Below are 72,089 nucleotides of genomic sequence, written 5' to 3'. Positions count from 1 at the left end.
TGACTATAGATCTAATCAGAGGCCAGAAAGAAGTTGGGGTAATAACTACCAGCAGCACAGACAAGGACAATCGTATTCCTCCCACTATGGACAATATGGCTACAACTCCTACAATCCAGGGACTCGTTACCATCCCTACTGATGATACTTGTGGTTTGAAAGTCCAGTAATGCTGTGTAAGAAATTGAGTTAGATTTCAGTTTTGTTATTTTTCAACAGCTTTATAGCTAACTGAAGATAGTCCATTGCTGTTTATCTGTAGTGTGAATTGAAAAAGGGAATACCTTTTATGAATAATAAAAGCATATTATACTGAGTTTGTTTAGAGTCTGTAGATCGTAGATTACATAGACCTTAGATTTGATCTCATATTCTTTTGTCTGAATATGTACTAATACCCTTATTTTCTTCCATCACTAAGATGTCTCTCTTACATTTTAGAAAATGCTACAGGTCAGGGGAAAATAGCTGTGGTTTGTGCGTGGCCTGTAGCAGTGACATATTGCCTTAAGGTAGTTCTTTTTGAAAGTGATATACTGTGTCTTTCTGGAGAGAATTTCTTGGTTTGGCTTTTGATAGTGAGAAAAGCTCAGTTTAGTTTGAATTTGAGATGCCTTATTACAGAAATATTTTATGGGCTCAGCCTATCGTCTGTTGACTCAATGGCTCCAATTTATTTGCAGTATTCCTCTTAAAACATGGTCTAAAAGTTGGAATAAAAATTAAGTAGTTTAAATATGTATCATCTTATTGTAGTAGTTCAGCGATATACAAGTTTTACCTGAGAAGGGATATCAGACTTAGATTAATTTGTATCATCTTAAAGTAATTTTGGTATGTACATAACAAATTTTGGAATTCCCATGTCAGTAGAGCTGTAAAATTTTGATAATTGTAATTAGTTTATATGAAATACTTTGTGCATGTTATAGAAGAAAGGAACCATAATCAGCACTGTTCTGTACTTTTTTTGCATGAGAAAATAGCATAAGCAGTGGAGAGTGTTACTCCATTCTTAGCATTCAAGTTCTGTGTTTTTTTTTAAGTATTCACACAATAAAATTATAGTTCACCTGTAAGGATGTTTCTAAATATTTCTGAAGCCTCCTTTTGAAACATTCAGAATTGCAGCACTCCCATCTAGGCTGGCAGCTGCACAAGAAGCAGTACTAACAGATAAGTGTTCACACTGACAGGATGTTGTTGGTGTAAGCTAAGCTGTTGGTATAAGCTAGAATAGCCTACTCAGCTACAACCAAGAGGGTGAGCCACAGTGTGATTAATTAGAAGTCTGGAGTGTTAATCCACTATCTCACGTTCTACTATAATAGGGTCAAAGTTCTCTATTTCACCATTTAAGTGATAAGCTAATCGGTCTTGGGAGAGCACTGCATTTCTTTGTACTTGGCATTTTCTTCAGCTATTGTACAGAAACACAGAACCATCCATGCTGACTCTTAAAAGTCAGGACATGTGATAAGGAGCACAAATTAGTTCATCTTCATTTAAAAACAATATATACAAAAGTCCAAAGCATAGTCTCCCAGCTCCTAAGAGGCGTTTAAGAGCTGAAGAGTATGTCTACTGTTGATCTTCAAAACATGCTGTACGTAGCTTTTACATACTCTGTGATACAAAAGCTGTGACACAAGCGTCTCCACCTACCTGCTAAGTATTTCTGTTTTCTGCTTTTCATAAGATATTCTTAACTCTGAGACAGTTTTTATATATTACTATACTTCACACCCTACTCCCTGAAGCATTTGCCTTGAATTCAGTTGTTTAACCTTAGAAATCTTTTAGTGAGAAGTTTGTTTGTCCTTAAGGAGTTCTACTGGGTGAAATGCACCCTTTTTAACTCTTGTTAATATGGAGGAGCTGTTATGCTGGGGGATAGAAGACCATGCAGTTTCTCTCCGTGCACTGTGGAGAGCCTGCAAGTTGGCATGGTGGAATTCCCCTTCATTGCAGAACCACATGCACAACTCCAGATTTCCCAGACTCCCACCTCCAAGAAGGGAGTGCATCTCTTCCTGCAAAGAGCCCGACACTGCCAGCTATGCGGCGGAAGTCAGGCTGTGCCAGGGTGTTCTTCCTTACCATCTGGAGTAGCATCTCAGGTTGCCATAAAACCTGGCAAAAGGAACGGATTACAGCTCAGCTGTTGCTTTCCCTCAAGCCCAGTAACTATTTTATTTTTAGTGTCTTTCAGTGAATAAAGAATCTACAACATTGTGACCAAGCTGTAGAAGCAGACAGATTACGATGGCCTAAGTGGAAGTTACGACTTAGAATCATGCATTTCACGCTCTCAGCTCTCTTAATTCTGAGTTTCTCGACTGTGAGAGGTGGAGAAACACAGGCCAGTGCTGCTTCCTGGTTTCTGTCTTCACATTTTTTACTCCATCTGCTTCACCATCAGAGCTCTCAATTCAACTTTAAGCACCTGTATGATTTACAAAACTTTTCCATGGAACAATTATGGCAAGAATCTAATTTTTTTGGGGGGAATACATTTTTAAATAAACGCATGCCTTGCACTGGACAGACTGGTAAATAGAATTCAAAATATTACCTCCAGCAGTTTCCACTTAGATGAATTTGTATTAATGATAAATCCCAGTTCACTGTTTCTGTCAAGCTAAATAAAACCAGTAAGTGGTGCCCGCAATTACGATTTGTGCATTACAGTGTGTTATGGATGACAAAACTGAAGCTGGGTAACTTTAACATTTGCAACTTCAAACACTACAGAAATTGTTTGCTTTAACTGTGCTGGAGATTGCAGGGTAAACATTAAAATGCAGCATCTGGAATCTAAGATCTCCTCCATCTGACATTTGCTCAGACATCATTACTATCATGAATAAAACAAAAGATAGATAAGTATTATGTAATGTATTAAAAAATGACTGCCACATTACCAAGAGTTTGAACACCCCAGAAGTTCTGAATATGGCTCTTGCAGCATGAATATGGCTCTTCTAAATCTGTTCCTGAACACATAGTAATTTTGTATGGACTGTTAATTGGTACTGAAGAATTACCATGCTAAATTACAGGTGTTGTGGCAAACAACTAGGAAAACTCAATAGCTTTTATACACTTTCTTACCTACCATTTTAAGAAATGCTGAAGGCTTTCCAATCACAGCTAAGCCACTAGATACTTGAAGGCAAAAGAAAGTGCATAGTAAAATAAAAAACCAAAACTTTGTGTGACCTGTGAGATACAATTTCACAAGCGTTCACTGCTATTCAACCTCTATTTTATCCTAGCGCTGCAGCTGGGAATGGAAACGTGCAGACATGCTCTGAAAGGTTAGGTAGAAGCCGAACTACTTTCAAGAGGCACTCTAGTAGACAGTTCAGGCAGGGAAGCCAAGTCTCATTTCTGACATACATATAATCAACATTCAACTTCTAAAAGAAAAAATATATTTAATCTCCTACTTTAAAAATATATTTGAATATATTGCAGCAGTTATATATTTGAATATATTTAAATTTGTACTATTAATTTGCTAATAAATATTCTGCCTAACCAAGAAACATGTTCACATTTGCTTCTTATACTTCATATACTGAGACGTTGGAGAGAAACTTTTCTCTATCAAATTTAAGCTAAGGTTTTGCCTGCCTCCACCCCTATTCCTTAGGGAAAAAAATAAATGTCTGAATTACACAACTCTCTGTGAATTTTGTTAGCTGATCCAACTCGTGCAGCCACACCTGCTCTAACTCTGACGAGCAAAAGGGATTAGGAACATGGAGCAAGAAGGAAGGCAAAACAGGACTGCTCCTTACAGCAGCTACTGACTGCCTTCGGAGCAATTTAACAGAACTGCACCTCCCTTGCCTTTCATTTGCCATTCAGGAAAAATTACTATAATGTGTCCCCTTGTCCCTGTATGTTAGGCGAGAACTACCTAACCCTGCTTAAATTACGCACAGTGCTGATATTTTAATGACCAGAAGCTAAGCAAGATTATAGGGCGGATCAGGTTTCCCCGAAGGTAGCTCGGAAATACGCAGCCTGATGCGAGACAGACGGAGGTAAATCCTAGAGACCAAAACAGAGTCCAGTGGCTCCAGCACTGCCAGGAGAGTAGATGGCAACTGTACTACGGCGGTGTACACGGATCTTGCCTCTCAAGAGGATTATTTTTTCATTAGGCCCTGCAGGCTGGAATTTATTTTTGTGTTTACCATGGCCTATATTTTTCTTCAATAAAGCATGGACTGCACTTAGTGGTTGTCAGTCCTCATTTGCTTATGCGAAACAGTGATGCCAAAGTGTTATTTCTATACAGCTCACCCCCTGACTTTCCAAGTATTCTGTCCTTTTAAAATGCAAATTTTTTTACAAGAGATTGTAAAAGTTGGTAATAACTATGTTTTCCTCTAAGTCTAATAACCACATAACAGGACAAATCATATCATCATCCCAAAGGTCACCTCTTTTGTTATTTGTGACTGGCAGGAATACGAATGAATGTTGTCTTTTTCCGAACACAGAGATGCTTCTTTTTCAAATAACACTTCAGCAGCTGGATGACTTTTTTCCCCATGAGTATGGGCTACCTTTTTTTTTTTTTTGCGTATTGTGTAATTCAAACCTTGCTTCACTAAAAAATGATGTATCAATGGCAATTATCAAAGCTGCTCCAGCTCATTGTTTGAAGAAAAAAATCATCTATTCACAAGATGAGTTAAAGTTAAGAAAACAACTTAGTCATTTGTTATAGAACTACAAAAATAACCAAGGCCCAACCTTATCCATGGAAAAAAAGAAATCTTAAAGGATTCATGTGCAGCATCTTCAAACTGAAACATGTTATGTGTCAAAAGACTGATTAACACACTAAGCTTTTTCAAAGCTCTTGTTCAGTGTGAGGAAAGACAATTTGGTATTTAGATACCCACATAAATGAAATACTTAAGATTATAATTAGTACTGTTGAGATAAAGATTACAAAAACAAGCATACCATATGTTTCCCATAGCTTTTGGCCACCATGTTCCAAGTTTAGCATGATCCCAGCTAATCAAAAAGCAGATGCTCTTTGTCCAAAGTCACGTCTGAAGTTTGTTTCTGAAAAAATGCTTGAAACAATACATTTCCTATTGAAAATGTGCTCAAGAGAAAGAAACTAACAGCAGTAACTGCCAAGTGCAACCAGCCCCAAATGGTTACACATTCTTTTTACAAAATAAAATTATTTCTTCCATAGCAAAGGCCTGGTTTTTAAGTTTTACCCTTCTGTAGTCATCAAGTCATCTTGATTTATGAATGCCACTGAGACCTAAAGCAAAGTACATTTAAGAATACTGCTTCAGTGCTTTTAATGGTATGAGCATAGCACACGAAACCTCTGGAGTTTAAATCAGTTTAGTGCAAGAGCTCTGTGTGGACCCATGTTCTCCTCAGATCAAGCTCATGTTAGTCATTCATAAGCCACACGCTTGAAACACTTGCTCCGAGTGAACTGAAGGAGCATCAGGCTTGGGGTACATACAGCCTCCTCTAAACTCCAGCTACAGCTGAACTGCTATTAAGAACATAAAGGAGCTTTACCTTAAATTGCCTACATGGGCAAATCCTATTTCCCCAACCTTGCGGCTCAGAGAATACTTCCATCAGCAGAATTACATTTGTTGTTGTTCTAAGATAAGGTGGAGTGCACGCTATGCTGTACAGCCCAGGCAACGATGGGGAGGAGCACAGCTGAGCTAAAGGAACAGTTATTTCACGGCCGTTTCCTCATGTGTCCTGAACCCTGTAGGGGAAAATAAGTTTCGAGATTTGATTATCAGTTATCAAGTGACTTTACTGCCATGCCACAGGCTGGGGGGGGGGGGGGGAGGAAAGAAATTCCTTCCTCCTCCACAGGCTCCAGGGACCTCCCCAGCAGAAGACAAGCCAGCAGAATAGGGACCTAGGAATCTGGGAGCAGTTAAGCAGCTGGCCCATTACACTGGCAGAGTTTAAGTCCTTAAGTAAGGTGGAGAGATCCATGGGACAATAAACAAAAATCCTGCAGTCTGGGTAAATCCAATTAAAGAACCTCTTTAAGACCTCACCGGCAGGACAGACAAAACGGATTTAGTGCTAGATAATAAAAGATCAGCCTAATCTTACTTCCCTCCATACCTGCATTAGACATATTCTTACTGCTGGTCTAAAAATGTTTTTTTAAATCAGATACTGTTTTTACTCTCTCCTTCCTATCACTACGCAGGCACCAGGCTATTTATTTCAGATATATCTGTTTTACTAGTTCATCATATTCCTGAACATTCTTGAAGACAAAACCTTTTAAAGCTACTTTAAAATCCTAAGACAGCTTTGCCATACTGCCAGTCATTCTACCTGAACTAAAAAGAAAGTCAAAAGGATGTTTTCAAAGATAGAACTAGACACATGTGTTAATTCCCAGCTCAGCTACAAACCACTTTTAATGCTTTTGTGTCTCAGCTTTCATCTGTAAAACAGTGGTAAGTCTGTCTTGTTTCCCTCTTCTGTGCTCCGTATTTCAGCTACAAATCCTCCCACGCAGGGGCTACTCCATTTAAAGCACAGGTATGATGTATAAGCACCTGTCTGACCCAACACAATGCATTAGAAACATTTTGGTGAGGGGATTAATTTGTTTGCTGATTTTTAAATATTTTAGATACTATGAGGGCAGTGACTTGACTTGAACACTGCCCTTATGTCACTCCACGGTTACACAGCATAGTATTTAGAGGCGTACAGCTGGGATTCTGTGACCTAGGCTAGACCCGCACTAAACAATAAGTGATTCTAATCCTGTAAGTGTAGTAGAAAAGCCCTTTAAAAATGTAAGTAGCATAAAGACAGCTTCATCAGAGCTAAGAGGTATGGGTAGTCCAATTTCATAGAATCATAGAATAATTTGGGTTGGAAGGGACCTTTAAAGGTCATTTAGTCCAACCACGCCACAATGAGTAATTTGATAGTTAACATTGAATTAAAGAAAGTTGAATTAAAAACGAGGGGGCAATCTATGCAAACTAGATTCCACATCAGTAAAACTCGTAGCAGTTACTGTGTTGAATGTACTCTTCATTTATATTTAATTGATTTTTAAAACACTCATGCACACACCATACAATCATGGCAAGAGTAAAATTCCGGCCTTATCTATTACAGTGGTTGTCTTATTTTAAAATCAAGTAGACGCAAAAATGTTAATGCAAACTACTAGAATTACATAGTTAAGCATCCAAGTTTCAAAAACGTTAAAGTTGTTCTTTGCACCTACAGCAAAAGAGGAAAGAAAATACAGTGGTAAGGGGAGGAGTGGACAAGGGAGCTATGATGAAAGAGAGGATGTACTGGAACAGGGAAAGGGAAGAGATGACTGACAGAGCAGCCATTGCAACAAATGTGTCTTACCAGAAATATAAAGTCTTCTTCTAGAAGAGTCTATTGAAAGGTCAGAGTGTCCTTAGCAGCTGAGAAGATGAAATCATCTGACTGAAGGTAAAATACAAATCTATTTAAAAGCCATTTGTGATTGATAAGAACTGGAAGACAAAGATGGCACCACAGTCCCTTGGCAAGAAAATTCCTCCAGATGGCATCTATTTCTCATTAATGCTCTTGGGGAGGATCCTAGACATCCCATCAGGCCCCATGGTGACTTTGGATTCAAAGCTGTCCACAAACTCAGCCGCTCTTTTGCTCGACTCCACTTTTGCTGCACATGCATATGGCACACAGCAGCGCTACAGGACATGGGCTGATGAATGATTTTCAGTGCTAATTTCTGTCTCTTTAGATCACACCTCCTGTACGATGTTTTAACAGGCAGAAACCTGTCTGTAACCATGCCACCCAAGACATGGCTCAGAAAAACCTCTCAGGCTCTTCACATTTTCTGCTACTAGTACAGCAACTTCAAGAATTGCTAGAAAACACTAAGAATCGTAACACAGAAAAAGAAAGAAAATCTTAACAAGTGAATGTCCGCTCATTTTTGGTAATCCACACCTCCCAAGTGATCATCAAGATGACCAAAACGTCAGCCCTGAGTTAAGACCATATCAAATATCTGCATCCTGGTTTCATTTGGCAAAATCAGAGCAGGGTTTTAAAACAGTCTCTAAATGGAACGATCTTTACTCCCTGTCCTTCTTTCCCTTAACCTGTTGTGATGCCACCGTATCATCATCCCATCCCTCCATACACAGAACACTTGTAGTTGGGTTTGGGTTTTTTTGTCCAGTCTGATTTTAGATGACTCGAGGGCCAGATTTTCTACACTCCCCTCTGGAAGCTATTCCCTGAACCTCCTGGAGCTCACTGCCATTTCTTTCTTTCTTAACAATGCCTGAAGTATGGGACCTCTTCCTCCTCCACACTGTTTGTCATCAGCTATGGATTTGTTACTGTGGGACAGCTTCACTGGGGAATAGCGTGTGGCAGTGACCTTATGGTATTTTTGTCCGCACGGCTTGGATAAAAGCAGCCTATTCAGAGACCCCAGCTAAGCTCAGGAGAGCCCAGGATCCTTACGGTGCTAAGCACCTACCAAAATCTCTACTGAGCTCCTCTACTATTGCTTGCAAGACAGACAAGTAGAGTTTCATATGGCGATCTCATAGTTAACTACACAAGAGTGCCTCAGTTTCAACAGCTGAGAGGAGGTCATTTAACCAAAGAAAATGACTGTAGGTAATAAAAAGTCATTGACACCTCACTAGGATTTGTCTGGGTTAACGCAGACGGACCTGAAAAGAAGCAAAGGGTCCAAACAGTAGAATTTATTTGAGTTCCTATGGATTAAGCTGCTAAATAAACCACATTCTTTTCTGCGAGCATAACAGATATAAACATATAGGAGCAGTCAGTACACTGCGGCATGCTGCGAACCCAAACAAATGTTATAACGCATGAAGGATCTTGTGCGTATAACATCTGCGTCGCTGCCAGGGTGGGGAAGTGCCACACTGGGTCTGCGCTGTTCCCGGGGCGGACGATGCCCTGCTCGTCCCTGTGACATTGCTGGCCCGCAGGCAAAACCGGGGAGCGCACGGTTTGGTAACGGGGCTGATGAGCTGCCGGCAGACGATAAACTGCGGATTCCCGTGCAGTAACAGCAAGGCCTTCTATCTTCACTGGCAAAACACTATAGCAGAATCACTGATCTGTAGTTAGGATTTTATTTAATTCAATAAATTGTTTACTTTGTGTCCACATCTTACTCCGTTTCCAAGTCAAATTAACACATCACTTCAGGTTAAGATAAGGAATACATCCTGAATACTGATACAGCCAGAATGTGCTTATATTAGAATCAGTTTATAAACCTTCGTTGGCTCTTTGTCAGGAAACTTCACTATACACAAGAGGAAGTGAAGGAATAAACCAAAAAATCAAACATAATATGCTCAAGTTACAATTAAAATAGGTATTTTAGTTCACCTTTGTAACCTTTTAAGAGCTTTCAAATTTATTTGGCTTTAAATGATAATGATTTTGACCAAAAAAATTCCACCCTATTTTTTCCTCTGTGAAAGGTATTAGCAGCAAATTGAAAAGCTGAAGGAAAGTGAAATTGCATTTTTCACACCTGTTATGAGCCTACTCTAACTGTGCGGTGGGAGAGGTATTTATCATGCATAGCCTGTCCTCTTTGGATGCTCCCTTCCAATTTGGACTGGAAGCACTGTGCGTTGAAGGATCATTAACCAAAGTCACGTACATCATCTCCCCCTCACAAATGAACACTGTAAACACTGCAACAGCCAGAGAGACACTAAAATCAGGGCCCAGTGCTGACCTTGTGGTTCACACAAGACAAAGCAGACAGACTAAACTACCCAAAAGAAATTTTTTTTTCCCCAAAAGATTCTTTCCCAAAGAAAGGGCAAGGCAATGGCCTTGCAGCTGCAGACAGACCCCTTGGAGCTGGTCTATCTGACCTGCAAAGCACAGAACCTTCACACACGCCTCCGGCCCCGTGGGACCCGGCCACCCGAAGTCTTCGCACAACCGATTTTATTACCTGGCTTCTGGATGGATAGCGTTCTTATCCCTTGTATTTACACAAAGTTTCAAGCGCGCAACAGGAGCTTTACACTGTGAACACATTATGAAAGACGACAGGAGACAACTACCGCCTTACACAGGCTTATACAAATCACGATGTTGGGACTGAGTATTGTTTCATGAAACAAAGGGCTGGGTCATAGAGCCGTATCATGTAATGTTTTCACATCAGCACGCTCCAAAAAAATTTGAAATGGAGTCATAACACTGGCTGCACAGATTTATAAAGCAATCAGATCCCACAGTGAGAGACATACTGAGGTATATGGAAGAATTGCTTTCTTCATAGTTGTATTCCTGTCTCCAGGCACTAAATGCAGTAGCTCTGACTATTAAATGCAGTCAGACACAACGCACTTCCAAAATTACAGAAAACTAATTTTTGAAACCAAATGCGTTCCTGTTTAGTTTCTCCCACATAAACCTGTCTTTTATGCGGCACTTTGGGCCCCTAGCACAGAAGGGCTGATCTATGCCCCAGCATTTTGGAAATCATTTTAGGCTGCTCTTTTTGCCGTAAAGAGAGGAATGTGATGCCTGGGGTAGTGAAGAAAACTGAGCAAGATTTTCATCTCCTTCCAGGAGTCTCATGATCTACTTTTAAATCTTTTTCCATTACTATTTAATGGTATTATAATTACTGTAAGTCTCTAGCGTTTAGAATAACCACAAAACAAATACAACCTTGATTATGCTGTTATTATTATTTATATTACAGTGGCAACAAGAGACTTTGAGCTTTACCAAAGGAACAGAGGAGTGTGCATCTCTAAGAACCCGCATCTAATCTGGAGTGAGAATTTGTAGGTTATTACAAGCAGAAAAGACTGGGGAAAATGGACAAAACACAGATTTTTATACCTAGTTTATATGCTCTTACTTTCCTACTTTAGAAGTCTGACATTCTTCTTTGTAAAAGATTCTGTCCTTCATGAAACTGGCCCCAAAGATAATCAGCAGTCCTAGCCTTAGAATTGGCTCAAAACTTATTTTTTAGGACAAGTTCTTCTCTAAAATCCTTAAATACAGCTATCTCCCCTGCTGCCAATCCAATGTTCACAACAGTCTTGATAGCTTATTCTCTGCTGCCAAACCTGCCTCCAGTCACACTTTTTTGTTGCAACTAAGAAGTCACAGATCTATTTATCCTCTAAAACTACAGGCTGTATTGATCCTCTGAACTAACAGGCACGTAGCAGTAGACCAAAGGCTCCTTTCTTGAGAAAGCACATCATTTTGGAAGACACAAGACAATGGTTGTCTCTTCTGCTCAATGCTATTTGCAGACAATAAAACAAAAGAAAACAAGCATTTGATTTAGCCTCTCACATGCTACACTACTGAATGAGTCAGTTAATCAGAAGACCTGATTTTACCATTCCGAAGTGATTTCACTTAAATTTTGAAGCGTCATCCCCTTTTGGTATTTGTACTTTTTCAACAGTGGAAATTAATACAGCAGAGGGGCTAGGACTAAAATTCAAAGGGACAATGATTGGTACGAATTTCTCCGAGTTCAAATTTCTCTTCTACTTAGAGTCTTAACGCTTTCTTTTCCGACACAGAAACAGAAGACAGCGTCTCATATTTTGAAACACTTTTTAATACAGTCCACAGCGCTCTTCCCCTGCAGAGCAAACTCTCATCATGCCCACTAACCTGAATGAGGATTTCTGGCAGCAGCTCCTCCTGCTGCAAAAGGCTGGAGGCTGGGCTCCCAGGCTGCCAATTTAGCGTACGGGAAACCTGTGGGAGACTTCACGGTACTTTGGACAAAGCTCTGCAGACAAGACCAGACCCTGAGAGTTGCAGTCGGCAGACTCTGGTGTCAGGGGGATGTGCCAGCCTCTCACAGCAATTACAAAGTGTTAGTCCTGACTTGCTGTGAAGGATAATAGTTCAGTCACCAAAATGAAAAAAAAAACTGGCAAACTGTAGCTGCCTTTGTAGAATCAATTTACTTAAATGACATGGGAAGGCAGAACAGATGAACTAGCTATGAGCAGCTAGTTTTCTATTTTCCATCTGAATTTGTATTTTTACCCCCACGGCTCTAAATAACAGCAGCACCAGTAGATGCTCTTTCTATATTACACATCAATGGCTCTTGCATGAATCTATCATTTCAGAAGATGAATAGTTACTTCCTGAAAATTTTCAGATTGGCCTTTAAGGGCTCAGGATTCACACTAAGAGGGCCACCAGTAATAGCCTTTTCTCACCTAGATTCATAGATTGCAAGTAAAAAATAACTGTGAAAGTTATATTGCAAATTATTAGATTTATAGTCTTGGAAAACATGACAGGTTTTTTCCTCCATTCTGACTTGAGTGCTCAATGGTAGAGCAGGTGCTATAAAACATCTAGAGTCTATCACGCCCTTTATTCTGTGCATGTTCCCCTGCAGCAGAGCTTAGAAGGATATGCAGCAAATACTTCCACCAAGCCAAGCAAAATTGCTCCTAGCCCAATAAATTACTTGTGATTAATATAAATTATTCCCTTTTTTTTCCCCCTCTCCCCACCATGTTTTATCTTCTATTTTTGGATTCAAAAGTTCACCTAGGATGCAAACCAGGAACCAAATCAAACAAGTTATGTTTCTTCAGAGAGTCTAATCAAGGTACCTCCCACTGGATAACCACAAGACACAGCCTAAAACCCAGCCTGGAAATAGCCAAGATCTGAAAGCAAACTAACAGAAATTGCTTATTTACATTTATAAGACCAGATGTGTAACACTTGGAGCCCTTCACCAAATTCATCCCTAGGTAAAAAGACCAAGTATCTCCACTGAAGTGAACAGGAATCATATGCAGCTGAGAAACCATAAGTTTTCTATAGAAAAGGTCGTTGAACACCTTTTTCCATAAAACACACTTTAGTGGAACTTTTCTTCACAGCCTGGTGACATGAAGAGTGGTGCACAAAATCTTCTATTTCTTGTGGAGGTCTATCTTACATCAAGATCAGAGGAAAGAAATTTCCAAATTCAGATTTGCAATGGAAACCCCATAAAGCTGGCAGAAAGGCTTACAGCAAGTTTTAGCATTACATGCTCTTTCTTTTTGTCTTTGCTTCTTTAAGTGCCTAACAGGTATATACAAACACCTCCGCTGACAGGCTCACTTCACTTATTTTTGCAGATTTAGGACTTAAGTACTTTTCAGACTACTGAAAGCTGTGTTTAATTAGATCTTACACCTTCTCTACTTTTACACACACAGGCATTTGGCTACTGAAAGACTGGCCTTGCCACACATCCACAATTTAATGACGGCTATTGTCAAATTAGTGTTTTCAGATGCTCTAATTTCACGTTTGTCTTTTTAAATATTGCCTGGCACTGTATTAAATAAAGAAAAAAAATTATTGTAGCTGTTATGTGACAGCAATCACAGCAAAGAGAAGTCATACAGTTTGAGAACATCATTATAAGCTGTTCATCTTTTAAAAAATATTTAACAAAAAGCTCCTGGGTCTGCTGTAGTAGCTGAACCTGAACTCAGTGAAGAAGTGACTGAACAGAATCAGACATTTTCATTAAGTAAAATTAGCCAAGTGCAGTTTGCCTGGCTGGTCCCCTCTACGCATTAGCATTTACATTCAGCCAGTGATGAGCTTAATCAGATTTTGCAAAGAAAAAGAAAAAATCCCCCCAAAACCCATAAACCTGTCTGGTTTATTAGTAACAGATTGCACTCCCGTTGTACAAATGCAGCTAAGAAACTGAAGAAAATTGCCTGTTCAGAAGCGCATCCTAGTAGCTAATAGCAATCTTTCCTCATAGCAGGAACGTGACCTCACATAAGTGCTAGCTGATTGCTGTCAGATTTACTGAAGATAAAAGGAGACATTTTATTAAAGGGCAAATGCCAGGAGGCTACAGAGCAGCTACAGGGCCTCACTGGAAGGGACAGGTTTGCCCTCTGATCGCAAAGACTGTATCACAAGGTCTTTCCCCTCCCTCCTTCCACAGTGAAGGCATCTCAAAGAGCCCTTGGGCCCAAGAAACGAGCAAAGGAATGCAGCAGCATCTCAGGAGGTAAGAGTCAGCAACGACGCTGATGCGACAAAGAGCAGCAACAACCCCAGAGAGCCCGGTCCTGCCGGAAGGCACGTAGCTGAAACAGCAGCGGCAACATGGAAGGCGAGAGGCAAGAGGCCGTACGAACCCAAGGCCCTGGGTGTCAGCAAGGCGGCTGCCAGAGCTGAGCACGTGTGGTGGCACCGCTATCAAATGTAACCTCACGGACCTTCTGAGCTTCAGAGAAGCAGAAAACTTCGTAGGTTTTAAGACTAGCTATGAAAAGTAGCACTGCTAAAAAAAAAAGTTCCATAGAAATAGCTTGTGTTATAAAATGCAACTTGCTAACGCCCCTTTCAGACAGATGGGCACCAAGTATGTCTTAACTGTATTAAGAGCTTTGAAGTTTTTTATAAATCATGCTTCAATGCATCCTGGTTTGCAAAACACTACAGCAATGAAAGCTGGCCAAAGGAACAACACGCTGCAGCCCGTCCCACGTACACTGCACACGTACGAGGTAATAGAAAAAAAGGCAACTTTATTGACAGTCACCCCAGAATTACATTTATAACCCCACTTACTCTCTTTAGGCAGGCAACTGCTTTACCCGAGCAGCACAAAGTGAGGCTTTGACCCTCTTCTTAAAACATTTTTTTCTCCTTAAGTCCACAGTTAACTGTTCTCTTTACAACATGTTTCTATAGCGACCAACTGCTAAATTGATACTCAATGTACTTCCCTTTCCACCTGCTTTACTTCAGACTTGGAAACTCAAAATGTTGTTTAGACAACGTTCCAAAAACTAAGCCTTGAGCTGTAGTAAGATGTTATGGTAGACTACTTCGTGACCCAAACTTCCCCAGCCCTTGAAACAAAACAAAACCAAGTAAATCCAGTATTTCCAGATGAAAGCAAAATTTTTCATGGCTCACTAACAATTACTTGAAAAGCTAATACATAAAGGACCAGGAAGAAATTAATTTCCAGTACCTTAGAGAAGTATCAGACTCCTCCTTTCAGGCAAGCATTTAATTCCTTCAGCAGCTTTTTGACTGTTTATTGTGCCTTGGCTACATTAACCGCACTTTGCCTCGAGTGCAGCAGCCTTCCTAGAGAATAACCACCAAGATACACTTCACATGCGGGTAAAGCACTGCGCTCCCAGAAGGAGACAGGGGAGCACATTTTATACAAGTAGCTAATATAGCAATGAATTATTCTCCTGAGATAAAAACTAAAAATATCAACAGGTGAATACAGTAGGTTGAAATAAAAAAAAAATTAAAAAGGGACTCATCTGGTTCAAGTTTTACCTATGCAAACAAACAGTATGAGAGGGGAAACACGGAGTGAGCCATGTGAAGTAATGAGCAGAAAGATCAGGCGTATCTATCTTCCCAGAGGCTGAAAGAAGGAAGATATTAAACTGTGCTTTCTGGTAACTTGCCACTGCCAGTTATTGACAAAGTTGTCAATTATAGAGGATTATTTAGACTGATGATACCTGAAGAAATGGGGATTTAGAAACATCTGGGACTAAAAGGAAAGATAGGAATGACCTGCAGATGATAAACGGAGTTGACTGAAAGTAAAAGAGCAAAGAGGCCAGCTTCAGAGGGTATAATTAAATATCCTTAATTAGCATATTAGAGTACTGCAATGAAACCACATACCCACTTTCAAAGTTGGATTTTAGAAAATAAATGTAACCGAGTGGATGAAAGACCAAGAATGTTCTATGCCATGAGACTGCTTGGCACAGAATTTCTTCAGGTAACTTCTATTTTGCTAATGTTTAAATAACTTCATTATATTAAAAAAATGCACTGTCTGCCCAGGTCTGTAAGCAGTAAGAGATTAAATCAACGTTAGACAGATTTTACTGAAATTGGTCAGACAATGCAATAGGAAGAGGACCGTGCTTGAGTCAATAGTAGCATTTCAAGTAGTTGAGTAATCATGTAACTTAATGTACATGGATAAAGCCGGGACCAACAAGCAAAAGGAGGGTAGCAACCAGCACCACAATGTTTTTAAACTGGTCTAGGAGTAAGAGTTAAGTTTTATTTTGAGACAGGGGATGTGAAAAGTGTTTTGGAATTCTTGGAAGAAGCCTCCTACAATATCACAAAGCTCTGTTCTATTAAAAACATACTCTGTTGAAGAGTCAGGATATTTGCTACCACAATTTTCTGAATAGAATGAAAGATATGTCACTGTGTTCATGAAGAGATAGTTGACTCTATTAAGAGTCATTATCACTAGCAGGTTTCCAATACAAGATTTGACAGAGCTAGGCCTAAATCACAGTTTTGGCATTGACTCATTTGGTCACAGAAGCTGCTCGACTCTTTTGTACTTCGCTGTTGATATACAACGGATCAGCAATTCCTGTCTCCCAGACATTTTACCAGGATACATGTATCCGCAACCAAGATCTTATGGATACAATTGGAAGACAGCATGAAAAACACTGATATAAGAGGCTCTCAGATATTAGATATGGCAACATGCCAGTGTTATTTATACTACCCTTCTAAAATAATTTTGGCTACTCATAGTAAATAAATTCTCTATTCCCAGCACATAAAGGCTTTATTTGCCACACTGTTAGCTAGTCTACTGTTTTAGCCTGAACTGAGATGGGCACCACTGCCAGGAGAACTTAATTTCATCCCTCTGCTTTGATTGCTACTGTGCCTTACATCTGCTGTGGCTTTTTTTACACAATCACTGAGGCGTCAACTAAGTAATGTCTCGAGCAACAGAAGCTAGGGCTTCAATACATGCCATCGATAATATTTCTGCTTCCTAAGAAACAATGCAAAAAAACCAGCCAACTGCAACAAGTTTTGCAAAAAAATACCGTATGATGACTGAATTGCATAGATTAGTCTTAAATGCCGTATTACAATCCAGATGAAAGAAAAAGTACTTGGCTTGGCCAAACACAAAATCAGTATTATATACCTGGCTCGCCCCTCCCTACACACAAACTTGTAAATGAAAAAAAAACCAGAAAACAACAACAACAAAAAAACAAAACAGAAATGCAATAGGGAGGAGGGCACAGTGGTTGTTTTCCCAAGGACTAACAAACTTCCTAGCTGAACAGTACTTGTCTTCTGATTGACAAGTGATGACTATGACAATATGCCTGGCTCACATTACATGGAAATGACAACACAATACACTGAAGGCACCAGATTTTTTTTCTTCAAGTTACTTTCACTGATTAGGAAGAAAAGGTGCAGAATGCCATCTGAAGGTGTTTAGGAAAGGTGAAACCTCTGAAGCAGAAGCTAGCAAAGACTGGGCTGAATATGCTGACAGAACAGAGAGGGAACTGAATGATTAAACTGGCTACTGTTGTACATAATCATCAATGAAGACCAGTGTACTTCAGAGACTGTACCTGCCTACCCAGCTCCTCCCTCCATCTGGGTCTGAAACCATTGGGAAGTGTAACACATTATTTCAATATAGGATATAATACATATCATGTAACACATGGTATGAGCTTCCAAAGAAATCTTTTTAATGGCTGTTGCAGCACTCAACTCAGAATATAACATAAATGCAGGATTCCTCAGTCTTTGGATTGCTGTTTTCTACTCACAATAAAAAGAAGTTTAGGAAATAAGAAAAACAAAACGCAACAAAACGTGAACACTTCACTTTGGCTTGCCTTGCCTTAATTTTTCTGCAAGACATGATACCCCTCTGCTGGGCAAGAACAGATGCAACAGCAAGGAGCCGTCAACCAGAACTGACCGAACATTAAAACAAAACCAGCCTGTACAGACTGAAAAGGATAATTAAGGAAAGGCAACCGAGGCAATGTGTGGCTGACCAAATGCCTGAGAAAATAAGGAGCCCAGATGCAAACCATTCAGCAAACAGCATTCACAATTTAGACTTAGTTCTCCAAACACTGTCCAAAACAAGAAAGTAACATTTTTTCATAACATCTTTAAAATGAGTCACCTTGAAGGTGCTGTCATCCTGACAAGCTCCAGTTCTCTAACTCTAAAAACAATTGTTGCGGTATTTAGGATAACAGGAAGCAGAAAGAACTTCCTAAAGAAAAATATTTTTGTCCATGAAAGCTACATTATGAGCTATGAAGTCTGCACTGCAAGAAGCTGGTAAAGAAATTTAGCTGTAACTTTTGCATTCATAACATGGTTTTCCCAGAAAAGGTACGACAAACCTTAAGCAAACCTTCAGAAGAGTTTTTCTTTTTTACTTCAGGCATTAAATTTTTTTATATATATATATTTAAATATGACAACCATAGTAAAGATAGGACAATTTCAGCCATCAGCAGTGAAGCAGATGGAAAAACAAGCTCCTACCAGAGACATGTGCAATACCACATACATTTTTGGGAAATACTAGTTAAATCTTATTCTGACCTCCCAAGCATGATAAAGAGACGTTAAGCCTTCCTCTCATTAGCCCTGACACTGGAGTAGAGTTGCACATTTTGTTTCAGACTTCTTGTTGTGTTCTACAAATGACTCTGCTCAGTTCTCTATGGGTTGGAATATTAGTCATTTTTAAACCAAGGGAAGTCCCTGTTTAAAAATAGCATTCTGATTAGTGACTTCTAGGAAACAATTTTCTTTTGTTAAAAATGTAAACACAAAACAAAGTTCGATAATACTTTTTGCCCCTTTTATTAAAAAAAGTCATTACACTTGACACACATTCGGCAAAGACACATGATTGTATATCTCTACTTTTCAGGAAACTAATTACAGACTATTACAAAGTGACACTGTTAAGTTCTGGGTCGGTTTTTCATAGGGCAAACTTCTGGTTTTGTTTCAGTTCTTCAGGTGATTCTGCTTTTAGCTTGCCTGTGTGATCAACAACAGTGTATTGGCTTCAAATACCTTTATTTTGGATTTACATATGTGCCCATAGTGGAAAACTGCACCCAGTACCTGGCGCTAGATATGGAAGAGAATGTTCTTCTAGGGTCTTTACCACCCAGACAGACTCATCCTTTTGTACCACTTTCTACACTGAAGCCTGTCACTCAAGATTTTCACGTTGTTAACCAAAGTCTGTTTCCCTAAGAAACAGGTTTTCTAAACCTGGTTTAGAGATCATGAAAAGAGGACAAATCTTACAAACTCTCCAGAGGGCAAAAAAGTCTGTAGTGACAGAAGCAGATACAGAGCCTCAGTAAAGACAAGTTTTTCTAACCAAAGCTACACAAAAACTTCATCTATAGTAATAAGGCAGAGGGCAGGGGGTGGGGAAGAAGTATCTTTCCCTAGTAATTACCCACATTCTCAGCAGGACTAGATTCACATAAGAAAGAGTGACAGTCCATTTACCAAGATGCATTGTCCCATTTCCCGCTCTTGTTTTAGGTCAACTGGAAGCTTCTTTTTTCAGTTTTTCTAAAATCTCATCTGGTGTCATCGATACCAAAATCTTCACCACTTTTTCACGTGATTTACCACCCTGGTTTAAACACATACACACACACACACAAAAAAAAATCTTTCAGAGAATCACCACTAAATACACATTCCAAAAAAATCTCACTGTAATGCCAACATAATAACTAAAAAAAATTCTTAAAGTGTGGGTATGCAAAATTAACAGCAGTAAGAGACAATTCATCAGTGTTCTTTCTAGTTATTTGAAAGGTGGAAAACAATGTCTTATCTATACACCTTTTAAAATTGGATATAGCTCCTAGAGCATGCTGTAATTGATGCTCTTTTTATAGGCTAGAACAAAAAGCAAGGAGTGAAAAGTTTCCATAATTCACTTGTATCGTCTAGAAGCAAGACTCGACAACTAATTTGCATTTGTTTTTTAAAAGTAGGTGTGTATATATATATGTATATTTGATAACTGTACTTTCAGACTCTTACTCTTAAGCTGAGTTCTCAGGTTGATAATATCAACTACATGAAAAGAACTCACATCATATATAACCTATAAAACACTCAGACTCACACAGCAGTTACTTGAAGTAGTATTGACCTGGGTTTGTATTACTAAAAAAAAAAAAAAAGACTATTTTACATAGAAACTGGCAAACCTACAGCTTCATTTCATGTTGCCTGAAGTCACAACTTTGCTAGTATTTAGTAAACCATGAGAAACAAGTTGCTTTTTAATTTGCAGCCTGGCAAAGTTTGAAAAGCCCATAAATGACATCCTGAAGAAGAAAAAAGAAGTCCTTAACTCTACTATACAGAAATATAGCATGAAATTTAGAATTAAGAATAGATTTTTGAAGTAGTTTGGCCAGCTGATGATGAAAATCAAGGCCCTTGCATACAAATCCAGTTTTATACTGGATCACTTCCCACCAATTTCACAATTTGGATTGGTTTTGTTAATGTTAACACTTATCATAACGCAAGTAGCACATAAGAGAGCAACCAGTAAAAATCACTTACAGCTTACACCTAGCAGATCAGGATGGAAAAATCTAAGCCACAGGTAAAATACAGACTTTACCACAATGCTTCACTGAGAACAAACAGTGGCTTGTGAAAAACAAACACTAGCATGTAATTAATTGGACATTAGCTCAGAACAACTGAGTCAAGAAGGTCAGGACACTGGCCCCTTTTATATTCAACTCTGCTTAGCACTTATAAGAATAATCTAATTAAACCTGAGCATCCCTTTAAGGTAGAAAAACAGTGTTATCTGTAAAATGTTGATAATCAAATGAAGCAGTCTGCTCATGATTCAGGAAAAACAAGACTCAAATCTTCACCTCTCTACCCTTCAGCAACACAGTGCTTAATTCATTGATCATGTTGCTATTTACCACTATCGTTTAACAGACTCTAAAACTACTACATTAAACCAACAGACAAAAATAAAAAGCACAATTTTTCATTGTGCTATTATGTTCATAAACTGTAAATTAACATTTCTGGAAAGACTAAGTACAATGAATTAATAAAATAAATTATTTATTCAGTGCCATGGATAAAACAAAGAGTTTCCACTTGCCAAACTCAAGACATGTAAATTCCAATGCAAAGAAACTCTTGAGGCCCAGCTACAATCCAAGTGCTTATATACACTCTTGCTTATGTGTGACCGTTGTCAGAAAATTTTCCCTCAAACACAGAAGTCACTTTAAAAAAAAAAAATTATTAATGAAATGCACAAATTTTGTGAACTGCAGGTGAGACAAAAACAGGAAAATCTTTGAAGAACACAGAGAACATGAACCACACAAATTTGGAAAATATATAATGATGAGAACTATCCTGATTAAAGATCTCAAGATCAGCTGTGGTTCTTCCTGCACTAGGTTAGTTCTCAATGAGTCATTCCATTAACTCCACTAAACACCTTGGAAATGTTTTTTGGAATGAACTTGGGAGACCAGCTCCCTGTACTCAATAAGTAAGTTTCAAAGTCTTGAATTTAAATTGCAGTAGGGCAAGACTGAAAGAAAAAAAAAAAAAAAAGGAAGTACCTTCTCTAAAATAACTTCACTCTTCTTCACTTCTAGCACCTTAGAAAGGTAGCGACACAGCTCTGCATTTGCCTCCCCTTCTGACGGAGGTGCAGCAATAGCTACACCTACCGCCTCAGCTGTCACATCTATAACAAATATTTTAAGGATTTTATGCTCAAAATATTCAAAACATCTAGTTATTGTCTCCTAAAAATGAATGTTTACGCTTTCAGAAGCATTTTAATTTAAAACAAATAAACTTCTAGATTAGCAGGTAACATTTTTACACTTCACACATTCCCTTAAATTAAAGCTGTTAGCCAGTGCAAACACAGATAATCTTCTGATGCAAAGAACAGTGAAGCCCTCAGACCTGTGTCAGAGTGCAGCCACGAGTCATCCGTTTTCACACAAGCAGGCACTGTTCTAAGCCCCTCTCTCTGCTGCAGGAGCAGTCCAGCTTGGCATCACGTAGCGTAACATAAATCAGGTTACCTCACCAAAAAAACCCCCATGATAAGTAAGTCTGCCCAGAGAGCTACGCTATCATCAGCGCCTTCCTGGTGCTGCCAACTGAGCCTGGATACTCTGCTACAGTCCACCATGTTGGTCTCTCACACACCTGTATAAAAAGCAGTTCTAATTTGTACGTAAGCAAGGCCAGATTGGTAGAAGGAGAACGCATTTTATTAGACCAAACTTTTATAGTTCAAAGAAACCCGCACAACGTCTTGGGATGCAAACACCCCGCACAAAATGACAGACGTCAAACTGAAGCGCTGACCGAGTGCGTTTGCCGCCACTCCTTTCAAACAGAACTTGTTCAGAAGAATTTACACGGCGCTCGCTGCACCACTCAGCGCTACCCCCGGCTCCTCCGAAGAAAAGTGTGAAACTACTACTTTCTTCAGCTTTCTGATTATTTTGGTTTTTCTTTCCAGCTTAGGGGATAGAGAAAAGCTGTAGAATTCGTTAGACGACTAGTTCGGAAAAACAGCTTTCCCGCCCCGCTCCCAGGCGCCGGCGGTTACTCCCAGGGCGGGAGGGACCACCCTCATCAGAAGGGGCGGCCGAAGCGCCTCGCACCCCGCTACCAGCCGGCGCCCCGAGCCGCCCGGCAGCGCGAGGGCTGCCCCGCCGAGCACGGCGCCGTCCCGCCTCCTCCCATCCTGCGGCCTCAGCCCGGCACAGCGGCGGGCAAGCCCCGAGGCCCCGCTGCCGGCCGGCAGCGCCGCGTCCCAGGCGCGGGAAGAAGGCCGGGAAGGCCCGCCCGCCGCGCCTGCAGCCCCACCTGTGACGGCGCTGCGCCGGGAGCCGGGCTTGGCGCGAACCGCCACCCTCACGCAGCCGTCGCCCGCCGCCACCACCGGTCCCGCAGCGGCACCCGGTTCCGCGGGCCCCCTCCCGGCTCCTTTTCCCTGAAACAGAGGAACAGGCGCGGTCACCGCGGGCGCCACCTGCCCGCTCCCCTCCCCCGGGGCCTCCCCACCCGCACCTTTCGGGGCATGGCCTCGCAGCCGCCCCGCACCGGCGCCGCCAGCAGCCGACGGAAGCCGGCGAGGGCCAGCATACCGCGGTTCAGCCCTTCCGGCAACACCAGCTAGCCCCGCCCCGACTGCGCCTGCGCGCTGCACCACAGCCGCCCGGAGCTCCGGGGCCAGCCCGCGGCCCCGGCGGAGCGGCGCGGAGAGGGCGGGGCACCGGCGCTGCAGGGCCGGGCTGCTTCTGCCCCGCTTCCGCTGGCTTCTGCCGGCACGTCCCGGCGGGTCCGGAGCAGCTGCCGCTGCCAGCCGCCTTACAGGCACGCTTTCCGCCTCCTGGCGGAATGAGAGGTCTCTGCACGGGGCAGAGGAGGACAAATCGCATACGAAGCAGGAGGTTTGAAACAGGCGAGACCTCAGACCTGCCCGCCCTCCGCTATAGCAGGCATGTCAGGAGACACGAGGGAAGAGAAAAAGAGGAGGGAGTGGTTTTGGTTTTTCTTCTCCTGTGGTGTTAAATTATTACTTTAGGATTTTGTACATGAAGACATTCTACTACGACACAAGTACATATTGCAAGACACTGAATACTATATATATGTACACCAATGGCACCAAGTTACTGCATGTAAGCCGTAAAACTAGTTACACACAAAAAATCATGAGTTCATACTATTTTTTTTTTTAGTATTAGAATGTCCAGTGATAAATAACATCATTACAAGTCTTGTATTCTCATTTTCACATTATACATTTTTTATAGGCACATATGTATACACAGTGGCTATTTCCATAACCAGGTCTATGTTCCAAAACAGCCCTTCTAAATTAAGAGAGACCTGTTTATTGCTGAAGTTGACTTGGTATTTCTTCAGTGCAGCTGGGGATGCCGTCTGCCGTGCTAAGTCCATTAATTCTCCACAGCTCATCCAAAAAGTCAAGATGAGAGCAATATGAATCCAGCTTTGCTGATGTACTTCAAAAAAATATAGTCGCAATTCAGGTCCATAAGGTCATTCCAAGATCATTTTGGAAAGAAGCTGCTGCAGCAGCTTTACTGTCATTTCAGGAAAGGCTAGGGCAAACGCACACAAGAAGTTCATAATGCGTGAGGATTTTCCAGTTCAAAAAATGAATTTTACTACATGAGAAATGAAGGGGTGAAAATACAAAGCAATTAATCACAAGATAGTATTTAAACCAATCTTTTCAATATACAGAGTACTTATTCCACTTGACATTTTGCTAAGAGGAGAAGCTAAATTACTTTCTGCCAATAACAATGCAGAGAAAAATCGCTTTTCTAGTACCTCTCAAACAAGTAAGTTTTGTTTTTACACATTCATGTAATTTCACAGAATTTTTAACTGCTGCCAATAGTGAGCTGAAGTCCACTGATACACTGACACATTTGAGATGATCGTGTGAAATTATGTATAAAAAATTATTTCTGGTATCTGTCCATCTTCTATTGATGTACCATTGTTGTTACCTGGTGAACTATAAAAGACAAAGCATGTTTTGCTAGCAGTAGGAGATTCGTGGATCACTTTCTTCAAACCTTTTGTTCCATAGTGGGAATCAGGACCCTGAAAAACATCAGAAGAGATTAGCAACTGAATGGAAGTTGGCAGCAAGACCCGTAAAATGTTCAAGTTCAAGCACTACTAACTTAGGTAGTTTTAGTAGTATAAAATTTCTGTACCCACATCATGTAAATTATATACAAAATCACAGACAACGGAAGCAAGTGCCTTATGTCTAAATAACAAAAAGAAGTTTCTCTGACAGCAGACTTAAACCACTTGATTTTATTCAATTAGTAATGAATAAATATTTTCTAGTATTTCTCTTTGTCATGCAGGTTGTCTATATTCTCACTTAGTTCCCTGCCTCAGCTTCTTTTAATGTGCAACGTTTTTCTTCCAACCCACTCAACTTGGATTTCTGTATAGGGAGTTATATTTAAAAGAATATTAAAGACATTTTTAAGAGAACATTGAATCAATGCATTTTTACAGAACATTAAGGGGAGACTTTCCTAGAACAAATAATGCTTTCCTGTACTTCAACACTAGTATATAAAGAGTGATAAAAAAAAAGTTTCCATTTTCTTGACTCTAGCTAGTGGTTAGAATATCCTTGATAAAAAGACATCAAACTTAAATTTTCATGGAGAGCTGCCCTATTTAAATATTCTCAACAGTGCTTTTGCCCACACAGAACCATTGACTTCCATTAGGACTCATTCTAACTCTTATATTGAGCCAGAAAGTGGGAAGGTACAAAGGATCCAGTTATGAATTCTGTGCTATGGCGCAGAAGAGAGGTAGCAGTCTTAAAAGTTACAGTGGAGTTAATTATGGCCTTTTTTAGCACTAAACTTAAAGTAAATTAAGTAAAAATAAAGAGCTTAAGTAAAACAAGACCCAGAAGACACTTTCCCATCAGAAGACAGATAAAAGAACAATTCTTGCATCAAAATAACATTTTCTTCTGTACTGTTAGGCATTCTTACTTTCAACGTTGCACAAGCTGTGTAGCAAACCGTTGGCAAAATCTCTATAGGTTCTTTGAACATAACTCTGAAGGTACTGGCTGTTCCATCACAACTAAATCCAGTATCATTTTGTCCTAGTGTTTGATTCTTTTCATAATCAATTATCTGTATAAAAACATTAAAATAGTATTTTTAGGTTTACAAGAAAGATTCTTATTGTATGTGTATTAGAATATTACAAGCAAACACTTGCCTACTCCACCCAATTTAATCGCAAGTATAATGCAATCTCAGAACTGGAAAGTAGGTGTAATTTCCTGTTCCCATTAGGGTTGACCCAGCAGTGTGCCGAATGATGGCTTGCGAGTTTTACACAAACTGTCCAGTCTGTAGGCTAGATTCAACACTGCTCCAACCAGGTTATAGTCTTTGCTTGGGAGATGAAGAATAGCTCTTACAATTTCAGCTTCTGACCTTCATATACTACATATAATCCTGTACTTAGATTTGCTGATCTTCGTACACCCACACAGCCCACATGAGGGAAGCACATTTGCTGGCGGTGGCTAATTTAGAAAACAAGTTTTCACAGATAATGTAAGCAGTCAGTGATACATTCTTAAAGGAAAACAGGAACTTGCGCTGCTATGTTTTATACATTTTATTTCTATTCTAGATTCAGTATAAAAATTGCACTCAGACTACGTATTTTTTATTTGCCTTCAATTTTAGCAGTGAATAGGAATCACTAAGATGTAGTAGTAGCAGATACATCACTTCTCATTTTGGGTAGTAATCCTGATCCACGCTGCCGAACACTTCTTGCAGAAGTTGGATTATCAGAGCTTTAGAGTAACATGAACACTTCTCATTATTGCACTAACAAAAATTCTGTAAATTTTAATATTTTATTATTAAATTGCCATATAATTTTTAATATTGCACAAATGAGATGAAGCCCTATTCTAGGGAAAATGTGCTCTAATTTTTTTCCCCAGCTACAATCAATAGGAATATTAATTATAATGCTGAAGTCATAAGCCCCTTTCACACAGAAGATATATTTGCAATATACGTTATCGCTATTTTGACAAGTATTAAATGTTTAACTCTATGAAGCTCTGCTAGTACTGATGCAGGTCCAAGAAGAAAGGTAGAGACACAGGACAAACACCTGTCTGAAAAGATTGTGACAAGAAAGTTTCAGATTCATCAGGAACTGGGAATGCTTCTAGAAAAAAGAGAACATGCATACAATGGATGGCCTTCATCTGAACCATAAAGGTACATTAGCCTTTCTTAGTTTGAATCAGGAGCATGTTTTTCAACTGAATCTCTTGATCATTCCCACTTAATATGCTTTGGTTTGCCATGCAAGAACTAAGTTCTTTTCAGATTAAATAAATCCAGGAAACATGCTGAGGGAGCACACCAAATCTGCTAACAGGAATTTATCAGAGATGATCAAAGGAGTTAATGCAAAGTAAAAATCCCTAAATACGTATAGTCTAGCCACTAGGTCCTCAGTACCAACTCTTCTGTTCTAAAGATCCAACCTAGTGCACCGGGCTACTCATGTACAGAGGTACAGTTTGAGAAAACCAAACTGATGATGGCACTTCAAATCGAGGAATTTGCGAGTGACCTTTTAAACTGAGGAAAGTTTAAATGCATTTTCTTTGGAACATCATAAGAGGAAGGGCACAACATTTTTTTCTTAAGAGACAGACATAAAATTCCTATCCTTAAGTACAGGATGGTCAGAGAATGGTAATCAAACAGGAAACAGAAGACAAATAAACTGTCATTTAAATGGCATGCCAAGAAATGAACCAAAACAGTTCCAGCACATGTCTAGAAGTCTATGAAATAAGATAGGGACAATGGCATTTCTGTCCCTAAATGAAGTCACAGATTCTTTCTTTCACAAGATTTCCCACACACCTAGTAAATCAGTGTGATGTGACAGTACCAGGTTATGAAGTACACAGCAGAGTAAAACCGTGCCAGTCACAGAATGCTAGTACCTTTTTAGAAAGCTTAGAATCAAATCAAAACAAATCTCAATAAGAGAATTCAAAGGAACTGAAATTTCATACTTAAAAAGCAAAAAATACAGTGCTGGATCAATTATTACTAGAAGACAATCCTGACCACAACATGCCAAGAGAAATCAAACTGGCTACAAGAGCAGAAAATACAATTTTAGTGGTGTCTTCAATTACCCACTCAGACCTGGCGAGTGTCATATCAGGACATGAAGCAGGGGTGACATTTTTAGATGCTATCACTGACCATTCCATGAGCTTGCTAACCGATTGCTCAGTAGGAAGAAACGCAACCCTTGATTTGGTACTGAGTGATGAGCAGGATCAGATTCAAAATTTCATAATGGAAACAATATCCAACAGTGTCCATAATATACTTAGAGTCAACACTCCCACATGAACAACAAAAGCAAATCCACCACAGCTGTGCTAAATTTCAAAAACAGAAAAATGTGGAAGCTTGTTCAAAAGAAGCACTTAAGAAAATCAAATCCTTATAAGAAGCATGCGGACTACTGAAGGACATCACATACCCAAGTACAGTATCAGTACATATCACCTATTAGGAAAGGTTTTAGAAAAGGTGGAAAAAGCTGGCATGGCTGATCAGTAAAAGGCTATTACTAGAAACAAAGAAACAGAAAAGGGCATCTTATAGATATATGTAGTTATATTCACATCAAAATAGAAAGGTTCAAATAAAATGTAACAAATACAATTAAGCAGGCCAAAAGAAGGTTTAGGAACAGCTTTCTGAAAGCATCAAAACCAGTGTTAAATCATTCTTTCAACACAGCAATAGCAAAAAGCCCTATAGACTCCCTGGTGGGCTGAACAGCATGAAGATATAAAACGAGTAGCAGCAGGATAAGGTTTTCACGTAGAAGCCTGGAGAACAGCAATAGAAATAAATAATTTACCAGTAGAAGAAAACAGAGAGAGTCCCATAGTGGGACAATGTTTTCAGCAAACCTAAAATTGAAATAACTTTACAGAAGTTATGATAAAAGTAACATACAACCTTCTGCCAAAGATTGAATCAGTAGCAAATAAGATGTCCATCTTTCAAAAAAGCTCTTGGGAAGGACTAGCCTCTAAGCCTCAATGTGCGTACCAGGCGAGCTAAGAATGTAATAAATACCCAATCAGGTCAGACAAATGGTGCAATATGCTCCAACAGCGGCAAGAGAGGATGTTGCTGAGCACACAAGTCTGGGCTCTGCTGTCTGCTCCCCCAGCATCCACAACTGTTCTAGTTGGGGTTCTACAGTGCACATGCCCCTTCTGTTCCTTCTGGAATGTTCTAATGGATCTGCTACTGATGAATGAACATATTTCAAATACCACCAAATTCAAAACACAGTATCTGCTTCTTGTGGCAGTATGTTCAGTATCCTCCGCATTGAAAAATACTCTTACCTGTTTTGATCTTCTGCTAGTATCAGTAAGAGCCTCCTAGTTCTAATATTCTGAGATTTGGTGACTAACAAGCAGTTCTGCATGTACCTTCTCCATTGCCCTCATGCTTTTAGGAGCATTGCTCACACCTCCCCATAGCCTTCTCCGCTACAAACTGAAGAGTCCTAGCCTTTTTGGTTTCCCTTCATAAAGCAGCAGCTCTATCCCCTTGATCATTTTAATTACCCTTTTCTCTACCTTTTAATTCTACTGTGTAATATTGGGAACTGCACACAATACTCAAGACGTGGCCATACCTGGCTTTCACACAGCAGCACAATGTCATCTTTTACCTTGTTTTAAGTACCTTCCTGATGACACACTGGGCTTTTTTAGCAGTCACTACATGTTGTGTCACTGATTTCAGAGAGCTGTTGATGACAAATCCAAGATCTCTTTCCTGAATTACTAGAAACTTTATTGAAGGACAGGCTTTCTGTACAACTGAACAAGTCACAAAACTATGAAATTCCTCTGTAGAAAGCTTACGGGAATTCAAGGTTAGACCAGACAGGTGTCCTGAAGAAAAATTCACCAGGAGCTACTAAATAGAGAAACTAAATTGGTGTCAGGAAACACCTATAGTGAAAATGACTGAAGGACAGGAGAATACAGCAGAAAGGGAGAAGAGTTCCATATTGTTCTTACTTCTCCCTATTCATCTGCTTATGACCACTGCTGGGGACAAAACACAGGTTAGATTCCTGGCCTACCAGACTGCTCCTACTCAATTCAAATATACACTAAACTTTTTGCAAGCACTACAAGTGTAGTTTCTGCATAAGCCTATTTAAACAGAATATACTGTACCTGTATATTAACTTGATAGTCCGTGGGTCCATGAATAGATCCATACAATCCAAATCCCACTATGGAAATTCTTCTATTAACTGTGAACCTGGTAAGACACAAGCCAAGAAAGGAATTTAAACAACTGTGATGGGTATGTTACCTTATTCCCAGTCAAGCAGGAAAAAGACTCACACTGAAGAATAGGGAAGTAAACTGAAAATGACATTACATGATTTTTTTTTTTTCAGTAACACTTTGAATTTATATTTCAATAGTAAGAAAAATGCTTTATGAGGTATCAGCTTTATAGGTTAAAGCTTTGCTAATCCCCCAAGGTATTCAGTATCACTAAACAAAAAAATAACCAGATTCCTTTGAATATTTCCAAAATAAAAAAAATAGACCAAGACTTGGTATTTTAAAAAGGAATATGCAGCTAACAACCAATCACTCTAGAATGCACCCAATCCTCCTGAACTTTGCTCTTTGCTACTTTATGTGAGCAACAGCCCAAGTTATTTTTAAAAAAGGAAAAGATCAAAAGTGCCCAAACAGAACCAGCATGTTTGTTACTGCATCTCATGCCACAAAGTCAAAGTTGAGTAATACGTTCCCTTTCTTCCCACACTTCTCTCTCCTTCAAACAGTTTCAAAAGCCATACCTAATCCGATCACTTGTTCCACTGTAGCCCCAGCGACTCTCCACTTGCTGGAACCTGTTAATGCTGCATTCTTTTCCTCTAAGGCAACATCTTGGTCGGTCAATATAGTCTACTTTAGGTTTAGGATTGACAGTAAAATGCAGAAAGAGATTTACTACTTCCCGATCTGACAAGATTCCAGACTGAGCAGGGCCTGTGAAAAGAAACAACTTCTAGGATGATTCTAAGAGTTACTCCAACTGTTGTATTTAAACCACACATATTCGCAAAGTGAAGAGGACAATAATACTTTCCAACAGCCAGAGTGTATTCTGCAGAATGTTCTGCTTTCATTTGTGCATCACAACTTTTATCAATACGATATTAAAACCAGAATAGACTGTTAAGCATCTAAACACTCAGTGAACAGTGCAGAGATATGGTCTAACAGGACGACAAAGAACCCCAAAACTCACCTGCTGCAAACTCTTCAATAGTCATTAATGGAAAACGGATTAAGGAAAGAGCTCTTCCAAGGACTTTTTGTTTGTTTCCAAATGTAACAGGTAGTTGCTGTCTTTGACATTCTGCTTCTGCCCAGCGAACAACAGCTCCAAAGAGTCTACTTTCTCGAATACTAAGGGTATCTCTTTCTAGAACTGCACATAATGTGTCTAAAGAATAAAAGTTAAAAGATTTAGATCAGTTTTCATCCAAAAGAGTAGCAGTGCTTTCACCTTAAGTAAGCTTAAAATGCTAAGCAAGTAAACACTAAGAACATTCATAATAAAACATCGACGATAAGACGGCTTATCTTATGTATAAAGAAATCTCGCAATGGCGTATAGACTCAAAAAAAAAAAAATCCCATTATGAAGACAGCATAGGAACTTTCTTCTTGATTCCTGAGAGTGTGACTATATATAATCTACGCAGTGACAACCAGTATCTTAAAGAACTTCCATGGCTAGGGCAAGATCAAAACTGGAAACAACCGAGCAGTGAATGCACACTACTAAAAAACCAAGTTATTCATAATGACATTGTCATATTCTCATCCAAGTAGCCACCTGCCAATCTGGATCAACTATAGATACAAGCAGCACTGCTGCACACAAAACCAGTTTAAAGATACATGAAAGTGATTGTAAACATTGACGTATTTGCCACCCACAAAGCTTGAAGGTGGAACACAGGATGTGAGGCAAGATACTCTTCACATGTTTTAAAAAAGCAAGTTTTCCTGCATTTCTTACTCGTTCTGGCATTTTATGAGTAACAGGTCTGCAAAAATTCTCAGTTTATCCTACAACACAAGCTTGGAAAAATTGTGTTTTCATATTCTGAATCTTCTGTCTTCTTTTGGAATTTTTATATGCCCTGAATTTAAGCAAGGCACATTTGCCGTCATGGAAAATATCATATTGTCAAGTCAAAACAGATTGGGACTTATTAAGAGTAGAGATGAACACTCACAGTCTAGGTACAAATCTCACTGAACATGAGTTAACAATGACATTACAATTTCTTTAAGCAGCTGGAATACCTTCCTTCAGCCTCACACAGTCTAGCTGAATTGGAATAAAATCTTAGGTGCATATAGTAACAATGAAAGTAACTAACCAAATTTGTAACTGCTAGCTTTTCATAAAAGATGAAACATAGAAACCAGCAGTTTAGATATTTTATTTTTTTAAACAGGTTTCATAAAGTGTACCTGATCTGTGCAACTCTGAATAGCGAGGTACCATGTGGCAACAAAACAGTATGATTCCTGTTATGCACAAAAAGCAGTTGTGGATCCCTCAGGGAGGAGGCACAACACTCAGCAAGTGAAAGCTTTGGCTTTAATGAAAGCGTAGTGTTACCAGGGTGGGAGCCCCAGGACACCGACACTCATCAAATGAGGACCCAACATAGTGGAACCCTGCTCAGGAGTGAAGCTCAAAGGAAGCACTGCAGGGGTGGATAGTAAAACTTCTGCTGATTAACATACATATGCAATGTCCTGTTTTGCTCATTGGCAAACTTGCTGTTGTTGTTGTCCGAATTCTGAGAGCTGCAGCTGGCCATCATGTTGGCACCCGTGCAAAGGTGGGTGCAGATGAGGGGGGAAGCGAGCTACCCCAGTTTACTGTGACAAGGAGGTAAGATGTGCTTGGGACTCCACGTACTCAGAGGCAGGAGGCGAAATATCCTGGATTACCATTAACAAAGCCATCCCAAGCCCTACAATTCCCTTCAGAAGTTTAATGCTTAGGAAACACAAAGTAACTTACCTATATCAATATCAGTAAAGCCTTCTGCACTTATTGCATCCATAGTACTTTTGTCTATTGTGTCAAGACAAAGACTAGCAAGCTGAGGTTCATCAAACAAACGAGCCTAAAAAGGTAAAGAAATAAATCTTAAGCATAAAGTTGACAAACCACTCATCTTAAAAAGCACGTATTTTTACTCTGGTATAGATGTAAATTAAAATAGACTGGTTTCTAAGTACTCCTTGTGTTTATACCTTAAAGAGCACTTACATTCTCAAAAGGAGTACATAATTAAGGAGAATTCACTACATGTAAGTTTTCCTTCATGCTTACGTTTGTCACTTTGGCAATATAACTAAAAAAAGTGCACATCAAATCCACTATAGTGACCTGAAGCAGAGTCTTAGCAAAAACAATTAAGAGATTCATGCAAATACACTGTAGAATAAATTGTCTCAATTTAAAATGTACCAGTCCACTGTATATTAAAGAGAAAAGGCAAAAAAGGCAAAAAAGAGAAAAGGCAAAAAAGGCAAAAAAGAGAAAAGGCAAAAAAGGCAAAAAAGAGAAAAGGCAAAAAAGGCAAAAAAGAGAAAAGGCAAAAAAGGCAAAAAAGAGAAAAGGCAAAAAAGGCAAAAAAGAGAAAAGGCAAAAAAGGCAAAAAAGAGAAAAGGCAAAAAAGGCAAAAAAGAGAAAAGGCAAAAAAGGCAAAAAAGAGAAAAGGCAAAAAAGGCAAAAAAGAGAAAAGGCAAAAAAGGCAAAAAAGAGAAAAGGCAAAAAAGGCAAAAAAGAGAAAAGGCAAAAAAGGCAAAAAAGAGAAAAGGCAAAAAAGGCAAAAAAGAGAAAAGGAAAAAAGTGCCTTTCCTCCACACTAAGAAGCTGAGGCTATAAAAATGCTAACTGAGCAACAAGACATTTTCATACGTAAATTAGACTATGTGATAGCAAACCCCTGTGAAATAATATTTAGCCATTTCCCTCCAAACACTGATTTTCCTAGTAAATGAAATCTAAGCTTAAATTTACCTACTTGAGTAAGCAGCATAAAGGCATTATCTGCTCGGAGGTGCTTCGTTAGAAAATCCACACAATGTGCTTCCAGGGCTGGGACTGCATACTTTTTAGCAGTGTATAATGTAGTCATGACTGTTTCTGGACCGATTTGAACTTCATCTGAATAAAGAAACCTAGAAATCAATACACAAATACAGATCATAAAAACATATCTTGAGGGGGGCAGTCAAGCACAACATCACTGTCTCTCTGCATTTAGAAAGCAAGTCAAGGATTTGCACTGTGAACAGGCAACAGTTGATCATGTAGCATTTTTACAAATTAATAAGCTAGTTAAATGGTTGAAGAAAGAATATTACGTTAACCTAATGGCATACATTTGTTTTAAATATGTATTACTCCCTAAGACTTGATCTGGCTGTACTAGTTATACATAGCTACCAAACTGTAAACAACAGCTGAGCTGCAGAATCACTTAACATATGAATGCATGCTCTTTTGATTCACTAGGAAGAGCCGTATTTCTAAATTACCAATACATAACTCTCTATGGCTACATTACTGAACTTAATTTACTGACAGTGCACAGTAGCTTCCCTGCCCTGAGGAGAACAGTGTCAAGGACTTACACTGTGATAACATCTTATGTCAAAGTTACCATTCTGTAGTGTTCAGAGGAGAGGAAAGGGAGTAATATTCTAGCAGATGACCTTGACTCTTCTATTGCTGCCATAGCAAAACACCCTGGCTTGTCTCCACTGTTTGAGGCTAGATGATTGGTTGAGATTTGAGCATAAGCCATGAACCAAAAGATAGAAGTCTCCAAAACCAGGAAGAAACCCTGCTTCCTGAGCAGCTGTTATGCAAGACCAGACAAGATAAGATTTATTTTAAGGTTCTGCATGGAAAAAGAGACTTTTTAAAAATAACTTTTCTTACAGGTGACATTGAAAATAATCTTAGCAACATTTCATCAGTTTTTCAGATAATCATCAAAAATAGCCTGTGACATACAAAAACAAATTTGTGGTACACAAATAACCACCTCACTCTCCTCTGCCCCAGCAAAGGTGATTAAACATAAGGGCACACGAGCAAATGCAGGAATGAAGACCACCATAATGAAGACCAAGCCTTTGCTTTATATTTCTTAATATTTTTTGTTCAGAACCTCCTGCAAATGAATGGCAAGCAACAAGCAGAGATAGAAGGCATGTTTAGAAGGGGTTTTAATGTAACAAAAACTGGTTTGTATTTAACAGAAGAAACCTGTGAAAGTAATGGACTCAAACTTGTTTGCAACATAGGGAGATCTAAGTAATAGAAACACAGAATTAAAGTTTCAACTAAAGTTCTTCACTGTTTATATTTCTTATATTCCAAGAAAACTCTAATTCTCAGTAATTTCTAACACACAACTAAATACGGCCTTCATTAAATTTGCTGGCACTTACCAACAGGTACATATTTACCATTACAATAATCCAATCTATTCAAATGGCTAGCTTTCATATCAATTAGGAAATGTGAACAATGCTCTAGATTAATTCTTTAAACTTGATTTACATCAAACAGCTTTTAGAAAGAATGAGTTTAATTAAATGCTAATATTTTTGACAGTAAAAGTTTCATACAGTTCATTTAGAACTGATTTATGAAAGCTATGAACTATTACCTGTTGATGAAAATGATGGGCTGACTTGCCAGTCATAATCACTGACAAATTTCCTTTTAAGAAACTAATGTCTCATAGGTACAGTTTTCTTTACCAAATTGACAAGAAGTTCATTAAAGAACTGGAATAGTGCGTTTAGATTTTGGGTTTATATTTTAAAAAATCTGTTTCAAAACGCCCTAACTTTCCTTGTATGACTTCATAGGAGCTTGAAGTCCAAACCACACAAAAGTTGAACACAAACAGCCTGTAAAAAAAGCAGCATTACCATGCAAACTGTATTATAAGTTTTACCTAATCCTAAAAGAAAAAAAAATTTCACAATGCTGATTTCAGAACATGGTTTTGATTTTATTCTTTAACTGTGTCCAACCTGAAGCCATTGAGCTGACCCACCAGAACAGCTTATCTGGTTTGTGGTTCACTTTCTACTACACCTTCTTAAGAATCAGGGTGCAGTTCCAAATCGCACTTTTCTGACCCTTGCTTTCCCAGGAATTTTGCAGGCTTTTTCTTCATATGATCAGAAACCAATTACATGGCCAAATGACAGGAATTCAAATGTGGTAACGGTACATATGCAGACAGGTTTTTCATCCACGTGAGATCTATGAGCTACAGGATGCTTTTTCATCCCATGAAGGACACACTTGAGGCTGTATGCTCCAACCCCTCCCCTGCCGTATAGATAGATATATGTTAAGTGACTCTCAACTGAAAGTGCATCAACGACAAACTAATGGGACTCAAGTGATTAAAGTTCTGACAACTAAAATTCACACAGCATCTCAAGCTCACCCTGTTGACCTCATTATCTTTTTCTACACATCGACCACCACAGAGCATAACAATGCACAGTCCCAGAACATGCGCTATAGTTACATACTTTGAAACTGAGAAAACTCATGACAAGAAGTGTCCAAATGCACTAAGAAAGTCACATTGTCAGGTTTTTTGTGTATATTTCAAGTTTTTGATAATGCCAACAATTTTGTGGGATTTTCAAAGCCAAACAGTAGTCTTTTGCAAATACTAAAAAGTATGAATTTACAAACTTAAAAGGTAGCTGTAGAAACTACAAAAAAATAGTAATACAGTACATTGTTCTAGGATTTTGTATAATCCTATTTCCCGTAAGTATACGGATGGATGGTCGTGATGCATTCATCTACTCATAAAAGAACGCTAAGGTGTGTCTTCTCTCTAAAAATCCCTTTGCTCATGTGCCAAGAGCTCTGCCTCTGTGTTAACTCTTCCATTTGTGGCACACCTCCTTTATGTTTATACCACTGTTCCTCCTCTATTTAACTCAGAGGGGCTCAAGATCACTTACCCTTTCCCCTTTGCCTTCTTCCCTTCTCTCCTCCCCTTCAAAAGACTTATAGCAATAGCCTACTCTTTAGATATTGACTGATTTTATTGTCTTCCAGGATGGTGTGTGTGTGCATAGTGGAAGAACACTTCTAGTGACTAGAACAAACAATTTTTCCAAGTGACTGCTTGATCATTCATTTTACATAAGCCTCTCATACATTTGATGCCACTTTACTCTCAGGTTAGCACTTCTTTCTCCCCTAGTCTTAGCATCTTCTCAATAGCTGAGATATTGCCACCATTTTAAAAGCACACAGGAATCTTCTTCCAGTTAGTCATCATTACCCCTCTATTACTGCTTGCCAAAGTTGTCTGCAAAGACATTTGGAAGATGGACTGCTAAATTTGCGCCATGTTGTCACTTTCCTTTATACTATGATCAAAGGACAAGTTAAATTACTGTGAAATGCGAATAAAATTTTAAAAAAGTCTTACTAAAAACAACAAAATGAATCCCTAAAGCAGAATCCTACTGAGACAACTTTAATTTTCTTGATCACTGCTATTCAATTTGTACATTTAGAAACACACAAAAGAAGAGCTGTTTAATTGGGAAGCAGATTCAAATTTTGTGACTATGACATTATTTCAGCTCTTAAGCATTTATCTGTCAAACTACTGAAGTAGTCATCCACTTTTAAAAAAAACTCCTCTGGCTCATGTTTGAAAACTCTTCAGGCAAGAGGAATACTGGATGATAAGCCAAAACACACACCTAAGCCTTTGAGCTCAGCCAATTGTTTTCTAAGAAAGTTCTCTCCCTTTTCCATAAATTTTAAAAGGCTCCCCTTTTCCCATCTTCACAGTTAAGATTTTAGCCCACAGACAAGGAGGGCTACCCAACTTTCTCTAAGGGAAAAAAGAAACTCTAAAATGTATTACTGGAATTACAGTGGTACTATCAATTAAAGTTTTGGTTCATTATTTTTAAATACTTTAACTCTACAGATTTATTATTTTAGAGGCCCCTATCAGAAAAAGGTAGCAACAGTAGGCAATTTTAAATTGTGTACAAATATATCCAAAAGAAAAAGGCATCGCATTAACTTGGGTGACTACCAGATGCTTAAATTGTTCAATTTCTAACTACTTTTTTCTTCCCCATAAACATAATTCTTGGAATACCATCTATTTTGTGACAAAACACTAACACTTATGGAAGTTTACATCATAGAACAGGGAAATGACACTCAGTCTGACTGGACAGATACAGATGGGATTAATTTTTCAAGAGAATAGGAAAAATGTTCATTAAAAAAATCTTTTCCTTTTGTTTTAATGTACAAGTAGCATTTGTCAGTAGATCTTTATGAAACATACCAACTACACATAGGACCTAACAAACCACATGAGTAAATAAAATGGAAACTAGCTGTGGAACATTAAACAATTAGTAAATTATCCCTATAAGTTTTTGTATCACTTCAACGTTTCCTTTACCTTGATGTTCATTTGCTATGTGTATTCAAGATTCCAACTTAATTTCTAGCCAATACACCTCAAATTGGTCTTTGCAAAGATTAAAGAAAGGTACTGTAAAAGGCAAACATCATTATCTCACCAATTTACTAATGACAGATAAAAGAGGCCAACAGTGCAAGGTGTAATTCTTGTCTCCTGGCCAACACCAGGAAAAAAAACAGGTTGTCTTACAGTTGGTATACTTTAAAAACAGTATGCAGCATGGAAGAAGTCCAATACTGCTCTGTATCAACGAAGTCCTCCTTAGGTATGTTTTTAAGATTGTTGCATTTTATATTTATTCCAATATAAGCTCAAAAAATAATATGGAAGAATACCCTAAAAAGGTGCCATGTATTTCATACCAAAGAAGACATCAAACCTGAGATGTTTCAACAGTTCATCAATCTGGTGATATTTAGACAAGCTACAAGTATAATAAATTTACTTACATAAGTCCCCTGGCCATTACGTACTAGCAGCTCTACCAACACAAGATGGCTTTTGTTTGCTTCCAACAACATCTCTTCATTCACTTATATAGTTTTCGAATACTATCCTTCTTACCTTCACTTAGAACTCTCCTGTTTCTATGTTTATATTTTTATCCAGACAAACTTCTCTCATTATATCCACTTTTCACTGTCCAGTGTTTTTTCCACATACATACAGACCAACACATACATGTGCATATTCATTTACTTCTAACCTTTGAAACCATTTTGCTTGAAAGATACTTCCCATTACCTCGCACTCTGCTACACAAACTGTTCACCTTGCCACTCCCTCTTTGCTAAGAATCCACACAATACAGTTCATTTGCTAACAGGAGGAAGACATTGCTGCTGCATAGTGGTTTGGTTGGTTTGGGTTTTTTCCTCCTAAATCAGTTACAGCAACTCCTGTGTCCATGATTACCGAAAGGACTAGGTGACTTCTCACTGTTCCTCTCTGTTAGGCCTCAAAACAAAGAGAAAGCTGCTCAGACTTTGGAGCTTTTCCCCTTACAGAAAGCTTTGAGACACTACATATTTATTTCCAGGCAATAATATTACATGTTTCCCAAATGTCCATTACAGAAATCTGTTTCATATATTTTATAGAGGTTTTGCCTAGCAGAGGAGTTTCTTTGAGGAAAACGTTAAGATTAAGCAGTTTAGTCATATTACAACATCACAGCCTGATGCACAAAGAAACTATCAGTAATTGTTTCTATGAACATCATAAAATTTATTTACCACTACACTGAGTAAAAAGAAAAGGTAAACAAACTCATCAGTTTTGTGAGCATAAGAAGTAGCAGATCCTATTCAGCCCAAATTTAGAATTCGCTAACACATTTTACATACTTTTTGCCATCACTGCACTCATGGTCTCACTTGGGTGGTTTGTGTGTAAAAACCAGTTACTGCCTTCTGCTGCATGTTCACTCTCCACCCAAAAGTATCTGAAATAAGTGTAAGTACAATGGGTATAACTCTGGTAAAAAGATACAACTATTACCACCGCCGAAAAAGAGAAGTGAGCAGTAAGATGAATAAAATTTTCAAGTATCAAATTAAAGTAAAAGCTTCGTACAATAGCCTCTGTCCCTTCTTAGCCATTATTAGGAAGTGGATGGATAGTTGCAATACCCAGAGAAACGACTAATTCCCATCATCTTACTTAAAAAAACCCACAAACGAAATGAAACCAGACACCCACCACTAGCTAAGTACTTTTCTGAATGGACAATTAGCTGCCCTTCTCTTGGGAGAAGGATGCAGGGGAAAGAGCAAGAAGGCAGCAAAATGTGCTCGCGGGGCGGTTTGACCTTGCGTTTTCTCTGCGCCTCCCTCCACGGACACGGGCGCCCGAGGGAAAGGACGGGCTCTTTGGGGACAGGGGCCAGGAGGGGCCGCTGAGCGAGGAAACTACACCCGCGGCCGAGCGGGGCCCCCCAGCCCGGCCCGGCGGGCGATGCCAGCGGGAGGAGAGGCCGCCCCCCGCCCCGCTGCGCCGTGCCCCCTGCCCAGGAGCCCCCACCGTGCCCACGGCCGCCCGCCTCCGCGCCGGCCTGACCTCAGGAGCGCCAGGAAGGCAGCGGGCTCCACGTCGGGCAGCTCGATCTCGGCCGAGGTTGTGGCCATGCCGCCGTTAAACATCGCGTCGAAGACGGCGCTGCCGGCCGCCAGGACGAAGCGGTGGGCGGGGATGCGCTGCTGGCCGGGCCCGGGGGGCGCCCCCCCGCCCCCGCCGCGGGGGCTGCCCTTGCCCACCACGAAGTGCACGTCGCTGAGGAGCTCGTTGGAGAAGAGGAAGGCGAAGCGCTCCCGCAGCGAGCCTTTGGTGGCCTGCCAGTTGTACAGCGGCTCCCGCTGCAGCACCGCGCCGGCCTCCGCGGCGGCGGTAGCGGCGGCGATGGCAGCGGGCGTCTCCACGGGCGCACCCGAGCCGCCGCCGGCAGCCGCCATCGCCACCCTGAGGCACCGGGCCGGGCCGCCCCGTCCGCCGGCAGCACGCGAACCTCCGCCGCGCGCCCCGACGTCAGCCGCTCACCGCCCCTGCGCCGCGCATGCGCCTCTGCCTCGCGCAGGCTCGCGAGTTGGGCGGCGGAGACGTTGCTGCCCGTCCGCCCTGCCCCAAGAGCCGCGCCGGCGGCCGCGGGGAAGCGCGGGCGGGAGACCGCCGGGAGAGGAGCGCGGCCTTGGAGGCGTCGGCCGGGTCCCCTAGGCCGTGGTTTGGATCTGTGTCACTTGTTGGTTTTATAAAGGCGTCTGGTACCCGCGTGTGCGCTGGCAAGGCGCATCGGGAGCCGCGAGAGGGAAAAGCCAGACCTGCAAAGCACAGCGCACTGCGACAGTCACGAAAATTTATGTCGTTACATGTGGGAATGAATAAATCCTGCAGCTGTTCTGTTTAGGCACATGAAATGCAAATTCATTTTTGTAATACCTGATACTTTACGATAACAAGCAAAATATCGCCTATTTTAACGATTTCTGAAACAATGTTGAAACATTAATGACTGTCGGCATGTATACCTTACAGTTCTTACACAAAAGAAATCCATTTGCAATGTGTCTCGACATTTCATGTTTTAATCTTCTGAGGAGAAAACACAAAGCAAAACTAGCAACAGCGAATGTAGCAGAGAGGCTTAACGAGGCTTAACGGGGTTAACACGACACCATCAAATGTAACGTCCTGTATGTAAATGTAAGGACCAGGGACTGTAGGGTGGTGAATTAATTTGGCAAATTCTGGCAAGCGAAAATAGGATCATTCTTAGTGTACTGTCTTGGCGGCTTTTGGGAAAGAAAGGGGAAAGAAAAAAAGGCGTGTTTGCGTTTTCACAGTCCTGTCAAACCAGGCACGGTCAAGTTGAAAAAGAAGGTGGATCATTTTGCCGTCTACTGGACTTTTGCTGTAAATACAGCAGCAATTTAAGTCATGGAGCTGAAAGCTATTTATCATAGCTCTTGACTTGTCAGCATTTATGGAAGCATGTGGCTAAAAGAGGAATAAGAGTATGTCACCACTCTGCATTTAGGTTTATAATTAGGACAAAACTGAGACCAAGCAAATGTGCTCCATTTTGCAGAACAAGTTTGAGAGAACCTTAAGACAGAAGCAATTTCAGTGGGGCAAACGATAGTGGGTAAGGGTACAAGAAGACCAACCAGAAAGCAGCAAGTAGCTTTGCACAGAGGCTATATTTAAAAACAAAGTCATACTGCTGACTGAGAAGAAAGAATCACTTTTGTGCTTTTCTTGTCCCAAGGTGGGCAAAGAAGGAAAACCAGGAGAAGCCCAGATAGCCTAGGGATAGAGATGGAAAAAATCATGAGGCAAACGGTGAGACCATGGACACAAATAAGCAGTTTTCCAGGGTGGGTTTTTTTCAGTCATGGGATGATCTGGATATTAATGAGAGTTTCCTTCATTGCTGTCTCCCTGCTTTTACCTTTCTGTGTTCACTCACAGGTTAGTCTGTCAGCTAAGAGCCAACAGACAGGACTGCTCTGCTTATTGAGCACCGTGTTTGTAAAAAGTGAACATGTTGTCATTAACACACTAGAGGAAGTTAACAAGGATGGAAGAGTGTTAAGGAAAAAAGAGGGAAAGGCATGCCAAAGAACTAAAAGGAGAGCGGCTGCAGCAGATAGAGTATGTCAGACTGTCTCTTATGGTTGATTTCTCATCCCTGAAGCTAAGCTGTGCAAGATGGAAAAATGGGAAAGACCTATGAGATGAGTTGAGAAAGAAAGTTGTGAGAGAGAAAATGAGGGGGAAGAAACAAATAAAAATAAGATTAAAGAAGTCAAAAGTCTAAAAAAAAAAAAAAAAAGAGAAAAACAGGAAAGGAGACAAAGGAAAGGAGACAAAGAAAAGGAGAAATGCAACCTGGATGCCCATCAGATCTGATCAGCTAAAAGCCAAATGCACCAATTTAAACAGTTTTGGAAGGAAGAGCTAAGAAAATATTAACAGATTTCCTTCTGAAACTGGGCTTTTCTGCATGTAGACAATGAGCCTTAGACATTTGTTTCACCTTGTAATCTTTGTGCCAGCTTCCTTCTTAAAAAAAAATCAACTAGTTTTTCTTTGGCATTATCAGTAGGTGGATCAGAGCCATTTTTAGATGTGATGTCATGGGATTATATTCACCAGTCCAGATCAGAAATAATAACACAATGCTTTTCCCAAAAGGAGCTACACATGAATGTCACTGAAGTGCCATCCCGCTGTTTTCTTTCTTAATATGCTCAGTTTTTGTCTAGGAAATATAGCAGAAATTAATATAGAGAAAAATATTTATATAACTTAAGCAGTGCAAATCAGCCCAAGAAGAACTTTTTGTTTGATCTCCTATAACAGAAAGGCTACAAATCAAGGGCAGCAGACAAAAGTTCAACAGTATTATATTATATAGCTGTGAAGGTTGTCCTGATCACTAGCCAGCAAACCGAAGGTCAGGGAGTGTCTACGCTTTTGAGCAACTCACTTTCAAGGTCTACGTAAAGGCCTGAGCAAGCTCATGCTGACCTGGTGCCTTTTGCCGTGGAAATTCATGAAGGAAGAACTCTCCAAGTTTTGAAGTTCCTTTACCCGTCTGCAGGGAGAGCGAGGACAGAGTGGGTTTACATATACCGAGGAAGAACCAGAGAATGCCCTGGTCAAACTGCAGGGATTTCTGAGATAGGTGTGATGCCAGGGCAGTCCCAGAGGAATGCATGCCCAGCAGCCCTGGCCTCCCCTGCCAGTGTAACGGGGACAGTTCTGTGAGAGCCTTCGAAAAGGTTTGGGTTACAAAGCGTATTGTTTTCAATCATTTGTTCCTGAAATTATTTAAATTCTCCTCCCTTTCCTTCTTTTCCCCACATGAACTCAGCTTTGTGTATGTTCTACAGAGCTGTTTGTTGTTATGATCAGAGTTTTTCAGCTGGCACGTAGTTTTACAGTGCTTAGCAATTGTTCTCGTAAGCGGTTAGCATCCCTTCTCTGCTTCAGGAGGGAAGAGAATAATTCAGAGTAAATCACAGACTTGTTTCTGATTAAGCTTCCTGGTTGGGGCCATTTAATGACATCTTTTCCTTTCCATGCACAGTTAGATTATTAAAATCCCCTACATCTGATCTGTGCCATTGCCGTGAATGACAGGCATGCGTATTACCATTCCCGTGACTGGATTGCTAGTAGCATAACAGTTATTCAAATGTGTAAATTTTAAATAACAATGTTTTCTAATTATTATTGTATAATAATAGATTTAATATTAATATGACTGTTCTCTCCTTGGGCTTTTTATTGTTATTATTATTGTTTTCTTCTCTCTGGTTAGCATTAACCTGTACTGTTGTGATGGGAGCTCTGGCGGTTGTGTAACCTTGCAGTTTTTGGAGCACTGGATCCATGCATGCACAGAAAACAAATTCAGCGTCTTAGATTTGAGGAACACTGAAGGGCAGGGATTATGTTTTTTTCTTGTAAAGTACCTATATAATGTTGATAAAAAAAGACAAAATAAGAGCAATTGGTATTTTCTCTGTTATAAATTCAACTGTAATCTAAACCTGACTATAATAAGTATGCAATTTTCTCAGAATTTTTTTAATCCATAATTCTTTGCCTTATCATTTTTACAAGAAATTCTTGCATGCAAGCCCTTTATTGAGCATTTTCAGATGTGCTGATTAGTTGTCTTGGACTACTAAGTTCTTTATATATTTTGTGCCCTTGATTATATTGATATACTTTTCTGAATTTTAGTGATAATATTCATAATTTCTACATTGGTTTCTGTTAATTTATTGTAATTATTGCTTACAGTACACTGTTGCCATAAATGTTCCTGCTAATCAAAATATTTCTGTGAAAATTTTCAGAATCCTAACTTAGAGATGTGTACAACTGATACAAACATCACATAGATATTTTTAATCACTCCAGCTGTGGAGGTAGCTCTTTAATTTTTTATTCTGCACATTTATGTATTTCAAAAATATACAACAAATGGCAACAGCAACATTCTTCACATCTTTTATCTGAAAGTAATTACAAACCAAAACAAATTAATTAAGTCTTAGAAGATTCTACTCACCACATACCTATTTTACATATAATTTCAAATACTGACATGGCGCGCTCTATGGAAAGTCTTGTACTTTGACACCGTTTTTAAATAATTAAAGAAGTTCCGTTACTGCATAGCTGGAGAAGCAAAGGAGGGGAAATTCTTTTATTAGTTATTACCAGCATATCCTTATGATTGAGCAGTGACTATTTTGTGAGGCTATTTACTTTTCAATCCCTGCTAAATGTGTTGAGGCACAGCAGGGTTCCAGACAGAGCACGCATTTCCTCCATTTCTACCAGGGTGTTTAGCTAGCATTTCAATTTCCACACGATGAACAAGTTTCTTACTGAGAAGCCACACTCTTGCCGTCTACAGTTTAAGTCAGATAGTACAATTGACATGCTCCCTGTTACTATATTGCCTACTAATTTTACTCTGACAGGTCTCTTTCCCGCTTAAGATTATTCGTTGGTGGACAGGCTGTAGAGCAAAAAGCAGCTCCATTTTTGAGGTACGATATTCAATTTTGTAAGTAGGATGGACACTATATGCTGTGATTGCTGCTGAAGAATCCCCCACATCCTCAGCACAACAGTAGCACATGGCCTCCTGACCCCCAGTGCCTACCGGATGAACTATGGTACATTGCCTCTGGGGCACCATGCAGCCTGTGATTTACAATACAGCATCATTTATTAGGTCTTATGCCCTCAACTAGCAAGAAATTGGGAAATAGAATAGGGTGGCTTTAAAGCTGTTGGAGGGTTGCAGTCACGTGTGCTCTAAGTCACTCCCTCAGCAAATTAACAAATTAACAAAAGTGCCAAATGTGAAGCTTTTAATTCTTCTTTTAATTCTCCTTTTAATCCATCTTTATCTGGACTACTGGTTACTGACTTCTCCTGCCTTAAAAATTCATTTGCAAATACAGGAAGTACATGGTCAAGAATGTATCAGCTTAGTTCAAAAGAAATGAATGACACAAGTTGTTTTGTACAGGGTGGTATTTTGTAGCTGGCATCATAATGCCATGAAAGCTTGCTGCTTGGCAGAGCCATATGTGAACACATGAGCAATGCTTCCATGAGCTATAAATAGTGTCTCTTAATCCTTGCATTGGTCTTCATGTGCTTGCTTAAGGTTCAACTACCTATATTTGCATAGATTAATGTAATTTCTTTGATTTAAAATCAAATCAGCTATATCTTAATATAATGTTAAACCTTATGATTTGTCATGATAACAGGCTGTTATTAAAGATAAGAGCTATTTCCCAGACTAAAAGTAGACACAAAGACCTAATGGACAGTTAGTCGTCTTCTTTGAAGCTGAACATTAATAAATGAGCATTTTTATGTCCTCCACAGTATTCTTTTGCTGGCATGCTTACAAATGCCTTCTTAGTCCTGACATCAAGACTGATCTGCTGCCATTTAGTAGAGAGACTGAAGAGAAACATTTTCCATATTGTAAATACCGATTATTGATCCAGTAGTGGTGTAACCGAGAAGCTGACAAGCACTGGCCCAAGCATACTGCTTGTGAGTCGAGTATTGCCAGTCAAGTGGCCACGCAAGTGGGTCTGGTTTGTTGCTGTGGTCAGGATTCCCAGTGAGGAATCTGTCATGTGGGATAAGGCTGATGATACTTGTGATATGAGAGAGAGCTGGGCTACCTATTTAAAAATGACCATTTAGACAGAAATCACATAGTTTCTGACACAGGAATGTTACAGCGTGGTGAAGGACCATCAGTTTTGACACCGTGCTGCCAAAAGGACTGTCTTTCAGATGAAATGTAAGATCAGAACTCTAGGAATCACATGTTGTCAATAAATACGATCCTCTGACAATTTCTGCATGGGAAGGAGTCTTAATTTTCATGTTTTTATTGCTCCATTTTGCTATCCTAATCTTTGCTGCAGTTTACGTAGGATATATGTGCTTTTCAATCTTACCCTGACATCTAATGCTGCTAAATAGTTAAATAGCTGTGTGGTTTTCTACAAGTGATGGCATCCACATGCCTCATGATGATGTTATAAAATTTAGGAAAAAGAAAGAAAAAATGCTTTTGCAGCACCAAGAAATTGATATAATTGAGTATGTGACAGGAAGCTGAGAGGTTACACTTATTTTGGTGACAGCAGCTTATCAACACTGCTTCCATGTAACAATTCAATTAGAAATTATACGCCTGATTCGTACCTTCATTTTTATATTGCTGTTCTAGAATTGGTGTCAACTATATAAATAAAGTCAACAAGAATGCTGGGGGTGTTATTTTCTCTATAAAGGCTGAAGTACAAGCCAGGGTATTTTGGCACAGAGAAGGAAAGTTGGAATTAGAAGGAGGTGTAGCTATTAGAAATAAAGATTTCTGATGTGGAAAGCATGAAATACCAGAATCCACACGTTCAACACGATCATGGGTGGACTTGGGGACCTCCTCGGTCAGGAAATGGAAAGGAGCGATGGAGCTGGAAGGCTCACTAGTGCTTCTTTCACAGGGTGAGAGATGAAAATGAAAGGAAAAAACATTCCCTTTTGAGCAAACACTTAAAACATCCCATTTCAGGGGTCTTTTCTGCTACCAATTGATTATAATTATTTATTTAATTGAAAGTTGATAAATCTCAACACAGTAGGCTCAAACAATGCACCCTGTACAGGTGCCTACCACATGATGTGCCCTGAACAGTTTCTACTGAGCAGCTGAAATAGGACTTGATTAACAAGCCCGGTGGAAACCAGTGCTGGAATACGCTGGCAGAGTGGTAAGGAAGAAGTTTCCCATGTAGCATTTGACTTTACGGACATAGGAACTAGGCAGCGAAGTTTGAGACATGAATCTTGAGACTGCACTGTGGCAGCTGCATACAAATAAGCAGCCTATACATTTGAAAGCTTGAGAAGTAAACCGGCTGTGCATTGAAAGGTAGGCATTTGGAGGTGGTAAATTTAGCCCTGACTCATCCAATGGCTATTTTGACACTTGGCTGGACTAAATTACTTTTAGGAGTTGCATCATGTTTTTACCAGATAGTTTGATTTGGCATGGTTTAACCCATTCATATACCTATGGCCAGATTCTAGACCTTTCTCACTTGAAATAGCTATGGAAGACTTTATATATAATCTATAGGACATAGATATGTTCTGGGTCATCAAGTTCCTTTCTTGCAATCATATCAATTAGTCTATTGCTTAAACTTATCAAATGAAGTCTTAAAACTGGGTTTTTTTTAAAAAAAAAGACTTATTGTAAGAGACTTAGAAGACTCTTTACTGCTCATAGCTAAAAATATGTTTCCAAAAAACTAGTTAAAGTTTCTTCACAGCTTTGTCCTTCAAATTAAAGTAGTCTTTCCTCTCCCTGGTGTTAACTCCCCAAGTATTTACAGAGAGCACCCGTATGCCAAGCCCTTCAGCCTCTTCCTGCCGGACAGGTGCCCTGTTTCCTCAGCCACCTTAGCAGTCCTCCTTTGTATCACTTCAACACGAGGGAATCGGACTTGTGCACGTTATTGCAGAGGGGTGCTTTTACAACAGTGGTAATACTTCCTGATCGCTACCAGAAAGAGCTTGCCTGGCATGCTAGAAATGCATTTGCTGTTTTTCCCTCAGCAGCACAGGATGATCATTCTCTCTTGCAAATGTCCTGGATTTAAATGCTCAGTAGCTTCTAGGAATAGTGGTTTTCACTGCTGTTTGCCTTGCACACAAGACTCATTCCTCCTTTGCACATCGACAGTTTCATGTTGATACTTTAGATATATGTAACTGTATAAACAAAGTTTGAAGCCAGAAAACGTGCTGATGGATAAATTCAAACATATGCCTAATTTTTGTTATTTTTTGACATTTAAATGGAAAAGGTGAGTTCACAATAAAAAACTTTTTAAAATGGTAATGCCCCTGCTAATAATAACTCAGCTAAACCCTGATACGAAAAAGGATGCGTATTTTTTCCTGCGGGTTTCTCAGCGAGACCCTGCACTAAGTCGGGCCAAGGGAAGCGCTTTTCCCTCTGCCAGCTCCCACCAACACGCTCGCTGCAGCGCCCACCTGCAGCGCCGCGCCGCCGGTCAGCAGCGACGGCCTGAAGCCCCTTTCACTCCCCGTAGCTCAGCTGTCGTTCCGCCGCTGCCGCTCCTCGGCGGTTACCGGAGGCGCCCCCGTCCCTGGCCCCCGCGCGGCGCCCCACGCCCACGGTCCCGCGCGGGCTGCATCCCCGCTCGGCGCCGCCTCGCCTTTCGGGCGGTGCCCTGGCCCCGGGGGCAGGGGCGAGGGGGAGCGGGGCGAGCCCCGGGGCGAGCCGTAAGCTCCGCCGCCCTGCCCGAGCCGCCGGGGCTGCGACGGGCGGCGCTGCTTTCTGAGGCGGATTTAACCTTTCCCGCGCGGGGCGGGCGGGGGAGGGCGGCCCGCCGCGGGGCGCGCGCCGGCGATGGGGCGGGCGGCGGGGCGCGAGCGGCGGGCAGAGGCCGGCGGTGCCGCGGGCGGGCGCGCGCCCCTCGGCGGGGCGTGAAGGGCTGAGGCGAGGCGGCGCCTCGGGGCGCAGAGGGCGGCTGCCGCCTCCCGCCGCGGGGATGAGCGCCTCGGCCGCCACCGGCGTCTTCGTCCTCTCCCTCACCGCCATCCCCGTCACGTACCTCTTCAACTGCCTGGCGGCCGGCGGCAGGTGAGGCGGGCGAGGCCGGGCGGCTCCCGTCCTGCGGACAGGGGAGCGGAGCGGGCGGGCGGCGGGAGGGTGCGGGCGGCCGGGGGAGCCCGCCGGGTATTTTTAGCGGCGGCGCAGGGAGAGGGCAGCTGCGGCCGCGGGGCTGAGCGGGACGGGGCGGGAGGCGGAGCGGGGCAGCGGGGGGCGCGGGACGGGCCTCGCCGCGGGAGGCCGGGCGCCGGCGGGGAGCGGTTCGGGAGACCCGCTCCCGGGTCCTGCGCGCGTCCTCTAACGGGAGCCCTGCCGGGATGCCGCCGGGGAGACCCGCTCACCCCGGGACCCTCAGAACTGCCGGTTTCGCATCACCTGATGCGTGTCCCGGCGTACCCGGAGTTCGGGCCGCCGCCGGGGCCGGCAGCTGACGCCGAAAGGACGAACCAGCCCGAAGGTACCGCCTGGCCCCGCCGCAGCTGCGCCCGCACCGCGCCTCGGGCGGCGGGCGCTGGAGCCTGTCCCGGGGCTCTGCGGCCTCCCCGCGGCTGCCCTGTCAAGGCATTCACAAACAAAATCCAATCCTATTTAAAAACGAATGGAAGAACTCAGCAGCCTCTGAAGGCTCCCGAGCCGCACGCTTCACGCTCCTCGTAAAACGAGCGAGTTTTAACTGCAAATGTCCATATGCCCTCGCTCCGGCAAAGAAAATAGGATCTAGACCGCAGGTCTAGAAAAGAAAGGTCTTTTCTCATGGAAAACACAGTATACTTAAAGGGCTGTGTGGTATTTTGTGATCTCACAGCTTGGGGTGTTTTGCAACTTCACTGCACAAATACTTGGTGGATGTTTTTAAGGCTTTGCTATATCTGCTCCATCCCCATTTTCCTCCTTCTGGCCGATAATTTAATTTTTTGTTTTTTACTGCTAGAGAAATGCCGAATAACACATGCTGACTTACTTGATTCATTGCCAATATTTATTTCAAATTGATAGACCACAGTGAAAAGTCACTGCAGTATTAACAGCCGTAATGGTATGAAGAATTCATCACTCGAAAAACAGAGTAGCAGAAGATTCAAACCATAAAATAAATCAACAAGCTAGTACTGCTCATCCTGACTCAGAAAGTATGTGTGTATATATTCTGAAATATTTGATCTGGCAAATTTTTTGCAGTAATTTGAAGTCAAGTTTCACTAAGGCTGAAATTATCATAGTGTTATTTGTACACAGTTTGTTTTCTTGACGCACAGAGTGGTACTATGTATGAAATCACGTGCCAAATGTTTTTAGCTTATGCTTCTGGACTTTGCCTAACTTTCCCCACCTTTTTTCCCATACACAAACACAAAAGTGAAGACTGAGAAGGAAAGTCTCTTTTAAAGAGAACTAAATACAATTTACGCACTTAGAGCTATAAAACAATTTCAAACTGATTTTCTTAACCTGCGTTTTCTTGGGGAAGGAGACAAATTTGCTTTGTGCCAAAGATTTTTGTGCTTTCCTTCACCACCACTTTACACGCATTATCATTATAGCCCTGTCTTCAGAGAAAAAGTCTTTCCTGTTGAGCCCACCTGTGTTGATTACTGACACCCCCCAAGCAATCCTGCCCTATAGGGCTGGAGAGACCTTTGGTAGTGCTTCCAAAACTGGAAATTAAACCTAGAACCATCACAGGCATTCCACACTGCTACTCCTGTTCCACGGGACTAATGTGTTTTATTTGCAAATAAGTAATTTCCTGAGTAGATTAGTTATTGCTGAGGTTAGACTAAATGACCTTAATGATCCTTTTTGGCCTTCAAATCTGTGTGTTTGGGACTTTCACCTCTCCGTGGCCTTTAAGTTTTCCATCGTTTTTGTTTATTTTTGCAGATACCAGTATGAAAACTGATTTTAGTCCAACAAATCTAGACTCCTGGATATGTTGTTTATCTAGCTATTTTTGTATTTTCTTTTTTTAGATGGTCACATGTGAAAAGACAGGCACATTAATTCTGCAAAACTATAAAATGAATACTATGATAGACTATGTGATGGACTTTAAAAACAGCCTTTTAAAGTATTAAAAGTTACTTTAAGAGTATGCACATTTGAGGATAGCTGATAAGAAAAGCTGAAGAAGCAAAATTCTGTCTTTCTTTTAAATTCTTTTTCTTTTCAATACTGTTACAGTTCCTGGGCAATTGTTGCAGTTGGATTGCTGGTTCTGGTTTTTATTGCTCTGTTGGCTCGTGTTCTTGTCAAAAGAAAACCACCAAAAGACCCGCTGTTTTATGGTATGTCTTGGTAACAATGAAGCTAAATTCAGAAAGTGATGGTTTATATAAATGATAATATATGGCAGTTATTTCAGATTGAACATTGAAGGCATGGCTTCAGAACCCAGACTGGTGAGGTGCTAAAGAGCTGAGAAAGAAAGAAAGACTGGGGGAAAAAGGAGGAGAAATAATGCTTCTTTTGAACCTTTTTATTCTTCTTAAATAGGAGATCCAGCTTGGGGACAAGCCAGACCTCTTATCTGAAAAGACTAACACTTGACTTGGGCTGTGAAAGTGTTTGAAATACTGTCATACCTGCCCTGTTAAGATCCAACTTTTATCAGGAGTTAGGCACCACAGTAGACCTCTCACGCCTATCTCGTCCTGAGTGGACTCATTTGGATTTTTGGATCTTTTGGATCAATGGCCTCCATGGCTTAGTTCTTCCTATGATTGAACTCCTTAATTCTCCCATTTTTATTAGGCTTCTGTGGTAACCCACCTTTGTGATATATAAGAAAGTTCAAACCAGCCCAACTCCTGGCTCAGGTTGTCTGCAGACTCGGGCAAACATTTCTGGATTGATACTTTGCCATAAAAGAATAGAGATATAGATTACCTTTTAAAAGGAAACCTTAGAACTAGATTACCTTATAGCAAAAATCTAGAATAAAAAACACTGCTGTTTTTTGAACTTTTGCAAGATGGGCCCATAGGCAAAGCAGCATACAAACCACCTGTATTTGCCCTCTGTCATCCTTCTCATTACAACTCGTAGGCGTCTGTCCCCAGTGTTCTGCGTGAGGCCAGGAACTCTCCATTCACACTGAAGTCAAAGGAAATAAATAACATAAATCTATTGCAAATAAATTTCCTGTCTCAAAGGAGTGACTTGCTAGCTTGCCAGATAGATCTCCTGTGGACTGCTGTGGCTAATGCAGTTTGCCTTGCTCACCTCCAAAAACGGCAAGTCACTCTCCAGTTCCTTTTTGTTGTTCTTTCTCCTTTCCAAGAGATGACTGCAGTCAAGGTTGTGTACTTCGTGTAACCAGGATTTTTGAAGGGCTCCTTTCTGCAGACACTGACTTTCCATGAAGGCTGTGCGTACAGCTCTACAGAATTTCACTTTCCTAAGAAAAGCTTCCCAAGAACTTTGTTGACTAATGGCTAATTAAAAAATAGTAAGCTATGTGGGAAAGTCATACTGTATGTTAAATATCTGTGACCTCAAAGTAGATGCATCTAGTTCAATAGAGCTCTGCCTAACTGAAATTATTGGACTGTGAAGCAACTGCATGCTTGCAAATCTTTATTAGTTTTTCCCCTTTATCTTATTACAGTTTATGCTGTATTTGCATTTACCAGTGTAGTAAATCTGATAATTGGACTGGAACAGGATGGAATTATTGATGGATTCATGACTCATTACTTGCGAGAGGTAAACAATTGTTTGGCTCACAAATGTAAATAAAACCTTTACTATAAATAACCTGGAATAGTATTTGTCACAGAAAAATAGCTGCTTACACATTCAAAAGGGTCTCCTTGAATTTGGTCATTGACCTGTTTCATTACTGTTACGGACAACACCTTCACTGATTCCTTTGGGAAAGATAGCATACCTTTCAAGCTCCAATGTTATTTCATTTAGTTTAAGGAATATTGTTCTGTATTAACTTCTGTGGGAATTGAATAGACTGTACATGTTTGCGGAAAGCCATAGATACTTAGCACTCAGGAGCGGATGGATACTGCAGTACCTAAATGTGTTACCAAGAAGGAAACAAAATTGCTCCTTTATTTTTGCCTAATCACTTTACTAAAAGGAATTAAAGTAGAGTTAAAAAATGATGATGCCACATATCTAGTCAGCAGAATCTGTTGGCTGCTGAATATCAACATCCACCAAAAATAGCTCAGGAAGAGCTTGATATGAAAGTCACTGAAGTCATTGAAAAGATTCCATGAACTTTAGCGTGAAATGAGTTGGACCTTACAAGGTTATACGTTGTCCTCAATGTATTCAATACTGTTGCAGATCTCTAGGCTGCTAAATATATCTTTATTTGTTCTGTGTTAAATGTACCTTTATTTTGTAGTTTTTATCACTGAAATACGGAAAAGTAGTATTTCCCTAACGTAGCAGAACAATGCTACAGACAGAACAACAGAACAGCAGTCGTGCATAGGAGTTTTCCCTTCCATCTTGCACCTTATTTTGCAACTATAGAACTGACTTAATTATACCTGATCATACCTAAACCAGGTTTGTGCTCGGAAATGTGGATTGTCAGTCAAAAACCGTACCCCTGGCTTGAACTGATTCCAGTTACTTTTCTGAAATTGTTTCCTGCTGTTCTTTAGTAATTATTTGTTATTCTTCCTCTAATCACTGTATCTTTTTAAAAATAATGTTTCCTAGGGTGAACCATATCTGAACACTGCGTATGGCCATGTGATCTGCTATTGGGATGGCTCCGTTCATTATCTGATGTATCTGTTGATGGTGGCAGCTATTGCATGGGAGTAAGTAATTTTGATTTGTGTAGTGTTTACTTTGCTTGCATTCTTGTATAACCTACAAAGGGCTTTCTTTTCTATGCAGTATTTAGAGTTTTCTTTCAGAACTGTTTCATGTCTTAGGCCAAAGCAACACTATTAAGATTTCATTACTTTTAGGAATTGTACCCTTACCAAGTTACTCTTTCTTTGAGCTGAATAAGCCCAGCATATGCATTGAGTTGTAGTCTTCTTCACTTTGCAGCAGAGCCTAGCCCCTCTGAATGCTTTGTGTTATTTAAAAGGAAAGCTTAAAGATGATGCACGTTAACATCATGTGTGATTTTTTTTTTTTCCAGACAACATATTTATGGTAGGAATAGTGCATTGCTTAGCATGATGATGGTGATGTCTCATCTGTGTTAGAGAGTATCATGCAGTTTAAGAGAAAATGGTTATATCTAAAGATTCTTATGTTTCTTGGTGTTGAATAAAGAGTTGGAGAAAATAAGTACTTAAATTCCAGAACCTAATGTATCCGCTGGTAATAGATGCGTTAACAGAATGAAATTAATTATTAATCAATTAATTCTTTTATAGTCTTGTACAACCTGTGATGTGCAAAATCATGCAGTAAGCCTTCAGATGAGTGAAACGTAACAGCAAATAACTAAGTATGCACAAATCCTGTACTGTTCATGTGATAAGCTTCTCACACATGAATGTAGAATTTCTCCATATCCCCCTCTCAGAAGCAAGAATCCATTGCTGACTTGTGATACAGATTTTAAAACCTTTACTTACTAAGATACAACCATGGCAATCAGTATAATATTTGAAGGTGATTTGGGGTAGTGTTTTTTTAGGGGTGGTGCAATAATTATATTTTTTTTTCTTTTTTAAACAGACAAAGCTATAGAACCATTGGCCTCTACTGGCTAGGTTCCATTATCATGAGCATCATTGTCTTTATGCCTGGAAACATTGTAGGTAAGGACATAATTTATATAACTAACTTTTTCCTGTGAAATATTTTCTAAATTCAGCATTAGACTATCTGTATTTCACTGCAGTATTGGTTCCTTTCTGTAATAATATGAAAGAGGAATTTTAGGAATCCCGTAGTAAAGAGATACAAGGTATTTCAAAATTTTAATATGAGGGGAGGAAGATGGAGATCAGGGAAAAAAAATCCTTTCAGTTTACATTGTTCTCAAGGGAAAAAAAAAAAGTATTTTGTTATACCCGTAAGGCTTTCATCCAAACTAGGTTTAATTTTAAGCAATGAGACAATAACTGTCTCAGTATAATAAAAAATATAAATCTTATTTTCCATAAAATTTACAATTTACTTAATAGTCTGACTTTCAAGCAGTTTACAAGAGGCATCCAAATCACCTTTAAAAGTGAAATCTGGAAGTTACTCTATTTTCAAAATAAATTTAACATTCCTAGATTTCTAACATAAATCAGTGCATAGCTGTGCTGCTAGAAGTTGAGAATTGTAATAAAAAAATTACATAGTTATTACTGACAGGTGGTCCTTTAAGAGTGCCACCCCCTCAGTTAAAGATTTCCTGTTTAGCAAAGCTTAAATTGATGCAAAGTTGACAAGTGTTCAACAGAGAAAAATGTTCATGTGTCCAAATCCTGTAGTTAGCTTTAGAAAAGCTCACTATGGCTCGGCTTTTTACGACAGAGGAAGAATATCCCAGGTGCAGCCTGGGGCCAGTCCAGTTCCCTCCTTTGCAGATACATGCGTGCCCCAGAGGAGACAGTCAGCACATTTAATGTGGCAATATCTCTTCCCCTTTCCTCTAGGGAATGCCGAGAAACTTGTTCTCAAGAGTATGCCTTCTGCCTGCCTTTCTGACACAGAGAGTAGCCAGTGTGAGAGAGACAGTTTTTTCTGATTTCCTGGGCTGAGGATGGCTCTCTAAATTTATGTTTTGTCCTCAAATATTAGTACAGGCCTTTGGAAAACAGGACTTTGGAAAACAAATGCAATATCAGATCTTAAAAAATGGATACATTCCTTTTTTCCATTTTTTAAAGAATAATGTATCTTATTTGAAACTGGTTGCATTAGGAGATTTCAAAGCTTTTCAAACCTATAGTCCCCTTTTTCCATCCATTACCTAGTGCAGGGTGACAGAGGTGGTTTCCTGTCCCCTCAAAAGACCCCTAATTTCAGAAATGGCTTCCTGTCTGATAGGCTCTGTCACCTGTGACTCTACCACGATTGAGCACATCACTTTCAACAAGATTTGTGTGTTGCTTTAACAGCATTTTCCAATGTGTTATGTTTACATTACCATAGCTGCTTCAGGCTTGATACTACATAGGATATTTTTCTAACTCTTCTGCAACACGGCTTACAAATTCCCATACATCTTATAATTATTTTTTAACAGGCAAATATGGAACAAAAGTGTGTCCTGCTTTTTTCTTAAGTCTACCATATATTTGCCTTCCCATATGGGCTGGGTTCCGAATTTATAACCAACCTTCGGTGACTCGTGACACCCCAGTCAAGGTAATATTATTGTATGTCAGTGTTGGCTACTGTTAGGAAAACTGAAATATGCTTGCTGTTTCTACTGAGTTTTACAGGTCCCTCGGTGAGCGTGGAATGTACGGTAGCTGTTCACTGTTACGACAGTTGCTGCTGGGCTCTGTGGACACTGTAAGAATATCTATACTGCAGGACCATTTCATTATGGTGGGATAAAGAAAAAGCAAAAGAACCATGTTTAAAGAACCCATTTCTAGGTGTAATTGTGTTACTGCCTATTCAATTTCTGACTGTTTCAATTTCTTAGCTGATGAAAATATTGACATATACTAGCTTCATAAAAGCCCCCCAAAATCCTTATAGAAGCTGTGCAAGGAAGTATTCTTCTGCAGATGACTTAGAGATTTAATGTAATTTAATAATTTTTTGTATGTGCATTCTGCAATATTAGATTTTACAGGTAAGACACTGTACATTAATTGATACGAAAATTATTTACACACTTCTTATTCATAAAAAAATCTGTAGAAAGAATGTTTACTTAAAACTCCTTGGACCTTTGCCTTTGAATTTAATAGTTGGGCTGTAATAAGAGTTTATGCATTGTTTTATAGAAAAGAATCACCCAAAAAATCCCTGCAATACAAAGCACAGAACAGATCTTTGACTGTTTGTTGCTATAAGCAAGCCAGTTTATTGCCACAGCACACAATCAGTTGTAAGTAATATAATGAATTAATTTTGCATCACAAGAGCTCCTGAGTCTCAGTCAGGTTCATTCTGTAACTGAAAACATAGACACAGATGAAGGAGTTAGTTCCTGCTCCGTAGCTAATAGGCTGTCACTGCACAAGGGGCATAGCCTATGGTATAGAATAACAGCAGATGATGCACTGACGGATTTCCCAGAAATATATGAAAGAACATTCAGCCATCCATCCATGATTCTTCAGTAGGAAGAAGGGGTATAGACAGATGTTCATATCTCCCAACATTTGAATAACTGCTACAGAATCACCACTTTTAGGGCAAATCCTTATGAAAGGCAATTTGGGGGAGACTTCATGCCAAACCCTCTTCTACCATCCTGCATAGGCTTATAGGAAACCACATGTCCCATCCCAAAACAATTTGAGCTGATTTACTCAAAGGTGCCACTAATTCTGGCCAGAAACATATCTTTAGTCATTAGGGTAGAGAAGTAAAGTGTAGTTAAAGGTAGTGATGGCAATTTTTGCCATATATATTAGTGAGAACATCCTTTGCATGGAGGATGGATGAAGGTTTTAGTTTGTTTTCCTAGTACTGAGAACACCACAGAACCTGCTCCTATAGAAAATAGGGGACAGACTGCTTATGTGCTGAAATATAGCCATGTCTCCAATGCCTAACAGGAGCTAAACTGCTTACCTAGGGTTGATATTTTACTTTGGCATATATTGCAGAGAAACTTGGTTTTAAAATTCTGTTTCAAAAAAGAGACTGCCTAAAAAGCTAGTGATCTGAAAATTTAACATTTCACTTCTTAACGAATCCTTTCCTGTAAACCTAAACTTCCTTGTTCAGAAGTCATAGAAAAAGCCTTGATTCCTTCCACTGGGGCCTCCTACCCTTCCTGAACAATTTCTTTTTTAGAAGTCATATTTTACCTTCACAGCTAATTTATGCTCCATATCCAAGCATAGATACCTGGGTTCAATAACTATATACCTTAAAAAGCCTTTAAATATTAACATGACTACTTGTGAATTTTTCCTATTTTTTATACAACTTTCTCTGTCCTAAATTAAGTATTGTTTCCAGGAAATAATTGTGTGTAATGCTACTAATCAGTTAACTAGTCATTGTAAGTCCTGAAAATACTTGGCTCTCTTTCAATAGATCATTTGCAATTAGCTGTAAAATTTAACTTTTAGCTATCATTTTTCAGAGTCAGTGTAAAAAAATTTAGGAAGAAAATACAATAATGTTTTTAATCATGATAGTGCACGTATATAGAAAAATACTTACATTAAAGCAAAAGAAGCAAAGTATATTCTGTTGGCCAAGGTATTCATTGCTATAATATTATTAAAAACCAGTTAGTTTAAAAAAAAAAAAAAATCACTGGGGGGCCAGAGAAGAGGTATCAAGTTTCGTGTGTTTTCTAGTAGAGGTGAGTGCATGGGAGAGGCATGGAGTTATGCCCTCATTTAGAATCAAACCAAGCTGTGCTGCAGTATTTACAAAGCCCAGCAGATTTATCTACAAGTATATAATCTCAGAAAAGTTTAATATAATTTAAAATTCATTAACAGAATTAATACATATAAATTAAAATTTGCACATGAATTCTGAAAGAACTGACTTCTATGGACAGCACGTAAGATTATACTGATCCCTTAAAACTGGTCATGTATGGAGCCTCTCAGAAGTTACAGAAAATAGCTTTTTCCTGGAAGTGAGAGAAGTTGCAAAGTGTGCCTACACACTTCCTTGCTACACAAAAGAAACCGCAGGGTTGGCGAGATCTGTGCAGAGTTCAATGTTGTTTGCAATAAATGGGAAACCTCTGGTAGGTCATTTCTACTCAGCCAGTGTACTTCACACGTAATTCATTTTAGCATGATGTGACTTTGCTGTGTTAAAAGAAGGTTAAGGCAAAATTACTACATAGCTGAGATCTGTCAACAAAGTGCATACTGTCTTTCAAATTCTTGCTTTTGCTTTTTTTCCCCCCTAAGCTTTGCATTTTAATTTTGTTTGCATAAATGTATGCATAGAGAAAAAAGGTGCAAGTTTTCTGTACCCTGGCTGTTTCACAAACTCGTACTGCACCAAAGGTTGTTTCCACTAATACTGACTTTGTCTCCAAAACGTCCAAGTACAAAGTTCTATTGTAGCCTTGTGATCACAGTAAATACGCCCATTCATTCCATATACCTTTTGAAAGAAGGAGAGGTACACATATATATAAGCTTCATACTTAGACAAAAGTGAAAGAAAATGTATCAACCCACAAACTTTCCATTATCCTTAGGTAGTCTACATCTGAGAAAAACTTACAACTCCGCAGCCATGGGAGGCCTTTGTCTTTCATAGGAATAAATATTAGAACATACAAATTCTTTGCAGGTAATATAAACATTCCTACACTAGTACTTTAAATACTGTGAAGTGACACTGTACACATCCGTTTTGTAGTTACTTGTATTTGAAAAACAGAGGTGTCACTTTTTTCTGAAAAAGATCCTTTAAATGAAAAAAAAATTGTTTTATGAAAGGGCTGGCCTATGTGTTTAAAACAGCCTTATTTCTGTTAAAAGACAATTCAGATCTTGCAGTTCTTGCTCAGGAATTGTGCTTGCAAGATCGGTTCTCCTGTTTCAATAACTTTATTGTGAGTATCTTGATCCTGAGTGCTTTTAACTGTGCCTCTACATCCTAATTATTGTTTTGTGCTTTGGAGACAATTCCACAAGTGTATAACAGGAAGGAAATAAGGTTTTTCTTTTGCTGTCTGTACGCCAACACACAGCTAATAAAAAGGAAGAGGAAATGAGTAACACATAAATGGGGAAGTTCTCTCTCTGAACTACAGAAAGATCCTCTGATGTGCTTATAATTTTGTCTGTGACTACACAGTGCTGAAAGTGTACCTTGAATTATTTCCATGGGTCTTGTAAGTTTTACTGTGTAGGCAAAGAGATGACTTTGGTTCCTCCAAGCCATCTTCCATGTTATCTGGCCTTTGTTACCATAGAGTGTGAACCCCTCACATCTGCCCAGATGGTGCAGCGGGGGGATTCCTGTTGTGAGGCTGAGGAAGGGAGGTACAGAACAGATCCAGATGCTGAGAAGTGCTTCAGTGCCTGTGAGAGGAATCCATAGTGTACAGTAATAAAAGAATGAAAGGAGGATTTTCCACATGCTCCATACACACACATTTCATTCTCTATTTCTGCATTACATATTAAAATACATTATTTGCTCACTGAACACAGCAGAGAACTCAACTGGCCACAGAAAAGCTTTTCTTTTATGGCAGTGATATTCCATTAATTTCAGTAGTGTCACAGGCTGCCAAAAACCAGCATTCACTGTAAATAATGAGATGGACCCTCATTTTGCTGTCCCTCCAAACACTCCTTTTACAATGTCTATTAGATTCAACTTCAAAAGTTTGAGACAAACCTACGTTTCCAAAGCTTTTCTACATAGGGACGTTCAGGAAAATAATTCATTCCAAATAACAAAAGATGCAACTTTGAAGAAGTTAGTTATGCTGCTTTAAAGCCTTATGTGATTTCAGAGTCATGTTCATTTGATTTAGGTTGCTTTGAAAGTCAACTAATCCGTTTTGAAACGGCTTTAGTTGGATCCATCCATTTCTAGAGTTTATTCAGTTTATTCAGAATAAATTCAATTATTTATTGATTTTCCTAATTGCATCCTATGAAGTCTGAAGTCACCTTTTTAGATGTGGAAATCTTTCTGCCTCTGAAATCAGCAGATAAATAGGGTAATGTAACTGAGAACTAACGGCTTCTATCATAATTTTTCACCGCTTCACCCTTCTTGTAGTGACTGGTCTGGAGTTAAACACGTCATGTGGAACCGGGATGTACTTATTAAACACCTTCTGTGTTGCAGGTGGTTCAGGAAGTCCAGAAGAAAGGACTCTTAAGACGACCAATAGATTTAATGTTAGCTGCATATCTCATTCTAGCAACGGGGTTTTGCATATTTAGGGGCATGGTAAGTTGAAGATATTTTAATATTCTGGCCTCTTAATTTTCAGTCAGACTTAAGTTTGACAACATTGTGTCTGTGTGAAAAAGTATGCACATTTTGGTTAAGGGAAATCCTGTGACTTTCAGGGTTGGACTAGGCTGTAGATAGATAAAGGACAATTTGATTATTCCTGATAATTAGCGAGGCTTTGTTTCTCCATTTCGCCCTGTGTAAAGTATGTTTTTCAAAAGAAAGTAGGTACACAGTCACAAAAGTAAATAGCATCCCAAGTGCAGATTAGCATGACCTAAAACTGTTTTCATTGGTCTGGTGTTAAATTTATGTCCAAGAACATGGAGACAAACCAACTAAATTAGAGCTGTATTTATGTTTCTCTAAACAGAGCTGCATAGTTAAAATTATGCAGTGTAAATTAACTTTGTTTCCTATATAAAGATAGAGAAATTTCCACCTGGGGTAAAAAAAAAAAAAGATTTATCCACATTACCTGAACAATACATGTTGTTGCTACTTACCAAGAGCTGATTTTTTTTTTTAAAAATTTGCTTTTTAAGCATAGTTGATTGAATTAAAATTTCTAAGGGAATGAATCAGTACTGAAAATGCTTGAAGTAGATAAATCCAGTAGTAGGTAAATCTAGTCCTCTGTCAGCTCTAAAGCATTTTCTATCTTAAGCAAAAGGGAAGTTGTATGTCATTCAGTGAACAGAGTTCAAATGTTTAGGTGTCTTAACCACCTGCTAGCTTGACTTGTAGATCTGATCCTGTCTAGAACAATTCAAGTAAGAGGTGACGATAAGTACCCAAGCAACAGTTTATTTACTTAGCGCAGATTGTCCTTTTGTAGTTCTGCTCCTGACATTACCCTGTCATCTGCTGCTGTTTCTCTGAAAACTTGCCTCTCAAAAATATTTTTTTTCTAACTTGTCAGAGACTGATTCATTTCTTACAGATCATGCTACTTCAGAGCATCACTGATGCAGGTTAATGCAGTTTCACTGTGGGAAATGTTAATCTCATGCTCCAACATCTAATTTGGTTCTGCAATCCTACTTCTTCATTTCTTGGAGGAATTTTTTGTTGATTTTGGGAGTATGGTCATTTCCTTACGTATTTCCTTTACTAAAGAGGAACTGCTTACTGGCCTTATACATACTGCAGCTTACACAGAGATATTCAGTTGATCTCTGTAAGCATGATTTTGTGAAAAATCTAATAAAATATAATCCATTATAGCCCTCCTTCTTGAATGCCCATGTTGGGAAAGAACAGGGAGGAGTATCCACTGTTTGTAAATCTTTGCATTTCCCCCTCAGAGTCACACAACAAATACACATGAAATTAATCTGTGCAGAATTTACTGTTCAGTCCTGTAACTTAGACATTAACGATGCCTTGCCATAAAACACTTAGTGACAGCTGTTGATACAGATTTTGAACACAAGTCATTTTAGAATAGTATTTTTTGTAGCAGTTTTAAGGGCTACTATGAAGAGGAACTACTTTTGCAACTGGGTCTCTCTTTATGTTTATTGGGAACTTTGTTCTTTCTATAGGAATGTAAAATCCAATAATCTCTCCTTTGCTACTCTTTTTAGAATTACTATTTTTTTAAGTAACACCTATGTCTCTGCATTGCTCTCCACTGCTACCTTGCCACAATACAACTCTCTTCTTGGACTACATCAATAGCTTGCTATCCTAAAATTGAGTGCTTAACCTGAAGCTTCCACTGTTTGAGCAATTTTCCATTGGAACATTCATCTTCTGTGATCAAAGTCTGTTTATCAGAGCAAATCAATAGCAGTTACACTTTCACTACAGCATAGGCAACTGACTGAATTCTCTTCCAGTCAAGATCTTTAGAGCAAGCTGTCAGCATTTCCTCACAAACCCTCTGAGCAGGAGCTGAGAGGAGGCTGCATTTCAGTTTTTTAATTGGTGGTCAAATGGATCACCTTGCAATAGATTTTGAGCAAGACCCCCAGGGTAGCAGTGCTGCAGATCACCAGTGAATCTTTAGGGCTGGTAACAGGTATCAGGTTAGCTCGTTTTAGAAAAAATTCTTTGTTCACGGGAAGTTTTAAAAATTCTTCTTAGATTGCTCTGGATTGCCCTGCTGAACTCTGCCGGCTATATATTCAACTTCACGAGCCTTATATAAAAGATCCTGCTGCCTATCCTAAGCTTCAGGTAAAGCATTGACTGTGGAGCATAGAGCGTTAAGAAGTGATTTGTTAACTGGTACAGAGATGAAGCCATGGGTTTTTCACGGATGAAAAGATCAGTAAGGGAAGTATTTGTTCCTGGCGAGTTAAATGTTATTTCTTACTTTCTACTGCAGCCATTACAGGGTACTAACTCTTTGTTGTGATAAACTTAACTTAGATTTAAATCAGTTACCTAGAGTTACACATCCTAATTACTCGGGCGTCTTTTAATATAGCCCGTGAAACAGACCTGCATGCATTTTATGATCATCCCCTTCCTTAGAAGGGCAAAGTAGACTTTCAGTCTGGGATAATGGAGCAAAACGGGGCGTAGTAGGACTAGAGTCCTTCAGCTCATGTTATGCTTGTGTTGTCAGTGACACACTCCTTGAAACATCAGACTTTTTACAAACTTTATTTACACAAGCATTGCAGAGGAGGGAATGTTTTGCTTTAGTTTTGTAGTATTTGCAAGGTTGCCATTCTTTTGCAACCCTGGCTGCTGCATGGGGGCAGGGCCTGAAGCGGTAAGAGGATTCATGAATGAGGCAATGAGCAGAAGCCAGAAATCTCTGCTGGACCTGTTCTTTCTGGGAAAGGGGTGGCTTGGGTAGATCTCACACCTCCTGACTGAAAGTGCAATGGCACTTGAGAAATGGACACTCATGTTGAGCACTGAGTTAGGTCAAGCCATGCTTATTGGCATGGTCTCAAGACAGCAAGAGGTAGGAAGACATGTCCCAAGATGAAGAGGGTTTGTATGGGCCAGAGACAACAGCTGTCAATATTAGTGGAGGCCTTAGGGTAGGTGGATCCCATCAGCAGCATCCAGCTCTTTTCTCAAGTTACAGCTGCAAAAAGGCCTGGGAATCATTGCTGCAAGGAGTGTGGTTTTGAATAGTCTCAACTCCTCAGCCAGCAGCTGGCTAATTTTTAAATGCATTTCTCACACTGCAAAGCAACTAATATTTCTGTTTACAACACAGATGCTGGCATACATGTTCTACTCAGTGCCATACTATGTGGTTGCTCTGTATGGCCTACTGGTGCCTGGTTGTTCCTGGATGCCTGATTTAACCCTTATACATGCTGGAGGACTAGCTCAGGTATTTCTTTGTAAAATGTTCACTCTTGAATTACAAATTAGTAAGTAGATTGCTACAAAATAAATAAGGAGCCCAGGGCTTGACCTACCCATGTGGATTTTATGCCATTGTAACTCAGATCACCTTTAATATCTATAAAAACCTAATTTAAGGGGGTGGAGAATCAAACCTATTGTGTCTCTAATGACTGCATTCTTGCTTTAATAGATTTCTGTCCTTCTGCAGAATCTTTTTATTTGGCTCATGTAAACCTTAAGCACCATGCACTCTTTATCGGAGACCACAAAGGAAGCATGTATTAAAGCTGTAACCATGTAAAAAATGCAAAACACAGAGCAGTAAAATACACGTTTCCATAATATGTTTTGGCCAACTAGGTAGTCTGAGAAAGATAAATGGAAAAAAGTATCTACTAGTCACATAAAAAGAACAGTATCAGTTGATGATGTTGATACAACACTGGGAACCTCCCGGGCCACAAACTACGGTAACACTAAGACATGCTTGTGTTGCCAAAGGCAGACCAGTGATCATACTTTTAACTCATTCTGTTCCAATTCTCTTAAATAAACAACTGTGGTTAATTACTAGATGGCACTGATGAGAAGAATGGCCTAACCAGAAAAATTCAGAAGGAACTAGTAAATGAATTCTCACGACATCTAGATGACCATTTAACAGCTGAGACTGTGACACTTGATTTGTCCTGTGTGTAGGAAATGTGCTCTGAGCATCCAGACAATGCAGAAAATATGCACATAATTCTGCAACAATAATGAGAACGTGGGGACATAGCAATAAGTGGAATTCAAGTATCACTATTAGGCACAGACCAACACTTTGTTCCCCAGGCCTTGCATAACAATCATGGATACAAGCTACAATCCAGCTTAACTGCCCAGTAAGGATGGGGGAGTGACAATTTATTTTCTATTTGCGAGCAACTATTACAGAGAATATGACTTTTTTTCCTTAAACTCACCAGTTGATAGAGAATCTTGAATCACCAAATTATATCAAAACAGGAAGTTTAAATGCTCAAAAGGTATCATAAATATCATACAACTGTGTTTGGCCCAAATCTAATCTAAAAAAAAGCACAAGTTCGCTAAAGTAGGCATGCCAGTGTCAGGAACCTCTCTCCACTGACAGCTTACTCAGGTTTCATGAATTCCCCAGTCATTTCCCCATCACCCCAGGAAAGAAACCACTCCTTCAAATATTATTTAGCACAAAGAAAAGTAAGCCGGAAGTCAGTGTGTGCTATCACAATCTTGCAAATCTACCGAAAAGCTCAGCCTCCCAGATTGGAGGGGATTTTTCTGTTTTGTTTTGTTGGGGTTTGTTTTGTTTATGTTTGTTTTTTCCTTTTAAATGCTTCCCATAACAAACATTCATTTTATTTAATAGCACTTTGTACCTTTTAGCTGTATGATTAATGGCACGCAACATTTCATTGCTGAAGTCTAAAACCCCTCTGTTGTCCCTTGTGGTTCAGCTTCAGGATAATGCTGATTTACACATTAGGAGAATAAAAGCTACTGGTAACCCAAAGCTAACACTCAAAATCTCCCATTTTACTCTTTAAAGCTTGTCCTAGGCACAAGCAAAAACTGTGGGCTGACAAAAACTGGTTAAGAGAACTGTATGTTGCTGCACACTCCCCACATTTTATCCTGATTAAAAAAAAATTTTTCTTTAAGTTTGGGAGGTTTTTTTTTTTGTAGTTTTTACTTTAATGCACTGCAGAATGAACTTCAGTCATCCCACAACTGAACAGGATTTAATTGATTTGACTTGGTGAACTGTGAGCAACCTTGGACAAAAACATGTGTGACAATGAATTGAGGACTCCATATTATTTTTGGTTTTGGTCATTCTGAGGCACAAAACACAGTTCCAGGTTTGCCTACTGTTTTTTTCAAGTTAAAACATTGTAATTGATAATTAAAGTGTATGTAGTTACTGAAAGACATTTTGGTTTGTTACACACGAAGGTCCAAAAAAGGTAAATATCTAGTGATGGAGAACAGTGGACATGGGCTCCTGGGAATGAACACTGCTCCTACAGATGGGGATCATGGAGATTTTAATTATTATTATTTCTAGCATTATGAAGTATGTACTTTTTATAAAAGTCGCAAAATACCATATGATGCATCTAAACTAAGAATCTCTAAAAGTGCCTAGCCCTTCACACACAAAGAGAAATATTTACTGTTTTTCAGAATTACACATAGCTCTTAGCTTGAATTATTCTGTTACTTACATTCAGACTCCAAAACCAGGCTGTGACCTTTATGGGACTTTCTGAAACTTCAGGAAGAGCTCTTTAAATGTCACACGACTAAAGTACCAGGAGCTTTGATGATTATACAAAAGGGTTGGGATAGCCTCTGTGAACTTAGTAAAACTGGCATTTCCCTACGCAAGTGAGCCACGTGAGAAGGGATAAAGAGCCATAGCGCTGCTACCCAAAACTGTTCCATCTCACCAACTCTCCATAACCCACTTCCCTTCCCTCCTCCCTCAGATATAGAAAGTTTTTCTCTACTCCTTCTCCATCTAAGTGTTTTCCTTAATCCTGCAATTTTTGGTGGCTAGTTTCTGCAGTGCCTCTTGGCTACAAGAGAACCTTAACCTAGAAAAATACATTCCTGGGGTTTCTTTCTCTTTGCTCCATGTAATGGCTTTCCTTAGGCTTGTAAGGAAGGCCTGGTCCAAACCCCTCCAAAATCAGTTACAGTCTTTATCTGGGTTTAGTTGGTTTTAGTGAGAAGGCACAGAGTGAAGAAAGACTCCTAACCTTTTTCCAGGCCCCTCTCTGTTCCTAGCTGGAGGGCTTTCTTGACTGCAGGGTAAGAAATACTCCAAGCACTGCCTATGATTAGCCTGCAGGCAAAAAACACCGTAAAAAAAACCAAACCCAAAGTATTTCATACAGACAAGAAGCTTAATGAATAGCAGGCATACGCAAATTGCGGTTGTCAAGTTGAGAGGTGCCACGTCCAGCACCAGACAGCTTCCGATTGCTGTGGGACAGCCTGATCAGCAGGCTGGCCGAGGCTTTGAGGTTAAGAAAGGCTGTATGTTAGGTTAGATAAGGCTACCTTAGAAGTTTACCTGCAGCATCTCAATTGGTTGATTTCTCAGCTGAGGTTTAAGGGTTTGATCCTCAAAATTCACCATTTAAAGAGGGTTCAGTAACATAAAGCATCAAGGCATTTGCTGAGAGGACCTGATCACGGCAAGGTGACACAAAAGACTCTAGATTGCTCTCACTTACCGCAATGCCAGCCTACTGTGCAACAGGCATAGGGATCTGCAGTAACGAACAGCTCTTGTTTACTGCTTCCAATTACGGATTTGGTGCAAGTCTGCCTAGTATTTGAAAGAAGAGCAAGACTGGACTACTGGTGAGTGAGAGACCTGCTTTTAAGACACACAGACCCCCTGCCCCAAGGGGGAAAGAAAAGGAGGGACAAAAAAAAAAAAAAAAGGCAGAAGCAGAGTACGGTCATGGAAAGGAAACACATGAGATTAAAGACATAACACAATTTCCACAGTGACAAATCAAATAAAAAAGTGACTAACAGACCTAAATATCCTCCCTCGTAATGAAAGAAAACAGCAATGTGTTGTATTGAAAAACAAGTCTAATAAACAATTACTTCATTATATGGTGCATCATTAGCTAGTAAAAATTTTCGTGGGCTACAAATAGGACAAAATGTTTCTGCTTTTTCTTTTTATAATGCTCAAAGCTCACTGATTTGCCACAACTCTTCTGAGAGACAAGACCACACAGGCTTAGATCCTCAGTTATCTAGGAGGCTGTGGGAGTTCTGGGCCTCTCAGAAGCGATCCCTTAAAGCTCCTTCTGACAAGGCTTAGTATGAACTTACTATAAATTTACTATCAACTTACTGTGATGCACAGCTGGCCACTCCTGGAGACAGGCAGGCCTTGCAATCCTCCATAGAGAAATACATAGTTTAGCATCTTGTTCACCTGAGAAAAGGCTCTAAAATACTACCAGGAGACTACTAGCATCCGGGTAAACATTAGGCAGCCCCAAACCTCCTACCTGAGGCCCGATGGCTGGCTATCTGCTTGGGAAACTGCTACCTCATGCAACAAGAGGTCTTTGCTGCTGAGCACTAATGCTCTGGCTGCCTGGGCTGAGAAGGCTCCCAAGGCGAGGAGAGGTAGCAGGGATCTGAGCAAGACCACCCAGGTGCCAAAGGCAGTTCCTGCCTGAGACAGGTAAGAACAAACAGGCTGTAACAGGCAGGCTGAATTAGGAGGCTGCTGTAAAAAAGCTGCTGATGATGTGCCCCAAACATCTGTTCACTGTGTAATAGCTATTTACAGAAACATGCTAAGTGGCACTCTGCTGAAGTGTGTTTGTATTTGATTTCTTTGATTACTCCGTTTCCTGACTCAGGTTTGCTAGATCAGCTCTCCCTGTTAAGTGGAGGTGGTTAGAATCACCTGAAAACCGATTTCCTTTTCTGTGTTGATGTAAGCTCTCGGCCTAACCTTTTGCTAGAGGGGTGTGTATTAAAACATCTCCACTGTATTTCACTTTCTGCTTCGCTAACCGTGAACAGCACTGTGTTCTTTGCCAGTCCAAAGCAACTCCTGCTGAAGCCAGAAAAGAGGACGTGATTTGGCCATAGCGTACTCCTCTGCGTTACTAAAATCCTGGTGTCCCTTCCTGTTCTGCTGAAGATCAAATAGATCTTTATCTGCTCAGATCTCCTCCACTGCTAACTAACTAGTAATAAAAATATTGGACACACAATAGTTAATGTGAATGAGCTGTGACTTGAAATAGCAGGTGACAGATGGAGACAAAAGACAGACTATCCTGACGCTTCTATCTTTAATGTTTGTTTATGCTAAAAATATGCTTCAGCCCAGCAAGCTCGTCTTTGCATATCACCTTCACTGTAAATCTAACCTATACTTCAGAACCACCCCCAGCCCAAAATCCAAATATTGCAGGTGTTTTCTGAAATCATCAGGAGCTCTGGGCTCAGAATGTGGAAGACTGGGTTTAAGATAAAAAAGAAAACAACAAAAAAGACCCCTAACATAGCTTCCAAGATTTTATTTTCTCATATTCAGAGTGAGCGAGTGTCTGTCTGCTTCCCATTGATGCCAAACACGACGCTCCTCAGTAGGAGGGTGCGAGTCCTACCCCCACTACCGGGCGGAGGCTTAGGAGTGCAGATCCCTACGGTGATCCACACTTTGGCAGCCACTTGCCTGGGGAAGGATCATGGACCCTGTTGCATGAATAAGCCCAGGGTGAAATCCTACACCTGATGTAGAGATCAGGGCCACCATGTGCATAAAATAAACCTCCTACCACGGTACTGACAGTTCCTCTTAGGCCTCTTACACCAAGATATTAATTACCTTAGTTTAGACTGTATTTTTATACCGCTGTGCAAAAGTATGATGGATAATTCTGGAATAAAAGGGTTGGCTTGGAAAATATCAAGAGAGATGCGTACTTGCATGCAGATTATGCTGTCTTTCCAAAATACACATCAGCTTTACCCTTTTTTTAATATATATGTTATATACACACCACAGGCTCAATTCTCCCATATTGGTGCTTCTCTTCATGCTCGAACTCCTTACATCTACAGAGTCCCTGAAGAAGCAAAACAGTTTTTTCTGATATTGAACATAATGTACGGGATCTTTCCCCAGCTGCTGGCTTACAGGTGTGTCAACAAGCCAGAGTTTTTTATGAAAACAAAACAAGAAGAAAAAACGGAATAGCAAAGCTCCTCTTTTTGGCCACATATATAATTGGGTTGGGATGTAACTGAACTGCTCAAATGGAACCCAAATGAAGCCTGTAAGACATATAAAATCACACAATTGTGTAAAGTTGCACGGTCTTTTTTGTTTATCCTACTCAAAAAGGGAAAATAAAGACAACTGCCTTCAGTACCACTTCTCAACATTTTGACTTTGCGCGGCAGCGGGGTTGCTAATTCACATAGCGACTTTTAAGTAAGCTGCTTTGACAGTTTTAGAAATACTGCATGAAGTTTAATAATAATAATGATGTCAATGTTTAGCCTCCACACGCTGAAGAGTATCAGTGCTAGCAACCCCTATGCAGAGCTAGGGTAGAATGTGACGGTCAACGTTTTGAAGTGTCAGAAATTAACGTACATAACTCTGTCACATGCACATGTTTTATTTGTCAAAAAGTATGTCTTGTGGGTCAGCCTTGTTAAAAAACCCAAGAAATCTTTTAAGAAGCAATCAACTCTTATGGTAAGACTCCATATATGATAAGCAAATCATATAGTTTTGTTAGTTCTTTTAAGGATTCACTTCTGCAATTCTGGAAGTTAAGCACGTGCTTACTAGCACTTCTGCACCGGGCACGGAGGGCTCGTTCCCGTGAACAACCAGGCCTTGCGCTGTAGCATGCATTTTCAGAGAGGAGAGGTTTTTTGGCCGTGTTCTTCTCTGCAGCTACTTTTGCTAATGCCGTTGGGTCATCAACAAGTAGCAGCAAATACAGCGACCTTGGTTTGTGTAGCTGATGTTTCTGTTTGCAATTACAACTATTTCTATGACTTCTACGTGTATTTATAGTAAAAGCAGGACAGTTAGTGCCTTTCTCACAGATGAAATTAGCTGATACTTTTTAACTGGAAACACTTTATTTTGGGATGTTGACTTTTGGGTGTTTTGATTTAGAGAATTTTCATTATTTTGTTAAGCCTAATCGGTAGCAAGAAAGCGTCAGCTCATGCGCATGCGCGTTGCAGCCTGCACGAGGGGACTTCCAGAGCAGCAAGAAACTGGCGCTTTAGCAGTCTCCCGTTGAACACTGAGGTGCAGTTCACAGCAGTGCTCAGAAGAGAGAACCCACGGTTTTATACCTCCAGCCAAAGGGGCAGGTCCAAAATAACCGCCAGGCATCTCTGTCGGTGCTTCCTGGCCAAAAGGAACTTGGCAGTAGTTCCTCCAGCACCCGGCCTCCCTGGTGTGGGCTCCTCCCAAGTACGCTAGAATTCGGGGTGGCTCCACCCCAGCACGGCCTCCCAAGAAAACAAAGCCGGAGCCGCTGGGCTGCAGCAGGACATGCTGGCTCCCACACAGGGATGCGAGCCTCCCCTGGGACTTCTGATGTTCTTAAAGAAACTTTGAATACATTCAAGGTGAATTTAATAACCTCCCGTTATCCAGAAAAGGCAAAGTACAGAAAAAATAAAGATCTCACCTGCACTTGTA

At 40.1% G+C, this 72,089-nt stretch overlaps 4 protein-coding genes across 5 annotated transcripts in view; 2 read left to right on the top strand and 2 right to left on the bottom strand.

The window, feature by feature from the left end:
* RAMAC (RNA guanine-7 methyltransferase activating subunit) overlaps positions 1 to 142 on the top strand; it is a gene marked incomplete at its 3' end in the record, with an annotated part of 2,037 nt that extends 1,895 nt beyond the window's left edge. The window contains exon 2 of the mRNA XM_082004976.1: positions 1 to 142. This exon is cut by the window's left edge and continues 48 nt beyond it. Within this exon, the coding sequence (XP_081861102.1) occupies positions 1 to 142 (142 nt within the window).
* Positions 143 to 19,357: 19,215 nt separating this feature from the next.
* LOC309409178 (UPF0235 protein C15orf40 homolog) lies at positions 19,358 to 23,176 on the bottom strand. The gene is made up of 4 exons (XM_082005281.1): positions 23,065 to 23,176; positions 22,861 to 22,987; positions 21,588 to 21,715; positions 19,358 to 19,591 (listed from the first exon to the last, which is right to left on the bottom strand). Exons 1-4 carry the CDS (start codon positions 23,137 to 23,139, stop codon positions 19,499 to 19,501), a joined length of 423 nt encoding a protein of 140 aa, XP_081861407.1. The 5' UTR covers positions 23,140 to 23,176; the 3' UTR covers positions 19,358 to 19,498.
* A 1,304-nt stretch (positions 23,177 to 24,480) lies between these two features.
* On the bottom strand, positions 24,481 to 40,816 carry BTBD1 (BTB domain containing 1; the record flags this gene model as incomplete). The annotated part of the gene is made up of 8 exons (XM_082005428.1): positions 40,336 to 40,816; positions 33,781 to 33,937; positions 32,769 to 32,874; positions 30,966 to 31,163; positions 30,511 to 30,703; positions 29,867 to 29,954; positions 25,569 to 25,715; positions 24,481 to 24,639 (listed from the first exon to the last, which is right to left on the bottom strand). Exons 1-8 carry the CDS (start codon positions 40,725 to 40,727, stop codon positions 24,481 to 24,483), a joined length of 1,440 nt encoding a protein of 479 aa, XP_081861554.1. The 5' UTR covers positions 40,728 to 40,816.
* Positions 40,817 to 49,421: 8,605 nt separating this feature from the next.
* Positions 49,422 to 70,613, top strand: TM6SF1 (transmembrane 6 superfamily member 1; the record flags this gene model as incomplete). 2 transcript variants are annotated; one of them, XM_082005098.1, is made up of 10 exons in its annotated part: positions 49,422 to 49,513; positions 51,665 to 51,768; positions 53,091 to 53,188; positions 54,173 to 54,276; positions 55,157 to 55,239; positions 56,664 to 56,785; positions 61,397 to 61,501; positions 63,599 to 63,691; positions 64,695 to 64,814; positions 70,422 to 70,613. In XM_082005098.1, the coding sequence occupies 10 exons, from the start codon at positions 49,422 to 49,424 to the stop codon at positions 70,611 to 70,613; spliced, it is 1,113 nt and encodes a 370-aa protein (XP_081861224.1). The 2 variants fall into 2 exon arrangements, with proteins under 2 accessions (XP_081861224.1, XP_081861225.1); XM_082005099.1 differs by lacking the exon at positions 63,599 to 63,691.
* Positions 70,614 to 72,089: the final 1,476 nt, after the last annotated feature.

The sequence above is a fragment of the Phaethon aethereus genome, assembly GCF_964289735.1.
Source record: "Phaethon aethereus genome assembly, chromosome: 12".
In the NCBI taxonomy this organism is placed as follows: domain Eukaryota; kingdom Metazoa; phylum Chordata; class Aves; order Phaethontiformes; family Phaethontidae; genus Phaethon; species Phaethon aethereus.
The sequence above is the reverse complement of the archived record's forward strand: the minus strand, read 5'-3'. Positions and strand labels throughout refer to the sequence as shown.

Coding starts and splice junctions, on each gene's coding strand:
- LOC309409178 (XM_082005281.1), bottom strand. CDS start 23,139: ATGCTGGCCCTCGCCGGCTTCCGTCGGCTGCTGGCGGCGCCGGTGCGG. Junction 22,988..23,064: donor GCGAGGCCATGCCCCGAAAG/GTGCGGGTGGGG, acceptor CCTCTGTTTCAG/GGAAAAGGAGCCGGGAGGGG. Junction 19,592..21,587: donor GTGAAGTTATTTTAGAGAAG/GTACTTCCTTTT, acceptor TGTTTAAACCAG/GGTGGTAAATCACGTGAAAA.